Genomic DNA, 70,152 nt, shown 5'->3' with positions numbered 1-70,152 from the left:
CCTCTCAAGGGAGATAAGGACGGGTGGCCTCTTGTCTCTGACAAGAAGCTAGACAATCTAACCCATTGGCAATGGGAGGCTCTGGGAGTATCAGATAAGGTCTGTGATGGGGTACCATGGCATCAGCCAGGTAGGAGGGAAGAGGAGGAAGCCACCTTGGCTGGTTCCTGGCAGATAGGCCTCGGATGCCAGTGCCCAACTCCATACCCTCTGGACTTCTGCAGAGTGAGACAGTTAATCAGCTTGATTTCCAACCACTTCTAAGCTTTAAGAGCCATGACAAGGAGAAAATTCTCACCAAAAAGCTGAAATGAGAAAAGCCAACACTACTTGTGTGTGTTCCTTCATAAACATGAACAGAGCCTGGCTTAGGACACAGAATTTGGCTTCCCAGACCTGCAACTTGGGCAGGCTTATGGGACCCTGCCCTTGGGAAGAGCTGGTGTTGGTTTAGTGCTCCACTGTAGTGTCTTGAAATTCTATAAGGAGCCCACTTTTAGAACTTTGCTCCAAGACCTGTAAACTACATAGCGGATGTGGCCCAGACACTTAGACTATTGTCAATAGGAAACACTATGGACATATGTGCAATGGTTTTACTTTAATTGACCTCTGGATGACAGAATCGTTGGTCATTTCCTCATGTCCAGTGCCTGAAGAAAGAAGAGAGTGAGTTTGTTAACAAAGGGCTTGTGAGAATGGCATCTTTCAGAAGGGTGACCAATCCTACACCCACAGCAGTCACCGAACCTGGAAATCAGGACTGTCAAATCTCTGTGTACACATTCAGACATATCCTGTAGTGACAGACTGCCATGCCATCTTATATCCATCCTTCCATAATGCTAGGGCTAGTAGCTGGCTATGCCATAACCATGAGAAACTGAAACATTTCCCAGACTCCCTTGCAGCTAGATGTGTCCATATGATGAAGTACTGGTTAACAGGATGTATGTGGAGGTAATTGCTACCATCTAGACTTTCAGAAACAGCTGATGTGTTCCTTTCTTGTTTTGTTTTGAAAACCTGTGTAGCTCTGGCTGTTCTAGAACTAGCTCTGTATACCAGGCTGGCCTCAAACTCAAGAGAGATTCACCTGCCTCTGTCTCTCAAGTGCTGGGATTAAAGGCGTGTGCCATCACCCAATGTGCTCCTTTTCATTGGGGTTGTAGTTTATTCTTATATATCTGAACACCAAGTATGTGCAGGTCCCATGGAAGCCAGAAGAGAGCACTGGATTTCCTGGACTTGGAGCTACAGAAGGTTGTGAGCTATCGTGTAAGCTGGGAACCAAATCTAGACCCTCTCTACTGGAACAAGTGCTTCTCATCACTGAGCAGTCTCTCCAGCCCCTTGGGTTGTAGTTTTGATTTCTACTATAGCAGAAAAGTTTTAAACCCTTGGACTAAAGAGTCAGAAACATATACTTTGTTCACCTTACTGAATGTCATAGAGGGGATTAGCAGTATGTAGCTACTGTTACGTCCGATTCCTCCAACAGAAAGGGAAGGTCAGCATGCCAGCGTAAGGGGGTTGGAACATGAGGAAGCAGGTAAGTCCACTCATGTCTTTCCAGTGAATAGCAGAGCAGGTGAAGCACACTGAGTGCTGGGGTTGCTATTGCAGGATGGCAAGGGACGGTACTGTATTGGGTACATTTTGTTGCTGACAAGAGAGGAGAGGTTTGTTCTGGCTTACAGTTTGATATGATATGATCTCTCGTGGGAGGAAGGAATGGCTGTGGGCATGTGAGGCCACTGCTTGCTCCCATTTCAGCAGACCAGGAAACAGAAATGAGGCAGAGAGCATGGAAGGGCTGTAAACCTCAGCCTATGCTAGGTCCTGTCTCCTCAAGTTTTCTGTAGCCTTCCAAAACAGTGCCATCGTCTGGATACCAACTGGTTACATACATAGGGTGCTGCCCTTTATGTCCAAACCTGAGCAGTTATGGAGAGGTGACATTTGGACAGACCTTACTATAGACAGGAAAGCATGCATCTGGCTGCCACTCCAGCTCCAAGGAACCTGACACTCCCTTCTGGCCTCTGTGGATACCTGCACTCATGTGTGCACCCACCCACCCGCAGAAATGTGCACGTGTACATTATTTTAATTGATTTTTTGTCTCTTTATAGCTCATAAAATATTACAGAAAAGTTTGTGTTTAAATAAAGACTATCATTTTAGCAACTCTGCCTGCCACTAAGGAGTTTTTGTGAATAAATTTTAAGAGTGAATACTGTCTTCAAATTCCTTTTTCTTTCTTTCTTTTTTTTTTTTTTTTAAAGATTTTTATTTATTTACTTTGTATACAGCATGTATGACCAGAAGAGGGCGCCAGATCTCATTACAGATGGTTGTGAGCCACCATGTGGTTGTTGGGAATTGAACTCAGGACCTCTGGAAAAGCAACCAGGGTTCTTAACCACTGAGCCATCTCTCCAACCCCTCCTTTTTCTTTTTAAAAAAGCAGAGCTATTAAAAATGATGGACAAATTTTAATTAAAAACTGTTAAAGCATTCTCTATTAATTTTAACTTTATAATAGATTACAAGAAGATGCTTATGAAACAAATATAACATTTGTTTTAGTACATGTCTTTAAAAGATAGACTTATATGTATGTAAACAACTATATAATAAAGAGTTTCCAAATATATCCCAGCACTCAGGAGGCAGAGGCAGGTGGTTCTCTGAGTTCTAGGCCAGCCTGGTCTACAGAGTGAGATCTAGGACAGCCAGGACTACACAGAGAAACCCTGTCTTGAGCAACAAAACAAAACAAAAAAAACCCAAAATTCTTTTAAATAAAATAAATTATTTTAAAAAGTAATATACCTTTGAAAAGCATTTTAAAAAATGAACATCAGCAGCCTACCCTATTCCTAACTGGACAAGTGAGTTTAAACTTAGAGTCTCTCCTATTAACTGTGTCTTAGACCATGACCACGGCAACATTTTTTTTTTTTTTTTTTTTTTTTGAGACAGGGTTTCTCTGTGTAGCTTTGCGCCTTTCTTGGAACTCACTCTGTAGCCCAGGCTGGCCTCAAACTCACAGAGATCCGCCTGCCTCTGCCTCCCACTGCTGGGATTAAAGGCGCGTGCCACCACCGCCTGGCGAAGCTGAGAGTCCTACATCTTGCAGGCAACAGGAAATGGTTTGAGGGTCACACTGAGCAAGGCTTGAGCAAGAGACCTCAAAGCCCGCCCCAACAAGGCCACACCCACACCAAGACCACACCTTCTAAGAGTGCCACTCCCTATGGGCATAAGGGGGCCAATTACATTCAAATTCCCGCACCATGCATAGTTTTACATAATTAGTTACTTCTATCCTGCACTTCAGCATCCTACAGTCTTTTCAAAGTTGTAGGAATACTAACTGGTCATCCTATCTATACTTATTAGCACCCTCACAGCATCTCTAGGGAAACCTGAGCTGACCTACTGTAACTTACTGACTCATTACTGAACACTAGGACGGGTTTTGTTAAAGGTTACACTACTTGAGGTTAAGAAAGTATCTTCAGTCTTTTTTATATCCTTAGCACCTAGCATAAATTACTTTAATATTTATTGGGTGGATGAATAGTGAATAAATGCATCCCATGGCTGGGACTGGAGGCACAGATCTACAAACCCAGTTACTTGAGAGGGTGAGGCAGAATTATGAGTTCAAGGTCAGACTGTGTCAATTTAGCAAGGCATGGCAGGGCACTGGTCCTGTGGTTGGTGGCAGGCTCTTGTCTAGCATGTGCAAACCCGCATTGGATTCCCAGTTCTACAAAAATAAATCAAGAGTAAATAACACAATAAACCCACACAACGAATACTTTTAGATGCAACTATTTTTTTCTCTTGATTATATTCTTAGAATAAATTTCCCTGCTATCAATGAATCATGTTTGGCATTGCATAGTACAGCAGATTGTATTTTCCAAAGATGGCCACACAGATGTCCATGTGCCTATGTCTTTGGTGAGTAAAATCTATCATCTAGGTTTTCTACATGTAATGTGGGACATTCCTCGACCAGGTGGCAGAGGGCGGTGCCTCTCCCCCTTGAAGTTCTTTGTACCTGCCTTGGCAGAAACAGCAGAAGAAATGCTGGAACTTTGCAGGGCCTTCAAAGCTCCTATCTCCTTTGCCTTCTCCTTTTCTCAAGGCAGCTGTCTTTGGATTTCAGCCACCACACTATGAGGAAGAACAGGTGGCATATGGAGGTTGGGTATGGGCACTCTGCTAATGTCCTTCCCGTGACAGTCCTCGGAATCAGCGGGTACTGACTGCCAGACCCCAAGTGCACGTCTTGACGCTGTGGATACTGTGGAGCAGAGAGGACCCGTCCTCGCTTAGCCTGCATCCCTGATGCTGGGAAAAGTGCCGAACAGTCAGTGTTTGCTGGAACACATGTGCAGGTCCACTTCTGTACGAGCTGCACGGCCTCCAGCTATAGAGAAGAATGGCCAAGTTCCTCTCAAGCTCACCCTTCTCAGGGACATGCATCTCTCCAGATCTCACTTTATACCTCCACCCTTTGGGAAGGAATCATTTATTTTTGCTCCCAGTTCTTGGCAGTCTCTAGCTGGCACCAGGTGTGTGTGTGTGTGTGTGTGTGTGTGTGTGTGTGTGTGTGTATTTGTTGAAAATTATGGCCAGGTCACACTGGACTTAGTTTCTCCATCAAAGAAAGCATCTCAAAAAGCTGGCCTCTGGCATCCACATGTACACCATGGTGTGTGTACGTGCACACACACACCACAGATAAGTAAGTTAAAAAATGTCAGTGGGGGGCAGGTGTCTGCAGGTGTCTCTTTCATGACCCTCCTAGGTCAGATCCTCTAGTCTCATTCAGGGCACATGAGCATGGTATCCTGGGACTGGATGAGTATCCCCATCCTCAATGCATCTTCACCAACCTGGCGCTGACTGAGATGGCATGAGATGCTGAGACTATGGACACAGAGCTCCAGATGGCCTCTTCTTCACAGCCAGCTGCAGGCCTTTTACTAGAGTCCATTTTCATATCATCCAATGAAGAGGTGGTGGTGGTGGTGGTGGTGGTGTCATAGGGATGCACAGTGGAGCCCTCCAGCCTGTCCTACAGACCTGGATGCAGCCAATTGCTAGCTCCTTGCTTCTCTTCCCTGCCACCCTGCCCACTGTGGAGTCCTCTGGTCTTTAGCACAGGAGGTGTATTCACAGCACAAGAAATTCAGTGAGCTCTGTTTACATAGGTCAGTTATTAACTCAGCAAATATGTACCGAGCACCTCACACACACTTGCTCTAAGACTTCCAAGGAACTCAGTCTTTGGGAGACTTGTTTTCCTCCATTTGTTCAGGGAGTGCCTGCCAGGAGGATCATGAAAGAGAGACCTGCAGACCCTTACACTGACCGTTTTTAAAATTACACTTACTCGTGTGCATGTGTGTGGTTCACACACTGTTGTGCACATGTAGCGGGCACAGGACACCTTGCAGGGGTCAGTTCTCTCCTTCCACCATGTTGAGCCTGGGGACTGAACTCAGTGTGTCAGGCTTGGTGGCAGGCACCTTTACCCACTGGGCCAGCTCGCCGTCCCCTCACTGACTTTAAAAGTCCTGGCAGTGGGCGAGCGGGGAAGGGAAACAGATGTGTGATGAAGTAGCAATGTCCTCCTCAGACACAGCAAGCAGTCCAAGTGAACGAGAGCTGTGCTGGTTACACAGAACCATCTAGTGTCAGCGTCCATCAAAGGACCATGTGAGGATGTGGCTTTCCTCCGAGTTGGACCCAAGCCACACGGCATAGATACTGACCGCGACTTAGGGTCTTTCCCTCCAGGAACTCCTAAGACAGCATCCAAAAAAGGGTTCATTAAAGTCGCGCAAACGCTGACCTGAATGCAGACCGTTATGTGCTGAGCTGATGGTAAAGGATGGTCAGCTCCCGAGGGAAGCCACGCAACGCCTTCTCAAACCACCAGGTTTGGGGCCCATGGCTTCAGCGCAAACTTCTGCCAGATCTCTCCATAGGTAGCAGGACATGTCCAGCCATGGGGTGGTCTGGGTGATGCCTTCCTGTAAGACGCACAAGGGGCCTTTCTTTGCAGCTGGAGTGCCGTAAATTAGTGCCTATCCTCGGCCAAAACCATCAGAGCTGTTCTTGAGACATTTCTTTGAGAGTTGTTCCTGGTTGCTGCCCTCACCGGAGCAGACTGCACCTTCTAACTTTCCCCTGTGGGACACAGCTTATGAAAGCAGTCTGATTCAGGGCTGTTCCTTTTTCCTTCTAGTTTAGAAGTGGAACAGGGGGAAGGAAAGGGCTGTTTCTGTAGAGAACCACAGAACTCAGTCTGCACGGCCAGGGCTGGGTGTGGAAGGACAGCAGCTGGGCGGGATGGCAACTGCCAAGGCCAGAGATGGACATCCCAGTGACTGAAAACAAGGAAGTTGTCGGCCGATGCCAGGAGAGCTGCTGTTAGGGCGATTTCGGTCCTCTGCAACTCTCCAGCCCTTTTCTTTCCTAAAAGCACGATTAGCATCTTGATTTTAGTCCTCCTCTCCCAATCAGAAACCCCACGGGAAGCCAGGGACGGTGACATTCACCTGTCTGTGATCCCAGCACGTCAGAGGCGGAGGCAGGGGTAAACGTGGACTACACAGTGATGTCCTGGTTAAAAGAAGGGAGCTGGCTGGGGAGGCGCTCGCCTTTGATGCCAGCACCGGGGAGGCAGAGGCCAGCAGATCTGAGTTCCAGGCCAGCCTGGTGTACTAAACGAGTTCCAGGACAGCCAGGGCTACACAGAGAAACCCTGTCTTGAAAAACAAAAAACAAACAAAAAATCATTGCATTGCTCCAACAGTATTAGTTTATTCTGGCAAGTGGCTCTTTTAAGCCAGATTTGGAGTACTCACTGGTTTTGGAGTCAGGACTTAACTTATTTATTGAGAGAGGGTCTTTCTATGTAGAACAAGTTGGTTTCAATCTAACTCACCATGTGGGCTGGGAAGAAGTGTCTTTGGGGTCAATGCTATCTATCCTCGGCGGTGCACTTGGGCCATCCCCATCTTGCATGGACCTCTCCTTCCTGACTCCATGGGATCCATCACAACCCCTCACTCATTCAGGGTAGAAAAAAATGGAATTACTGATCTCTACTGAGATGCAACTCAGTCCTGATATGTAACCACCCTACAGCCTTGGTGGGAAGCTTACTCAGTGACCCGTGACAGTGTCACTGGAGTCCTGGTTATGCCTTCCTACCCTAGGTGGTCAGACAAGACACCCTTCCCAGAAGCCTTCCTTCCCAGAAGCCTGCTAATGCTCAAAGACTTTGACATAGTCCAGAGGAGGCCAGCCAGCCTCTGCTAGGTCCTCTCTTATCGTCTTATCTGGGACAAAGTGCTACTGTGGCTACATCCCAGGTCGCTGAGGAAGGCCTGCAGAGCACATGGAACTGGTCCTGGGGTATCACTAACCGGTTTACTCTCTCGGCAGTGCTGTGTGGCAGGTACAGGTCTGGGAATACTTCTGCACTAGGAAAGCCAGTGTGCCTGACTGGCCCACCGTTCCCTGAGGGTACCTCTAGTCATAAACAGGTATCCCTCAAAAGCAGTACCCCAGCTCAAACTAGTCACCCACAGTCCTTGTTTGACGACAAGCCACTCAGCCATTTCCAAATCTGTTAGTAGGCATGCTGACTGCCAAAGGACACCGGTCTCATTTTCTGGAGGAAAATGCCAGCTGGCTGACGGGGTTGGTTAGGACCAGGTCCAAACAGCAGGTTTAATCAGAGTGAGTCTCCTGGAGGGGGGACCGTGTAACAGGAGCATTCCCAAACAGTATAGAGGATGGGTAGAAACAGCAAACAGAATGACACACAGGCAAGCAGGAAGCAGCCTACACTGGCTAGAAGCAAAGATTTGGTACAGAAGGGCCAGCTGGGCCAGATTGCGAAGGGCTTTAAATGTCAGGCTGAGGGATTCATCAAGGGAAGGAAATGATCAAACAGGTGTTTCAGGAAGATAAATCGGAAGAGAATGTGCAGGATGAATTGGAAAATCTGGAAGCATGGCAACAATTAGAAAGCTATGAGATTAATTAGGCCGTTCCAGCAGTCCTGTGTGAGTTAATAAGGGTGTAAATGAAAGAAGTGGTGGCAGAAATGGACAGGGACAGCTGCAAGCCCCGCTGTAAGGAAGAATGGACAAGGTCTGCTGCCTGATTGGACTGGGATGCAGGGAGCTCAAGGAACCAAAGTTGACAGAGTTTAAGCACGGACAACTGGTAGTACAATGGGCAGAGAAAGGGAGGTGAAGAGACCTCACTGGTTTTAGTAGATATGAATGGAGTTCCAGATGCAGAGCCCACAGGATAACCAAATGCACATGTCTGGCAGGTTCCTGGATGTGTACTAATGGAGCTCAGGAGAGATGCAGCACATGTTAATGAATCTGGGAATCAGGCTGAGAAGGAATAAGTGAGTCACCACAGAGACTCCACAGTGGAAAAAACAATGGCTGCCCTCTGGAGAAGTCCCCAGAAGGAAGTTTTCTACTGCAAAGCCAAGCTGAGAAAGGGCCGCTCTGCTGACATCTCATTGCCATTCAATACCAGCTGGAAGAATATATTAGTTTGAGAAAACCAAGTAATGTAGCACTTTTGTCTCAGTGGGAACTAGATTATAAACGCCTTTAGTATGCCCTAAAACAAATTTGGTTTAAGTAAAGGCTGGTATTGATAAAGAAAAAAGATAAATGTCACAGTGAGCATCATCTAGCTTCATGGATTTGAGTCAAGCAATGAAAAGGAACATGTGATGCACTTCCTAGGGTGACATTTGATTTGCGGTATTAGTAGATGTTGACTCACTTTAATACAAGAAATTACTATATTGGAGGCTGGGGATGTAGCTCAGTGGTACAATGTTAGATATACCCTGGGTTCAATTCCTAGTAATAAAAACAAAAACCCAAACAGAACAAAAAATGATGCTGTATTTGCAGCACATTTCTGTATAAGAAATTCAAACTATTTCATCAGTGCAGATTATTATTATTATTTTATTGCTTTACCTTTATGCAAGATTATTACTAGCCTAGTTTGGTCTTGAACTAATGATCCTCCTCATCCTCACGAGCAGCTGAGGTTCCTGGCCTATCTCACCATGTCTTTACCGACTGTTTCAATAAAAGGTATTAATAAGTACAGTGCAATCCAACACTTGTAAAGAAGTTGCTATAAGAACTCTATAGCAACCCACACTAAGTATGTAGACAACTTTTCTTTTTACAGTCAAGTATTTTTACATATATTTACTATATTGTATTTTTTGATGGTCACAATAAAATAAAAGGTTGGTGGTGTTTCATGCAGTTCAAATTCTCTGGAGCTTTTAGAACAGTCTACGCAGTTGTCTCTTTAGAGTACAGCAGCTGATCCCACGGTACCTTCAATCTCTCTCAAACTCACAGATTTACACTGTAATATGTCCTTAGGTTCAGCGAGTTAAGTGACAGTTTCTTATTGGGGTGCTAACACTTATCGAGTGCAGCTGGTGAGAGCTCCTTCCTTCCTTCCTTTCTTTTTCAAGTATGGAGAAAATTTTAGCTTTAAGGGAGAAGGCTGGCAGAGGGAAGAGTCCAGGCTGAACATGGCCTGCAGACTAACGCAGACCATGAGAGAGGGGAGGGCAGGCAAGGGGAGACGCCGATGGAGAGCAATGGCATCACCTTTGAAGCTCAGGTCAACCCTCTGACTTTTGAAAGAAATCCAAACTACACAAAATGGGATGCACCCGTCACCTGTTTAAACACAGGTGATGGAAGCCATCTTTAAAGACCCGTGTGACCACTAATTACTTCATCTACATATAGGAAGAAAAGATGGAGAGGCAGTCCTCTCCTCCACCGAAAAACCACAAATGGGAAGGCCATCACTGGGATCTTAAAGAAGGGAGTGGTAGAATGGACCCAGGTTCAGGCCCCAGCACACAGACACACAGAGATAGAGACAGACAGACAGACACAAACACACAGACAGGCACCTGCACACATGCATGCCCTCTTGCCCCAGTGGGCAAGAAAGAGGTGCTAATCGAAGTAGTAACAGTTTTCTTGACGTCCTTAGACATTTAACTAAAACCCGAAAGTTTAATTTTATCAGCTAAATTTAATGCAAGTGTGACCTTTCAAGATGCCAATATTATCAAATCTCTTTTAATATTAAAAAACCAATGGGGGCTGGGGAGACGGCTCAGCAGGATTAATTACTACATCACTGAGAAATTCATTTCAGCTTTAGGCTGACTTGTAGAACACTGGGGAAATCTAGAGACACAACAAAGAAAACTAGCAAGGTTCACTGTGAGTACTGACACTCCTACACAACAAGGAAATACAGTTTGTCAAGTGCTGGTTCTCCCTGGGGTTACAGTGGAGAGGCGTCCTGGCCTCACTGAGTCAAGGGGACTGCACCAGTTCACATCCTGGGGCTGCAGTTTTAGAGTCATCCAATGGAATCAAAGTTCGTGGGGTAGAAGACACAGGCGTTGTTATGTCAGAAGAAGCTTCCTAATAGCTCGTTCTTGTTACATCTAACAAGTCTGCAAAGCACACATCCTATTTCAGAAGAGGCGCTTCCTCGGAGATGCTCAGCTTCAACTTCTTCCAGGCCAATTAGAGTCAAAATCCAAATGTTTGGGATTAAATGATGAACTACTCTCCAAAAATCCATAAAATATTCACACCAGAGAGCCCAAGATTAACTCTCCTACAAAGAAAGAAAAAACAGTTTTAGCAGAATTGCTCACCTGAGTACCAAGGTCTGATTCTAATAAAGTCAACAACAGGAGGGACATCTCTTTAACTGGTGACAGTGGAGGTGACTCAGCGGAGCCATCACAGCCCAGCAGGTGAGGTCAATCATGGTGGCGACTCTAGTAACTGTGTTTAAAAGCTAGGTTTAGAAAAAAGAAGTTTATAGGGTGCTGAAAATTAATTTTTCAGCTGGGAGGTGGCGGCGCACGCCTTTAATCCCAGCACTTGGGAGGCACAGGCAGGCAGATCTCTGTGAGTTAGAGGGCAGCCTGGGCTACAGAGGGAGATCCAGAACAGCCAAGACTACACAGAGAAACTCTGTCTCAAATAATAACAATAAAAAGATACCATGACTAAGGCAGCTTACAAAAGAAAGCATTTCAGAGGATTAAGAGTCCATGGTCGTCATGGCAGGGAGCAAGGCTGCAGGCAGGCAGCCTCAAAGCCAGCCCTCAGTGACACACTGCCTCCAACAAGGCCACATCTCCTAATCCTTCCCAAATAGTTCTACCAAGTGGCGACCAGTATTCAAACATAAGAGCCATGTTACAGGGGACTATCCTGTAAGTTTGTATATGTGCATTAATCATAATCTTAACCTATGCCATAATGCATACAGCAGAAAGACAAATATATTCCAGCACAGTGTGACCATATTGAGTATAAGGGAGAAAAAGGCTACAAAATCCAGACCACCCGCCGGGCGGTGGTGGCGCTCGCCTTTAATCCCAGCACTCGGGAGGCAGAGCCAGGTGGATCTCTGGGAGTTCGAGGCCAGCCTGGTCTACAGAGCGAGATCCAGGACAGGCACCAAAATTACACAGAGAAACCCTGTCTCGAAAAAAAACAAAACAAACAAAAATCCCAGTCCGAAAGCTGCTGTGGCCAACCTGAAGTGCTGGAGGGCTGCAATGCTTCTGTTAGTCACGACAATGACGTGTGGTTTCAAAAACCTGAAGTGGCTGTCTTTGGGAAACAGGGACTGTTCATTTCAGTCATCAGCTTTCTGCCCCAGGCTTTACTGAAGTCATTCTACCATAGGATGGTAGGTTTTTTTTTTTTTTTTTTTTTTTTTTTAAGACAGAGTCTTAACTGTGTAGCCTGTGTTGGCCTGGAACTCACTATACAGCTTAAATTTACAATCCTCAGCTAGGTGGTAGTGGCGCACACCTTTAATCCCAGCAGATGGGAGGCAGAGAAGGGTGGATCTCTGTGAGTCTGAGGGCAGCCAGGGCTACACAGAGAAACCCTGTATCCAAATAAAATAAAATAAAATAAAAAAATAAAAAAATCACATCTCTCCTGCCTCCTGCCTCAGCCTCCAATGCTGGATTACAGATATATTCCACCACACCTGGCCTCAACTATCTGCTAGTTTTTAAAAGCATTTTTAAAGGTTTATTGCTTTATTTTTGTGTGTATACACCATGTTTGCTAGTCCTTGGGGAGGTGGGATAGGGTGTTAGATCCCCTGAAGCATTGTGAGCTGCTGTGTGGGTTCTGGGAACTGAACTCGGGTTCTCTGGAAAAGCAGCAAGTGCTTTTAATTTCTAAGACAGCTGAAAAATATTAATACTTTTAAAGTTTTTTTTTTTTTTCTTCCTTGGTTAAAAAAAAATACAAGGGAGGATGAAGAGATGGTTCAGTGGGTAAAGCCCTTTCTGTAATCGTGAAGACCAGAGTTCAGATCCTCAGCATTCCCGTAAATCCCAATTGGGCATGGCAGTCTTTCTGTAACCCCAGTGTGGACAGGGCAAACCCTGGGCAAGCTGGTTAGTTAGCCCAGCCAAATTGCTGAGCTCTAGGTTCAAGTGGTGAAACCCTAATACATAGAATAATGGAGGAAGACACACAACATCAACTTCTGGTCTCTACACATACCCACATACACATATGTGAACACACACAGACACATGCACACATACCACACATACATACACATGTAAACAAACAAGAAGTAAAAAAAAATTAAAAATTTAGCCAGGCAGTGGTGGCGTACGCCTTAAAAATGAAAAAATAAATAAAAATTTAGGGGCTGAGTGGTAGAGAAATTGCCTACTTTGGGTTCAATACCCAGCACACATAAATAACAAGGGGAACTAAGCATTTTTAAACTTATATGAATTCTTTTTGGCCTTAAATTACTGCTCAATAAAGTTCTTGAGGTTTTTTTCCTTTTTTTTTTTTTTTTTCTTCTTTGGGTTTTTCGAGACAGTTTTTGTGTAGCCCTGGCTCTCCTGGAACTCACTCTATGGACTAGGTTGATCTTGAACTCACAGAGATTCATCCTCCTGCCTCTGTCTCCTGAGCACTGAGATCAAAGGCGTGTGCCACCTCCCACCCAGTAAAGTTCTTGAGTTTTATGTTATCAAAACCAATCAATTATTACATCAAAATATCAATATGGATATTTAGGGGAAAAGAACAATTTCAGACTGCAATAGAAGACACACCCAATGTCCTCTGGCATCCATGAGTGTGCTCAAGGGTGCATGAGTGTACATACACACACACACACACTTCAGTATACATTCCAGATTGGGAAGCTGGGCATGGTGGTGCTCACCTAGTAATTCAAGAACTCTGGAGTTGGAAGCAGCAAGTTTGGGAATTCAAGGACAGTATGTGATATATGAGACACAGACTCAAAACGAATTCTTCTAAAACATTAAAAGTCCATGCTGGGGATACAGCTCAGTAGAATACTCAGCATGAATGAAGCCCTGGGTTCACTGCTCAGAACTGTCAAAACTGACCAAACAACCTAAGTCCTCACAAGCTAAAAACTCACTAGGTATTTAAAATATTTTCCACTGAATTCACTGTCCCATGGACACAGCCTTTCAGGGGCCAGGCACGGCAGTGCACACCTTTGATCTAAGTGCTATGGAGGCAGAGGCAGATGGCTCTCTGAGGTCAAGGCCAGGCAAGCCAGGGCTACACAGAGAAACCCTTCTCAAACAAACAAAACTCCAGCCTTTCAGAAACACCAAGCAAAATCAACCTTTTTTTTTTTTGGTATTTAAACTTTAATTTTTTCTCTGTCCGAGTGTTGTGTCTGCATGTGTGTATGTGTACTGTGTGTGTATGTGTACTGTGTATGCGTACTGTGTATGTGTACTGTGTGTGTATGTGTACTGTGTACGTGCACTGTGTGTATGTGTACTGTGTGTGTGTGTTTACTGTGTATGTGTACTGTGTGTGTATGTGTACTGTGTATGTGCACTGTGTGTGTATGTGTACTGTGTGTGTATGTGTACTGTGTATGTGTACTGTGTACGTGCACTGTGTGTATGTGTACTGTGTGTGTGTTTACTGTGTATGTGTACTGTGTGTGTATGTGTACTGTGTATGTGCACTGTGTGTGTATGTGTACTGTGTGCATATAGTGCCTGTGGAGGTCAGAACAGGGTGTCAGATCCCCTGGAACTGGAGTTAAACAACTGTGAGCCACCAGGAAGGTGCTGGGAATTTAACCAGGGACCTCTGCAAGGGCACCCAGGGCTCTTAACCACTGAACCATCCCCAGTTTCAACAGTGATTTCTGTATATTAACAATAACACTTGTTGCAAATTTCATATTCCAGTCTATATATGCATACATATATTTATAATGAAGCCTAACTAGAAATTTTAGAAAAAAAATATGTACTTAGTGATACTGACAAATGCCTAAGACACGTCATAAAATTAAAAGTCAGCTCAAACAGCATAAGTTTGGGTGTAATTCATTTTTAAACAAGTGGAAGATACAAGCTCATTTTCGAATTAGTCTGGATAGTGAAACCCTGACACTGGGCACCTTGTTAGAGGAAGGAAAGGCTGAGCTGACAGTTATTTTCATCTTCTGGTGTGCACTGTTATGCCATTTCAGTATTTCTACATTCAGCATGGATTATTTTTGCAATTGAAAAATAATGAAAAACCTTCTTAGTTTAGATGCTTTACACAATGATTTTTTCTATTCAATCTTTCTTATATTAAACAATATGATGCAAGAAGTGAATAAAGGGCTGGGGAGAGGGCTCAGTGGGTAAGGTCCCTGCTGCCAAGCCTGAGGACCTGAACTTAATCCAGGGGACCCATGTGGTGGGGTGAACTGACTCCTCCACGCTGTCCTCTGACCTCCACACATGTACCTTGGGGTCTATGCTCTCCTCACCAAACAGAGAAGCGTTAAGAGTTTCTGCTCACGGCTGCTTTAATCTTTGACATGTCATAAATACATTTGGAACAGAGCTTTGCTTGCATTAAGGCAGTGCATTCCCTAAGAGGTAAGCACGACGCCTCGTCATACTGCCTCCACATTCCAGCAGATTCCTACACAGCCACATCCAAAGCAGCGCTCAGGATGTGAACAGCACAGAACTCATGTAGCAGACAACTGCTTCTTTTAGTGAAGTCTGATGCTCATTTTGCCTTCTAGGGTGTCTCAGCTCAGACAAGTCATGCTCTAAGTATTTAGTGGCACACGTGCCCATGGCTGCGGTGCTGGCAGCACATTCTGGAACATGTCTAATTTCTAAATTATGAACAGCACATTTAAACACAACCTTTTTCTCAGAGGCATGCCCACCAGAGTGGAACCAGCCACAGATGTCCTCTGAACCAAGCATTTCCCTTGACATTTCATTAATTTTAGGTCCTTGTTATGACAGCTGGACCCCAGAAGCTAAGTTTCCAGACTCCCAAATCATATATTACCAGATTTCCTCAGCCATGGGAGTGGTCCACTTATTTCAAACAGTATTTGAAATACTAAAGCACTGAATCATCAACATGACAATACAGTAATTTTGAATTTGTAAATAATGTGAGCTCATTACTGATTTCATAAACAACTTCAACAGACTATTTTTCATCCCAATTAGCAATATTTTGGAGTGGGTACAGAGTAGGCCCTTTGGAAGTATACAGATTTTTGCGGAGTGCTTTGTGTCTAAAATGGAATAGCTTGGAAAGCAGATTCCAAGTTTCTGCTTTTATATCTTCAAGTGGCAAGAGTCTGATTTTTATCTATTTCAGAGATGTTCCCCAGGGGACACAACAATAAAGCCGACTGGATGGCATCCAACTGACTTTACCAACAGGGAAACGGAAGTTCTGAAGCCTCAGTGGACTAGACACTGATCGAAAATTCTGTCCACAAATCTGGTATATGTGCTGCCTGCCTCCTGCAGAATCTTAACACGGAAAGAAACTCTAACTACATTAAGAACAACTTTAAAATCATAAATACCTACCCAAGCATTCCTGACTCTTTGGTCTTTATGATGTACAGGAACATCAACAATGTATGAAACATGTTATTTCTGCCCTAGAATCAAGACAAAAACAGTAAGATTTAAACTAAAAAGATTCAGTTATATAGGCAAATGCAGATCTTACAGTGTGTATCCATCGGTTCAGAATTTTCCATAATTCAGAGTTGTATTCATTCACTACACAAAACTACTGCGGCGAGACAGAAAGGATCCAGAACACAGGGCTGAATCTGGAGCAGGAAAGGCCTGGCAGTGCAGGCAGAATGACAGGCGACAGGGAGGGTGACAGGGAGCAGCAGGATGCCAGAGGTACAGAGAAGCCTCCAACCTTGACTGCAGAGGCAGGAAATGGCTTCTGAAATGCAAAAGTGTAAGACAGACTTGAAATATGAACAGAAAGTTGGCAGACTGGGTGGGGTCTCACACATGCAGAACCAATGTGGTGAAATGTGGAATGAAGAAAGCATTTCTGATGTTGACACACATGGCACATAAAACATGTTCCATCCTCCAAGTGAACACAGTAACGAGAGTGGTCGGACTCACATAGCTCTTAGTTATACTTCAGAATACACTGCAGTATGCTTTTAGTATGTAAAGAACATATTAAATGATTTTACTGCTAAGGGACAGCTAGGCAATGTTTTGCTGGCTCTAAAATCCAAATTTTTTTTTTTGAGACAGGGTTTCTCTGTATCCCTGGCTGTTCTGGATCTCGCTCTGTAGAACAGGCTGGCCTTGAACTCACAGAGATCCGCCTGGCTCTGCCTCCCAAGTGCTAGGATTAAAGGCGTGCGCCACTACTGCCCGGCTGAAATCCAACTACTATATGTAAGTGTTGGGCTACAAAATCCCTCTATTGCTAGATCAAATTTTCCTTGACTTTGGGTGTTTGCTCAGGAATCTGAGGATACCTGAATTTACAAGGTAGTGGTTTTCTTTCATACAAAAACAAGGGGTGGGCATGGGTAGTGACAGCAATCTCAAAGGCTCACAATACTTACGCACTTACCACAGGAAAATTAATAAGCCAGAAAGAAGTGAGATTATTGTGTCTGCTAGGATCTGATGGAGATCTCACTGTGTAATTATTGCCAACAGCTGTGTATGGAGGCGTCTGCCTGAAATCCGAGTCATCGGGAAACTGAGGCAGGCAGGACTGAGCATTAGAAGCCAGCCTGGGCTACATGTTGAGATCCTTCCCCGCCCCCCCCCGCCCCCCCACCCCCACCCCCAATCCAAACTGAAAATCAACAAAAAGAAATTGCAGTCAATATAAAGATGATTAAAAAAAAAAAAAAAAATAGAAAGGTCTGAGGCCAGACTGGTCTACAAAGCGAGTTTTAGGACAGACAGGACTGTTACACAGAGAAACAGCCTTGAAAAACCATAAAACAAACAAACAAAAAACACCTAGCCCCCCAAAACACAAAACAAAACCAGAAAGAGCTGAGAAAATGGTGTACATCTCTAATCCCAGCACTCAGGAGGCAGAAGCAGGAGGATCTCTGTGTGTTTGAGGCCAGCCTGGTACACAGAGTGAGTTCTAGGACAACCAGAGCTAGTGAGACCCTGTTTCATACAAAACACAAACAACAGAAAGCCCCAAAGGAAATATTCGGAAGGTAACCTGACAAAATGGCCAGTCGCAGCGGCGGCAGCTTCTCAATGAGTGGTTTTCTTTACACCCCCAAGTTAAAATGTTGTATTCACAGTGCACAGAACACAAAACCGTGTATTGTCTCTCTCACACACACAGGCACAGCACTTGAGACGCTGGTGTTAAGATTACTGAAAACTTTAGGCCAGTCTGGGTTACAAAGTGAGACCCTGACTCAAAAATAAACAGATTCAATTTTTAAAACGTTATCAAAATGCCATCGTGACATTCCCTAGCAGCAAGTTCTTTAGGGTTCGGGACTCAGCTCCGTGGTAGAACGCCTGCCTGCCCAGTATACGGAGTCCTGAGTTCAATCCCCAGAATTGAAAAGAAATACCTTTGGAAGATTGTAAACATGGCGCTGATAGATTAGCTCATAATGTGGAGGGTTGACTGCACTCTGGTAAATACAAAACACATTTTCATTGGTGACATCTGTAAAGAAAATATGGCATGTTAAATAACTAAACCATGGCCAGCAGCAGTGTGGCATGCCTTTAATCCCAGCACTCAGGAGACAGAGGCAGGAGGATCTCTGTGAGTTCGAGGCCAGCCTTGATCTACAGACTGAGTTCCAGGACAGCCAGGGCTACACAGAGAAAGCCTGTCTCAAAAACCAAAACCAACCAAACAAAAAAACCAAAAACAACAACCCCAAACAACAACAACAACAAAACAACAACCCCTCCCCCCCAAAACCCAAACCAACCAAACTAAACAAAAACCCCAACACAAACCATAAAGGAATTTCAGGTGAAAATTTCACCGAGTTCTTTTTAGGAGGCAGTACCTGGTTTATTTGGTGTCTGAACAAAGTGTTGAGAAGTGAATGTTTTCCCATCGGGGTACTTAGGGTGTGGAGGTAGTCTGGAGTCAAGGTAGGTGCAAAACACATGCATGATGATCTGAGGAGAAAACAGTTGTGCAAAGTTAGAATGGCAATCTAGCACAGATTCATGGCTTTGAAAACATCTGCACAGATAAAAAAAAAACCTTTTTCTTTGTTTTTTTGAGACAGGATTTCTCTGTGTAGCTCTGGCTGTCCTGGAATTCAATCTGTAGACCAGGCTGGCCTCAAACTCATAGAGATCCGACTGTCTCTGCCTCCCAAATTAAATTTGGCTAAAAATTACTTTTTTTTTTTTTTTGGTTTTTCGAGACAGGGTTTCTCTGTGTAGCTTTGCGCCTTTTCCTGGAACTCACTTGGTAGCCCAGGCTGGCCTCGAACTCACAGAGATCCGCCTGGCTCTGCCTCCCGAGTGCTGGGATTAAAGGCGTGCGCCACCACCGCCCGGCTAAAAATTACTTTTTATAAAGAAAAGAAATTTACTTAAATCACAAAAGAATTTAGTGTGCTGATAATTAAGGCTAAGCTTATAGTTCAAACAATCCACTCCAGTGGGTCGAGCGCCTGCCCCTGGCTGAGATCTCCAGCACCCCCTAGAAAATTTCACACAAATTAAAAAAAAATATATTTGCTATCATATCAACTTAATCTTTTAATGGGAAGCTTTCCCTTCCAAATTTTAAAAGGAAAGGATTAAAAGCTCCAACATGAGGGGTGGGTGTGGCATATGGAGGGGACAATTTAAACACCAAACTTACTTCATCATTTTTTTTTATAGCAATTCAGGAAAGCAGAACATTCCTCCTCCCTCTTTGAATTTCTCCCTCACCCTTGTGTGGATGCATGAATGTATGTGTGTGTGTGTGTGTGTGCACACGCATGTATTTCGAGACTGTACCCAGAGTCTCAAACACACTAGACAAATGTTCTGTCACAGATTTATACACTTAGCCTTTTTTTATTTTGATACAAGGTCTCATTAAGTTATTCAGGTTGGCCTTGATCTTACTCTGTAGCAGCTTAAGCAGGCCTGGATGGGAACTTGCCATCTTTCTGCCTCAGCTTTTAAAGTAGTAGGGATAACAGGCCTATATTTGACCTGACTCCTTATTTTAAGTAGAGAATTTGCAATCATGCAGTTGCCAGCAAACCAAGGAAATCTGCATACATTCAATTCTCAATTTGAATATCAACATCAAAAATTAATTTTCATGTAAATAGTTAATTCAAAAAATCCCACAATTTTGAAAAACATAAACTTTAAAGCCCTTTGATTTGCTAAATATGATGGTAGCAATCTTTCCTAAAATAATAATCCCACATAAGAAAGAATGTGTCATAATATTCTTTAACACAGAAAAACAAATTCTTTCCCATCATCACTTTATCAACAGTTAAATGATGATACGTAATAACGAAAAGTGCTTAAATGTCACAAAAGTGAAAAGGGAGCAGAACACATCAACGGCACAAGTGTTCCTCAGCCGTCTTCAGGGACCTGAACCAGCAGCACCACTTGACGGGGCAGACAGTCTTCACAGTGGCTGGGCAAGAGGCTGATGGTACTCTAGTCATGATTTTCCTTAGTGCCCAAATCCTTTCTAATACTTTGTAAGGGAGAATGAAAGCATGGAAACAGAACAATAAAGGAAGCCGTCCGTACAGCAGCATCAGTGGGCAGGTCTGTATCCCACTTGCGCCCTTTGAAGTCTCCGCCTCTGTTCCACCGGAACGAACTCATACAGCCTCCCTGAGAAAGTTCTGTGCAAAAGAAGTCAAAATTAAAATGCTGAGACATATTTTAAAAAAAGAAAAAACAAACCAAAAAGAGAAAGGAAAGCTAGAAGATTACAGTAGTAAAGCACACTGTTGTAAAAACTTACCAGAATATCCCCCAAAAGGAACATAAGATATAAAAGTTAACATCGCTACAAAGAATCGGGTAATTCTGAAATATGACTGCACAGTTAGAATGTCTTATATGGGCTGCTAACAGAATTTTTTAATTGTGGAGAACTGCATTGCAGGTATGTAAAGCCATGTTCTTAGCAAAACATATGCTGAAACGTGCTGTGGGATGTCTTTCTGGACGCTATGAATGTGCTGCTCTGATTGGTTGATAAATAAAGCCGTTTAGCCTATGACAAGTATAGCTAGGCAGGAAATTGAAGAGAGAAACAGAAGAAAGGCAGGGGGGCAAGAGCCAGCACCACCAGGAGAAGCAAGATGTGAAATTACCGGTAAGCCATGGCCACATGGCAACTTAGATAATAGAGATGAGTCAAGATATAAGAGCTAGCTAGCAAGAAGCCTGCCATAGGCCATGCAATTGGCAATTAATATTAAGCCTCTGCATGATTATTTTATAAGCAGCTGTGGGACCTTGGGGCCGGGCGAGACTGGAGAAATATTCCAGCTACAGAAAAGTAATGATGTCTACGATGGACTCTCAAAAACTTGTGTGTATGTATATACATGGAGGGAGAATCAAATATGGGGAACCACGTCGGTTCACTTTAAGTGGCATGACTTTCATTATAGCCTGGAGGTGGTGGCGCACGCCCTTAATCCTAGCACTTGGAGTCAGAGGCAGGCGGATCTCTGTGAGTTCAAGGCTAATCTAGTCTACAGAGTGAGTTCCAGAACAGCCACAGCTGTTACACAGAGAAACTCTGTCTCAAAAAACCAAAAAACCACCACCACCAACAACAAAAACAAAAAACAAACAAAATAAAGCATTCAATATTTTTGTATTTTGATGATACCTCATATACATATTTTCAATTTATATGTACACTATCAACAAAGCCAACACTATCAAAATATCTGAATCTGAATCTATAGGAAATATAGAGAACAGAAGTTCTATAAACTATACCATGGATATATTCACACATCCCAACTCTGTAAGACAACAATCTATGTCTTTCAATAAATACCTTGTAAAGATTAAAAAAAAAAAAAAAAAGGATGGACAGGAAAACTACAACTTAAAAGAAACAGATTAATTTATCATAATACATGATAGTATTTGAATCCTGCTTCAAACAAACAGTATTTAAAACAGGATTATATATTTCCTGAGATGGTAGACACACACCGGATGTTTCATAAAATAAGGGAAATATTACAAATGTGAGGTATGATAGCTAATATGTGCTAACAGTATGGTAGCATTGTATAGCCTTATGTTTTAGAGATACACTAAGGAAACATTATGGGGCTGGAGAGATGGTTCAGTGGTTAAGAGCACCGGCTGCTCTTCCAGAGTTCCTGAGTTCAATTCCCAGCACCCTCATGGCAGCTCACAACTGTCTGTAGCTCCAGTTCCAGGGAATCTGATACCCTTATAACATTCATGCAGGCAAAACACCATTGCACATGAAATAACAATAAGTCATTAAAAAAGAAAACATTGGGCCGGGCGTGGTGGCGCACGCCTTTAATCCCAGCACTCGGGAGGCAGAGCCAGGCGGATCTCTGTGAGTTCGAGGCCAGCCTGGGCTACCAAGTGAACTCCAGGAAAAGCGCAAAGCTACACAGAGAAACCCTGTCTCGAAAAAAAAAAAAAACCAAAAAAAAAAAAAAAAAAAAAAAAAAAAAAGAAAACATTACAGATGAGCGGACAACTGAAAGACCATCCACTGAGGAGCTTTACAAATGGGATGGCCCTGACTGACAGCAAACCCAGGACTTCCTCATTCAAACAGAAGGGAGAAAGTAATACAGGGCAGGTGGCCTGAGCAGAGAGATGTCTGAACTGCCTGATGTTTAGAAGAAGGCTGTGGGAGGGTTTTTGTTTGTTTGTTTGTTTGTTTGAGGTGCTGGGCATTGAGTAAGCAATCAGATACGTTCTCTATCATGGAGTTCCATGTAGTGTTCCATGTACACTTAAAATTCTCCGTATGTGCTAAGTTTCTACAAAGTCATGAAAAAATGCTTATTCCTAAGACTGAATCCAAGCATGGGTTAAGGCAGAGGACTCTAACACTTTCCAGTTAAAATGTCTGAAAATTTTGAATACTGAAATACCATTTTTAAAACTTGCTTTAACAAAGGAACATTTTACAGTCTGTCCAAATGAAAAGTAATTCTAACTTTATAAATTGTTCTCTAAGAGGAGAGGTATAATGAAGAGAGTAGATGGGCGGGCTTGGGAGGCTGACCTTCCTGATTCCAGGTCAGTTTCCTCAGATCCCACCTACCCCCATCCTAAGCACATAACAGAAACCACGAATTAAATGGAAATCACAAAAATTACAAGAATCAGATTAGCATCCAATTACAAAGAAAACCACAGTGGCACCCAGTCCTTGGTAGTGTTAGGAGTAGAAGATGAGTGCAGCTGTTGACTCATACTTACGTTTCTTACACAGAATAAAAATAATTAAAATACTCAGGGATAGTCTTCTGACAGTTCTTAGTGCGCTAAATAGGTAACTGAAAAGTTGTTCAAGTATAAGCCTTAATTAACCCGTGCTTAAATATATACTTATAAAATACAAGGCCATAATTACATTTTTACTTTTTCAAAATATGTTTTTCCTTGTTATCTTTCATTTAAAAAATCCTAATATTGCAAAAGAGCTTTCATTTTTCCTCTTCAAATCAAGTTACCTTTGATTCTTTCAAACAAGTACTCCTGATTTGGTGTTAGGTCTAAATACTGCACAATTGCATTCAGAGTTGGGATGAGAGGAGCTTTGACCAGGGCAGCTTGCTTCAAGCTGGTAACACTCGCCTCTGTTAAAACACAAAGAACACAAATTCCTCACCACAGAGACTTGCAGTGAACTTCAAAGTTTTCCTTTGCCTGTTTTCAAATAGCTGGCTCCTTAATGCCGTCAAAGTTTCACACAAGTGGGGGATGTCTTCTTGATACTCTAGCTCACATTTCACCCTCTTCTCAGCACAAAGATGAGTAACTACCCCTATGCTGTGTTTCTGTCCGAGCACTAATTATTTTCTTCTACCATTCTTGTCTGTCTCATCTATTAGAAAGAGCCCAACAAAGGCAGGGGCTTCAGTCATTGTTTTATAGGGCTACGCCATCCCAATGCCTAAAACAGTACCCGGCACATTGTAATACTCAGGATTTGTTGAAAGAATAAAGGGGAGCAAGAATTAATCTTTCTTAAAAGATTTACTTTATAATTTTTTTTTTTTTTTTTTTTTTTTTTTTTTTGGTTTTTCGAGACAGGGTTTCTCTGTAGTTTTGCGCCTTTCCCGGAACTCACTCTGTAGTCCAGGCTGGCCTCGAACTCACAGAGATCCACCTGGCTCTGCCTCCCGAGTGCTGGGATTAAAGTCGTGCACCACCACCGCCCGGCCCTTACTTTATATTTTAAAGATGTCTTGCCTACATGTATATACTTGGTGCCATCTAAGGCTGAAGAGGATGTCAGATCCTCAGGAACTGGAGATACATTTGATTGTGAGCTGCCATGGAGGTGATAGGAATTGAGCCTGGTCTTCTGGAAGAGCACAAGAGCACCTTTCTGGCCCTTATTTTTCAATGATTTTTAACCATTCGTATTTCTGTGTCTGTGTAAAGAGCACAGCAGTGTAGGTGCCCATGGGAACCAGAGGTGTCAGGTCTCTTGGAGCTGGAGTTTCAGGTGGTTGGTGAGGACTGGAAACTGAACCCAGGTCCTCTGTCAGAGCACTATGTGCTCTTAATACTGAGTCATCTTTCCAGGCCAGAATGGGTAATAAAATGTAAAAGATGCATTTTGAGTATTAGTTGGGCATAAAAAGAAATAAAGTACATGGATGAAACTTAAAAACATTATTTCCCGTGAAAGACATCAGTCACAAAGGACCACACGCTGAGTGGCACCACTAACATGAACTACCCTGACAGGCCTGTCTGCAGAGACGGGAACAGGCTAGGGCTTGCAAACGGCCGAGGGAGTGTGTGGAAAGGACAGGGACTGCTGAAGGGTGTGGGTGATGAGACAGTATAAAATTAGCTGGGGTGATGGAGGGTTCAAGCCAAACCTATGGACTGTCCACTTTCAACAGGCAAATGGTACAGAAGGTAAGCATACCTCAAATAAAGCTGCTATATTTAAAAAACAATTACAAACGTTTCCTTCTTCACCTGAAGACAACGGAAGATGTTGCACAGCCCATTACAAGAAGCCATTTTCCACTGAACTCATTTCCTGGAGTAAACCCCAGACAGAGTTCTGCTTCACATACCTCCTATCTGTAGCTCAGGACAGCCCATCCGTCTCATCTGAGTGCTGACAGACTCGATCTCTTGCACAAGTGGCACTAATATTGTCTCATTGATCCACTAGGAAGGAATGAAGAATAGCTTCTGTAGTTACCATTCCAAAGTGTTGCTCAAATCATTACTTTTTTCCTTTTTCAGGCAACTTTTTGTCTTCCACTTGACTAACAGAATCATAAAACCTGGTGATGCTGAGAGCACAGATATGCTACCACACACAAATCAAGTTACATTCTTAAGTCATATACGCTTTTCATTTCAGACAATGTGAAACTTTCAACTAGATATCAATTCTTTTTCCTACATTTCTGTTTTTAAGATGGACATAGTAACTCATGCCTGTAATCTGAGTGCTTGGGAGGTGAGGCAGGAGGACTGTGAGAAGCTTGAGACCAGCTGGCATACATACATACACACACATATATATACATACATACATACATACACATATACATACATACATACATACACACACACACACACACACACACACACACACACACACACACACATACATCAAGTACCACATCAGCCAGAGCTACATTATAAGACGTGTCTCCAAAACAAACTACTTTCTGATGGTTATTCTTGACTGAAAGGAAACATGACCGACCATCAGTCTACATTTCTAGAGGTAATTACTCACATCTTACCATACCACTTATACTGGTTTATAATCAGTAAAATAGTTTTCAAACTAGGGTAACTGATTAACTCATTATAGGCTTGCCCATGACTAGCTGCAGACAAATAGATTTATTATACTTAAAAGCAGTTTGTAACTATTACAGTATTTAAAGGTAATATTGTAAAGATTGGGGATTTCAAATCCCCCTTTCCATGGCTAGTATCAAACTAATTTGGAGGTGTGAAAAGGTCACACAAAGGGAATCTGTGTCTGTTACGTTTGTGTGTTACTGTTCTCTGTATTTGCAGTGACCCTGACCACTACTTTTGTTCCTAAGCTTTTGTTTCACTATGAAAGGATGAAAATGTTCCAGACGAAATACAAATTCACAATTCCTTATAAGAAGTTTGAATCAGAAAACCTTTGAAAATTGAAAGCCCCTTTCTTTTTTATATTATTTTATTTTTAGTTGTCTCTCTGTGTGTGTGTGTGTGTGTGTGTGTGTGTGTGTGCGCGCGCATGTGCGTAGAGGGGCTCACTCAAGCCAGAGGCACTGGAAGCCTCTCAGCTGCAGCTACAGGTGATGTAAGCTGCCTGACATGGGTCCTTGGGAGCAGACCCAGGTCCTCTGCAAGAGCATCCATGCTCACAGCTGCTAACCCATCTCTCCAGCTCCTGAAAGCCTGTCAAGTCTTTTCATTTTAAATGCTAGCATTTCAGTCTGCTTGTAATGGAAGTATAACAATGTACAGTTCCGAGGACATCCTGTCACTTACTCATTCCTGTATGTGTGCACCTTGAACAGTCCATTCTAACAGAGGTTCTAACATTATTACATGCAAACAACTCGCTATCTACTCTTTGGTGCTAGCAAAACTGCCTAGTTAAAAGAGATACAGGTCTCATCCCCAGAAATTCTGACTGAGAATGATGGTACTGGACTCAAAATATTGCATTTATTTATTTATTTATTTTCTTGTATTTTTTTTTTTCTTGAAACAATGGCCCGTGATATAGCCCAAGCTAGTCTTAAACTCTCACACTCTTGCCTCAGTGGCCTTAGAATGTATTATATGCATGTGCCACCATACCTGGCTAGCTACCTCTCCCTCTTGATACCTTAAAGTGTAATAATAAAACAAAATTCTTCCAAGCCATGGAGGGGGAGTTAGTCTGACACAGAACCCAGGACTCACAGACACTCTGAGAATGAGAGAAGAAACCCGAGAAGCCAGCATGCCTGTGGGGGAGTCGGTGTACACAGTGGGGGGATTCTTGTCTAGGGAGGGAAGGAAACTGCACGAATACTCAGTAGCATCCAGCACACCAGAGTTTTCCCAGGGTCACCTTCTTGTCTCCTCACAATTCTAGGTATGTAATGTACTGACAGAAAATCTTTTTGGGAAATAAAATTGAAAATTTGGGGAAGGGAAGAACTTAAAAACATGCTGTTCCTTTATTTTCTCTAACTACACTGGTTAAACACGGAAAGGAATATACAATCCCAAGAAAGCAGAAGCTGTGAGGTGACAGTCTTCTGTACCCTGTATGTGTGTAACTTGAACAGTCAGTTCTGACAGAGGGGACAGTCCTCTCATCCCTATGTGCACCTTGAACAGTCAGTTCTGACAGAGGGGACTGTCCTCTCATCCCTATGTGCACCATCACTTTTTTGTTTTTTGTGAGACAGGGTTTTTGGATCTTGCTCTGTAGACCAGAACTCAGAGATCCCCCTGGCTCTGCCTCCCCAGTGCTGGGATTAAAGGCGTGCACAGTCATTTTTAACAGTTAATTCTAACATTCTCATGAATAACCTCAGTTGATAGTCTGATATTGTCCAGCAACTGGCACAAGACACAACTTACAACTTATATTTCTTCCTTTTTTTTTAAATTGTGTGTGTGTGTGTGTGTGTGTGTGAGAGAGAGACCAGAATCATAAGCCTACCCTACACCGACTGGGAACAGGCAAGACCCCATCTCCGGACTGGCAGATCACGTCTCTAGCTCCTAGGCCCCACCCATCAGAGTCCCAGGGACCAGACAGCTACCTTTCCCTGCTCCCCGACCAAAAACAAAACAAACAACAACAACAACAACAAAACCAAAACCAACCCCTACGAACCTAACAACCACTGGAGCCATAAGCCCACCCTACACCAACTGGGAACAACTGGTCCCTGAGACAGAACCCATTAACACTAACTGGACTAAGCTAATCCCAGAAAAACAGAGCCCAACAGCACCGATTTGACCAAGAACTCCTAGTGGACTAAGACTAACAATTAGAACAAGAGAGGCACCTTCAGACACAGACACTGCCTACACCGAGCAGAGGAAGAGATGAGTAGACGCCAGTGCAAAAATACAGGCAACAACATAAAGACCTATATGACAACATCAGAACCTAGTGATTCTACACCTGCAAGACCTGAACATACCAAGGCAGAAGAAACAGAAGAAATCAATCCTAAAAATGACTTTAAGAAGATGATAGAGGCCCTTAAAGAGGAAATTAAAAACTCCCTTAAAGAGGAAATAAAAAATTCCCTTAAAGAAATGGAAGAAAAAACAAATAAAAAATTGGAAGAAATCAAAGAAAGCCAAGAAAAAGTAATTAAACAGAAGAAGGAAACAGTTCAAGATTTGAAAATTGAAATTGAGACAATGAAGAAAACACAAACTGAGGGAATGCTGGAAATAGAAATTCTGACTAAACGAACAGGAACTTTACAGAAGCAAGCATAACTAACCGAATGCAAGAGATGGAACAGAGAATCTCTGATGTTGAAGACACAATAGAGAAAATAGATTCGTCAGTCAAAGAAAACACTAAAGATAAAAAAAGTCATAACACAAAATGTACAAGAAATTTGGGACACCATGAAAAGACCAAACCTAAGAATAATAGGGATAGAAGGAGAAGAATACCAACTCAAAGGCAAAGAAAATATATTCAACAAAATCACAGAAGAAAACTTTCCTAACCTAAAGAAAGAAATACCTATGAAGATACAAGAAGCTTACAGAACACTGAAAAAAGTCCCCTTGCCACATAATAATCAAAACACTAAACATACAGAACAAAGAAAAAATATTAAGAGCCACAAAGGAAAAAGGCCAAGTAACATATAAAGGCAAACCCATCAGAATAACACCAGACTTCTCAATAGAGACTATGAAAGCTAGAAGGTCCTGGACAAATCTCATGCAGACACTAAGAGACCATGGATGCCAACCCAGACTATTATACCCAGCAAAACTCTCGATCACCATAGGTGGAGTAAAGAAAATATTCCAGGATAAAACCAGATTTAAACAATACCTATCCACAAATCCAGCCCTACAAAAGCACTAGAAGGAAAAATGCAACCTAAAGAAGCTAAACACATCCATGAAAACTCAGGCAATAGATAATCCCACACCAACAAATACCAAAGAAGGAAAACGCAACACTACCACAAAAAAAAAAAAAAAAAAAAAAACCAAAAACAAACAAACAAAAAAAAAACAAGAATTAACAATCATTAGATAAGAAAACAGGATCCATCCCTCTGCTGCATACAAGAAACACACCTTAACTTCAAAGACAGACACTACCTCAGAGTAAAGGGCTGGGAAAAGGATTTCCAAGCAAATGGACCTAAGAAGCAAGCTTGTATAGCTATCCTAATATCTAATAAAATAGACTTCAAACTAAAATCAGTTGAAAGAGATCAGGATGGACATTACATATTTATCACAGGAAAAATCCCACCAAGATGAAGTCTTGATTCTGAACACTCATGCCCCAAATACAAAGGCACCCACAATCATAAAAGAAACATTACTAAAGCTTAAATCACACATCAAACCCAACACATTAGTAGTGGGAGATTTCAACATACCACTCTCACCAAAAGACAGATCTATCAGACTGAAACTTAAGAAAGAAATAAAGGACCTAACAAAAATGGCAATCTTACCAAAAGCAATCTACACATTCAATGCAATCCCCATCAAAATCCCAACACAATTCTTCACAGACTTGGAAAGAAAAATACTCAACTTCAAATATGGAAAAACAAAAGACCCAGGATAGCTAAAAAAAAAAAAAAAAAAAAAAAAAAAAAAAAAAAAATCCTGTATAATAAAGCAACCTCTGGAGGCATCACCATCCTTGACCTCAAGCTCTACTATAGAGCTATAGTAATAAAAACAGCTTGGTACTGACATAAAAACCAACATACAGACCAATGGAATCGAATTGAAGATCCTGACATTAATCCATACACATATGAACACCTGATTTTTGACAAAGAAGCCAAAACTATACAATGGAAAAGAGAAAGCATCTTCAACAAATGGTGCTGGCATAACTGGATGTCAATACGTAAAAGATTACAAATAGATCCATATCTGTCACCATGCACAAAACTCAAGTCCAAGTGGATCAAAGACCTCAACATAAATCCAGTTACACTAAACTTGATAGAAGAGAAAGTAGGAAGTACTCTTGAATGCATTGGCACAGGAGATCACTTCCTAAATATAACACCAGCAGCACAGACACTGAGAACAACAATTAATAAATGGGACCTCGGCCGGGCAGTGGTGGCGCATGGCCGGGCGGTGGTGGCTCACGCCTTTAATCCCAGCACTCGGGAGGCAGAGCCAGGCGGATCTCTGTGAGTTCGAGGCCAGCCTGGGCTACCAAGTGAGCTCCAGGAAAGGCGCAAAGCTACACAGAGAAACCCTGTCTCGAAAAACCAAAAATAAATAAATAAATAAATAAATAAATGGGACCTCTTGAAACTGAGAAGCTTTTGTAGGGCAAAGGACATGGTCAATAAGACAAAACAACAGCCTAGAGAATGGGGAAAGATCTTCACCAATCCCACATCTGACAGAGGACTGATCTCCAAAGTATATAAAGAACTCAAGAAACTAGATTCAAAATACTGAACAATTCAATTAAAAATTGGGCTAAAGAGCTAAATAGAGAATTTTCAAAAGAAGAATCTCAAATGGCTGAAAGACATTTAAAGAAATGCTCAACATCTTTAATCGTCAGAGAAATACAAATCAAAACGACTCTGAGATACCACCGTACACCTATCAGAATGATTATGATCAAAAACACTAATGACAGTCTATGTTGGAGAGGATTCGGAGCAAAGGGAACACTCCACTGTTGGTGGGAGTGCAAACTTGTACAACCACTGTGGAAATCAGTATGGCGGTTTCTCAGAAAATTGGGAATCGATCTACCTCAAGATCCAGCCATACCACTCTTGGGCATATATCCAAGAAAGGCTCAATGCCACAAAGATACATGCTCAACTATGTTCATAGCAGCATTATTCGTAATAGCCAGAACCTGGAAACAACCTAGATGCTCGTCAACTGAAGAATGGATTAAGAAAATGTGGCACATATACACAATGGAGTACTACTCAGCAGAGAAAAACAATGACAGCATGAAATTTGCAGGCAAATGGATGGAACTAGAAAATATCATCCTGAGTGAGGTAACCCAGACTCAGAAGGACAAACACGGTATGTACTTACTCATAAGTGGACACTAGATATAAAGCAAAGGACAATCAGACTGCAACCCACAGAACCAGGGAGGCTACATAGCAGGGAGGACCCTAGGATGACTGTGGCTTATAATAAGTTTTGGCTTTACTCAATCACTGGGCAAGCCTCAAGGAAACATTTCACTATTAAGATAAGAATTTGTACTGTATTAAGCTGATAATAGAAAAATAAATAAATAACTAAATAAAAACGAAACAAAAAAAGTAGTTGACCAATGTATAATAGACTCCACAGTTTGTCTGTGTGTTTTTATTCGGGTACAGTTGGTGTTTTGTTTGGGGTGGTATTTTATCTTATTTCCTTGGTTTTGTTGTTGTATTAGTTTTCTGTTTGTTTTTTGAGAAAGAACTTCAGGAAGGACTTGCGGGAGAGGAAGATTATGATCAAAATTTATTGAAAGTTAAAAATTGTTTTAAATAATAAAAAATTAATAAGAATTAAAAAAAAGATTTATTTATTTTAATTTTATGTGTGTGTTCATATGCATGTATATATGTCTACCAGAATGTATGTATGTCTGGTGCCCATGGAGATCAAAAGAGGGCATCAGATCTCCTGGAACTAGAATTATAGGTGGTTGTGAGTCACCATTTGGATGATGGGAATTGAACCTGGGTCCTCTGGAAGAGCAGCCAGTGCTCTTAACGGCTGAACCATCACTCCAGCCTACAACTTACATTTCTAAACTTGGCTGTCCATGAATCCATGTGGTCAAGAAGCTGTCTATTCATTGTCACTCTTGCCCAGACCTGTTTAAAAGGGAAAAAAAAGGCCCATCAGATACACTAATATTCATTTAATTAGCATTTAGTAATTTTCTTAGTACAAACTCAGGGTTGTTGTTCATGAACGAATATGTCTTTAAAAGTCCCTTATTCTAGCCAGGCGGCGGTGGGAGGCAGAGCCAGGCAGATCTCTATGAGTTTGAGGCCTATAGAGCAAGATCCAGGACAGGCACCAAAACAACACAGAGAAATTCTTTATTCTGGTAGGTTAGAGTGTCTGTGTGTTTTGCTTTCAAGCACAAAGTAAAAATATAAAACCCCATATCTAATATTAAATGGATGAAGAGCAGACTGACAAATACACATATTTTAAAAGCAATTGTCTGGCACACTGAGAATTTTTAAATTCTTTATTTTTACTTTATGTGCATTGGTGTTTTGCCTCACGTATGTCTGTGTTGAGGATGTCAGATCTCTGGAACTGGAGTTACAGACAGCTGTGAGCTGCCGTGTGGGTGCTGGGAACTAAACCAGGGTCCTCTGGAAGGGCAGCCAGTGCTCTTAACTGCTGAGCCATCAATCCAGCCCCGAGAATTTTTTATCTTTTATTTGGTGCAGTGCTAAGGATGAACCATAGTGCCTTGTATACGCTACACAATAGGCACTCTACAACTGAGTTAATACCTAGCTGTTGAGAACCTTTTTCTAATGATCAGAGAAAGGTATTTTAGGCAGGACAGTTTAGTCAACTATGTATCATCAACTGTAAAAATTTCAATGACAAAAGCTACTCCACAAATGAATGTAATTTATATTTCTAACCAGTAAAAGTGAAGATCATAGGAAAAAAGTTTTCTAGAGATAAACTATTTTCTAGCAATCTGAAAATCATAATATATGAAATCATTTGTATTTTCCCTTTACCTCTTCTGCAGCTTGCTTAGAACTGAGATCAGCTTCATCTTTGTTAGCACATGGGGCCTGAGACCTACAGGCCAGCTGATACTGAAACTTCTTTAAGGTTTGTGCATAGTCCCCCACGGAACGACTGTAATTCCAGAAGGTGGGGCTGCTGGAAGGGGAGGTGGAGTCTGGGCTCCCTGCAGTGAAAAATGAAGAGTTTTAGTTTTCCCAATAACTTCTTATGTAGCAGTAACTCAGGGACACTGGGTATCTAGGGACTAGGAAACTTCTGACAGTACTCAAGGGTCAGAAGACAAGCGCTGCCCACAGTACTCAAGGTATCAGAAGACAAGCACTGCCCACAGTACTCAAGGTATCAGAAGACAAGTACTCCCCACAGTACTCAAGGAGTCAGAAGACAAGTACTCCCCACAGTACTCAAGGAACCAGAAGACAAGTACTCCCCACAGTACTCAAGGAACCAGAAGACAAGCACTGCCCACAATACTCAAGGAGTCAGAAGACAAACCCAGAAGCATCTCCCCTGGCCCCCAACACTGTCTTCTCTTTGGAGCTCACTGGTTAGATATGAAAAAGAACATAAAAGAATATTACTAAGCACTACCAACATAAGAGGCCTAAGAATTATGAATGGTTGGAAGTGTCTTGTTTCTTTCTGTTGTAAAATTAAGCTTGTTATTCCCTAAGACAGATAATGATCAGGAAGACCAAATGTTTGGAAGCTCCTCTGAACAGAGTTAACAGCAGCACTGTTAAAAAGCCTTTCTCAACTCCAGGCTATACAAATTGTGTTTCCCATGGTACCCTGTAGTAATTCCTGTGTTGATTAAAACTACCTGTGAAATTTAAGAACTGCCATCTAGGAGCCCCTTGCCACCAGGGCCTCCTCTTAAGGCCCTTACTGCACTTAAGGATTAGTCAGTCTGCACTCCCCAAGAAAAGCTAAGCTCTTTACAGCAGGAATGACTTCTCTTCCACCAGCATGTAGCACAGCTGACACATGAGTCCTCAGTAACAAGTGTACTTATGAAGGGCTTATTCTTTCAGAGTCTGAGGCAAGGTTTCCATCCAGCCTGCCAAGAATACACAAAACTGCTAAAACTGAAAAGTATATAACAAAAATCATACAAATTACTAGCAAATGAGACCCCCAAGCATAAAAATCAATTGCAAAAGTGGAGGAATTTAGTCTCCAAGAATTTCAGATAATTGAACTGTTAGATCAACTTTGAAAAAGTGGGTTTAACATCACTGAGGTAGCCAGGTAGTGGTGGTGGTGCACACCTTTAATCCCAGCACTCGGAGGCAGAGCCAGGCGGATCTCTGAGTTTGAGGCCAGCCTGGTCTACAGAGCGAGATCCAGGACAGGCTCCAAAGCTACACAGAGAAACCCTGTCTTGAAACAAACAAACAAACAAACAAACAAACAAACAACAACAACAACAAAATCAAGCATATTTGAGAGAAGCTAGAAACTAAAAACAACCTCTCTGAGAGATAAACAAGGTTGTTCTTTATAGAAGAATGCCAGATGACTCAATGTGGAAGGAACCCATGAGGAAGTCTCCATTTGCAACCATCTTTGCATTGATCCATTTCAGCAAGCTCTTTGGTGGGTCACTGCAGGAAGGGTGGCCGGGAGCAAGAAACCAAAGGAAAACTACTGTGAAGGAACCTGCCTCCAACCATCGTGACCAAGTGACGCAATTCTCTATCAGCGGAGACAGTGTGCCACACACCTTCTAATCTAATACACAGAGACAAGCCACTAAGCTGGGTTCCTACCAGAAAACATTTGAAGTTAACGCTTACAAAACAACTGGACAAAACCTAATTTTCACAACAGCCTGATGTCTTTAAAAATATGTCATAAAGATACACACACACACACACACACACACACACACACACACACACACACACCTAGATTAAAGAAGGCAAAAGAAATAATGCGACTGAATGGAGCAGCCTGCATCAGTAAAAGAAAAGAGTAAAAAGTAAGTTCTTTTTTTTTTGGGGGGGGGGAGGTCATCACTGGGTCAACAGTATTAATGTGTCTGAGTTAGAGAGGTATAAAAGTAAGAAATGAATTTTGAAGTTATAGAGGAAATGTCCTGTTCTCAAGAGACACGTGGAATACTAAGGGATAAAGTGTCACAGTCTACAATTTGTTTTAAGTGACTCAGCGAAACCTCTTAGGCATGATGAGGAAGAGAGGCTATGAATGTGTGAATGTCTGCCTCGCTTCTCACTCCTGGAAAACTGAGTTGGGAATATGGAACTGGAATTATCTATATAGACTATTTGTTAGTTGTATGTTATAAGAACCTAAAATACGATACCTAAGTAACAATAGCATGCCCAGTACTAAGATATTAACTTTTTTTTTTTTTTTTGGTATTTTGAGACAGGGTTTCTGTGTATCCCTGGTTGTCCTGGAACTCACTCTGTAGACCAGGCTGGCCTTGAACTCACAGAGATCCTCCTGCCTCTGCCTCCCAAGCGCTGGGATTAAAGGCATGCGCCACCACCGCCCTGCCAGATATTAACTTCTAAATACCATTCTCCTCTAAAAGAACCCAGTCTTATGAAAAGCAGAGAGACTCCAGGGCCAGCCAGGGAGAGTCCAGAATGGATCTCTATTATTGTGTGGTTTTAGACAGTGAGGGGGTAGAGAAGACAGGCAAAATCAGGAAAGACAGGGTACAGATGGATAAGACAATGTTTAAAGAAAGACATCAGGGGCTGGAGAGATGGCTCAGAGGTTAAGAACACTGGCTGTTCTTCCAGAGGTCCTGAGTTCAATTCCTAGCACCCATATGGTGGCTCACAACCACCTCCAATGAGATCTGGCTCCCTCTTTGGGCCTGGAGGGATACATACAAACAGAGCACTGTATACATAATAAAAAATAAATAAATCTAAAAAAAAAAAAAGAAGAAAGACATCAATACAGAAGTCTTTTCTTTTTTCTTTTTTTGAGACAGGATCTTACTCTGTAGCCCTACCAACTGTCTTGGACTCACTAAGTAGACCAGACTGGCCTGTAACTCACAGAGATCCACATGCCTCTACCACTGGAGAGGTGAAATTAAAGGAGTGCCATCACATCCAGCCAAAAATAAATCTTAAAGAAGAAAAAAAAAAAGTCAAGTCATTATGGGCTATTGATGTCAGCCAGTCCTAGGGAGCCGAGGTAAGTGGATCCCTGGGGCAGCTGGCAAGCCAGCGTAACTTAACTGCCAAGTTTCGGGCCAATGATAGATCCCATGTCGAAAACCAAAGTGAACAGCACCCAAGGAAGGGCTATCTGAGACTGACCATATGTACACACACGAATCCCCATACACAAATGCACGGGGGAAAACATATGTGGGATGATACAATTAGAAAGTCCCATACACGCAGGCCTAGCACTCAGGAGACTGAGTCAGGAACACTGTAAGTTTGAAGATTGCCTAGACGACATAATGAATTCCAAGCCAGCCTGCATGACTGTCTCAAAAACACAAAGACATAAAAATCCCCATAAGAACACAGCAATAATTTTGAAAAGAATTTTAAACCAATGTTAAAAGCAGCATTAACATTTGTAACAGGATATTTACATAGCCTGAGAGCAAGGAGGTTTGCAAAAATTTTGTATTAATTTATGCCGACTATTTAAATTACCTAAAGCCTAAGAACACAGAATAGTTAAAAGTATAGACATACACAAAGACACACCAGGCAAAGAGCTAGAGAGCAGAATTTAGAGTGCATGTTCTTTTCAATGTGTCAGAACCATTTATACAAAAGTGACCAGAGAGCCTCCAAGCAAGTCTAAGATTAAAAAGCCTTCCCTACACAGAGAAAGAAGAGAAACCTCAACATTAATAGATATGGATCAGAATCTCTAACCGCAGCACAATTAACTTAGGAAGAAATAAAGATAACTAGGTCTTGTCTGGCTTGACAGTGAAAAGCAATAGCAATAACACTTACAAACATCGATAACAATACTTCTAAATGGGAGAGAAAAAAGAAATGAAAAATATCTGAAATCATAAAAGATATGTATCAATTGTTCTTTGTGCTACTCTATAATTTTCAGTACACTTCAAATAGCTCAAAATTTCAAAAAAGAAGAAAGTAACAAGATAATATTGATTTGTTTCTTTGACATTTGTGGCACTTGCAGGCAGAATTAAATTAAAACCCCTAGAGAGATTTCAAGCGACACAAAGAACCATGCTCCAATAACTTGGCTTCTTCACCATGGCCACGCTTTCGCACCTAATGTGCTTTCTGTGGAAGTTCCTGGGGGGAAATCATTACTCAGTTCAATAACCTAATTTGGTTTCAAATAATTGACTTTGTAATAATCAAATCCACCTTAAACAGATTAAGACTTGCTAACACTGTTTCCCTAGGTAAACTATAGGCTTTAAGGGATTATTAAGAGACGAATTTTAAAATGTTACTAAAAAACAAACAACAACAAAAACCCAGTAGCATTTTTGGGAGCAATATTTCTCCGTCTCCCCACCCTTTTACCTCTGCCATGCACATCAGTCTTCCAGAAAGACTAGTAGAGAACTATCATTTGAATAAGCTTTGCTACACACTGCTTGAAAACACACACAGCCACAACTTTGGAAATTCTAGCTGTGTGAAGGGCTTTTAAACTGACCACAGAGAAAGATTCACGATTGCTGAGGTCAACTATGTTTTACCTCCTAAGTCTAACAGCTACTGCGCTATCAGTTTAAGGACTGTTGTCAAGTGACAACAAAAACCACGCGTATCAGATGTAAACAAACGAGTTACCCAGCTTAACTCGGTGCTGCTTCTCCTCCTCACTCCTAAGGAAAGTGTCCAGAGTCCGCAGGTCTGTCATGTAGTCTTCTTTGTCAGTAGGTGAGTTATAGACCGTGGGGGAGGAACGGTAGCGGGACCTCACCCCACCGCTCTCCACTGGGCCCACAGTGGTGGGGTATGGAGAAGAAGGGGACAGACTAAAGCTTGCCAACTGTGCAAAAGAAAAGAATGGGGTTTACTTCCAATTGAAATGCAAACATTCATTTTTGATTTTTATAAGTAATACGTGCAAGCAATTGCTGAAATGCTGGCACACAAAAGGAGGAGGCAAGAGGGCTGAGTTCAAGACCAGCCTCTGCTCCATGGGCAATTTGAGGCCAGCCTGGCTGCATGAGGCTCTATCTAAACAACAACAGTTTAAAAAAACACAACACAACACCACAGAGGCCAGGAAGACGGCTTAGCAGGTAAAGGTGCTTGCCACCCAAAGACACAAGCCTGACAACCTGAGTCTGAGTCACACTAATAAAATACAAATTATCTTGAGTAACTTTTCAGTCTTGAAATGTATTAGAGAAAACTGTGGCTGCATATAATCCCAGTATTTGGGAGATGAAGGCATCAGGCTCAAGGTTCATCATCCTCAGCTACACTATGAGTCTGATGCTAGCTTGCGCTACATGAAACTGCCTATATCTCAAAAAAGAAGAGAAAAAGAAAAAGCTACACTACAGCCTGCAATCCCAACTAGGCTGGGATGGATGGCTGAGACAGGAGGATCCTAAGTACAAGGCCTGACTGGGAAACACATGGACACTACATAAAATAAATTTTTAAAAATTATTTTTCATTCTGTTCTATGCATTTACATTTCTTTGAGTTTTTGGCTGTTATGAACATCACTGTACATAAATCCTTGCCTGAATTTTTGATAACTTTAAAAATTAATTTTGATTACATTTACTCACGGGGGGGGGGGGGGGGGGGGGGGTTGTGTGTGTGCCTGCAACGCTAGTGTGTGTGCCATAGGGCGGGTGGTGTGCCTGTGAGAGGACAGACAGCCCTTTGGAGTTGCTTCTCTCCTCCTACCACACGAGGCCTGGATCAGACTCCCGTCCTCAGGCTGGGGGCAGACTCCTCTACCTCTGGGCCCGCTTGCCAGTCCTTCTGCTCCTTTAGGGCCCACTCCTCAGACTGAAATGATCTGGCAGGGCAGAGCACCCTTCATGCACTCACTTACATCCATTCAATAAAAGTGTTACTGTAAGTCATGTCCCTGTCAGGAAAGGACAGGGGGTCTGGTATATGTCCTTGGTATATGTTCATCAATATTACTAATTTAAAATGTTCGTTTCATGTAGAAAAATTTCTCTTTTCATCAGATTTGAAAAACAAGAACTTTACTCACTGAGCCATCTCCCTGGCCTAGAAACTTTCCAGGCCAGCCTGGCCTACAGAGTGAGTTCCAGGACAGCCAGGGCTACACAGAGAAACCCTGACTCAAACAAAAAATCCATTTTCAGGAGGGCAAAGAATATAATAAAATATATTCTATAAATTTTTTAAACAAAAAGAAAAAAACCTATTATTTTCTTAAAAAAAAAAAAATCTGGAGCTGGAGTGGATTAAGAGCACCGACTGCTCTTCCAGAGAACCCAGATTCAATTCCCATCACCCACATGGCAGCTCACAACTGTCTGTGACTCCAGTTCCAGGGGATCCAACATGCTCACACAGACATACGTGCACATAAGATAAAAATAAACAAATAATCCATACTAGCCTGTGGGTTATGAATTATAACCGCACATTTCTCATAGCATTTAACTTCTACAAAATTTAAGAATTCTACTCCCTAACACTGGATAACTAGTAGCATGGAATTTCACTTTACAACAGTGTTATGGACCAGGCTGAGACAGGCCGCTGCTTTCTTCTAGACCATCTTCTTCTTACCAGTCGCTAGAGATGCTAGCCCAACATGATAGTCAGAGCTTCTGATAGACTGCTTCTCTTTTGATCCTTTCTTGCAGCCTTACGCCTTACAGAATTTAAATCTCAACCTACAACTTTTGCTAGTAATACCCTAATATTTAGAACAGCACTGACATTACTAGGGAATTTAAAGATTTCTACCTGCTACACAGCAAGCGTCCATACTCCAGAACCAAACCACATTAAGAGGATCAGGCATGAAACAAAGTGTTAAAATTCTACAAGAGAAAGCGAAGCTTTCACACACACACACACACACACACACACACACACACACACACACACACAAAACCTTTAAAAGGGAAAACATGCATAAAAGAAACCAAAGTTTCAAATTATTTCAAGACTTGAAACTAGCTGGTGACGGTCATGTTTTGTCATCTTCAAGAGTGCTCATGTTCGGATGTTGTTTAAAGAACTTCGGCTGAGTGACAGGACACTTGGTTTCTGTTCCTGGCTCTCACTGGGTGATTCAGACAACCACTGCTCCTCAGTTTCCTCACCAACCAAATGCAGAGTTTGACTCACTGGGTGATGTGAATGCAACTCCCAAGTCTGAAATAGCACTACTGGCCGAACAAGACGAGTCATTACCTTATTATAACCACTGAGAGGAGAGTAGGTCACAGCAGGGCTATAGGAACCACTGCCACCTGACGACAGACCTTGCAGTTGAGGGCTGTACCCAGTCATGCAGCTGGCGGCAAACTTGGGACTGGGGCTGGGGGACCGAGACGGGCTATAACTCAGTACACTCTGACCCTGGATTGAAGGGGAAGGTGGCGAGGGAGGGACTTGAGTGGCTGCCAGATCCCGGGGAGGTGTAGTCTGCACGACTAGAAGGAAGAGAACATAAATCACACACACAATAGATGCTTAAATGAAAACACAAAGTTAAAAATTAGGGCTTGCTACCATAAAGATACATGCTCAGCTATGTTCATAGCAGCACTATTTGTAATAGCCAGAACTTGGAAACAACCTAGATGCCTGTCAACGGAAGAATGGATGGAAAAAATGTGGTACATATACACAACGGAGTACTACTCAGCAGAGAAAAACAATGAAAGCATGAAATTTGCAGGCAAATGGATGGAACTAGAAAAAATCATCCTGAGTGAGGTAACCCAAACCCAGAAAGACAGTCATGGTATGTACTCACTCATAAGTGGATTCTAGATATAAAATAAAGAACAATCAGACCACAACCCATAGAACCATAGAGGCTATATATATAGCATGGAGGTCCCTAGGACGACTGTGGCATATAATAAATTTCAGTTTTACTCAATTATTGAAAAAAAAAAGAGCCAAATGAATGGAAACACATGAACTATGAACCAAAGGTTGAGGGGCCCCCAGCTGGATCAGGCCCTCTGAATAGGTGAGACAGTTGATTGGCCTGATCAGTTTGGGAGGCAACTAGGCAGTGGGACTAAGTCCTGTGCTCATTGCATGAGTTGGCTGTTTGAAACCTGGAGCTTATGCAGGGACACTTGGCTCAGTCTGGGAGGAAGGGACTGGACCTGCCTGGACTGAGTCTACCATGTTGATCGCAGTCCTCGGGGGAGGACTTGTCCTGGAGGAAGTGGGAATGGGGGGTAGCCGGGGGGTAAGGGGAGGGTGTGGGAGGGGGGAGAATAGGGGAACCCATGGCTGATATGTAGAACTGAATGGTATTGTAAAATAAAATATATATATATAAAAAAAAAATTAGGGCTTGCTATGTAATTCAGGCTAGCCTTGACCTTAAGCTCTTCCCAACTCAGTCTCTAGAGTATAAATACAATTATGAAAACAGATTCGCCAGGCAGTGGTGGTTCACGCCTTTAATCCCAGCACTTGGGAGGCAGAGGCAGGTGGATCTCTGTGAGTTCGAGGCCAGCCTGGTCTACAAAGCGAGTTCCAGGAAAGGGGCAAAGCTACACAGAAAAACCCTGTCTCGAAAAAAACCAAAAAAAAAAAAAAAAAGAAAACAGATTTAAGGGCTGGTTGTGGTGGCACACACTTTAATCCCAACAGTTGGGAGGCAGAGGCAGGTGGATCTCTGAATTTGAGGCCAGGCCAGCTTGGACTGCCACGGCTACGTAGAGACATCAAAAGAAAGTAACAGAAGGGTCTGGCTAGTAAATTACATGAAGCATTATTATAGAAACACAACTAGTCAGTCGTTTACCACTTCCACAATGTTCAAAACAGTATAACACAGTTCCACGAAGCTGTCTGATATTCCACTCAATTCATACAAATAGCAAAGAGAAGCACATGACCATTTTCTATAGATTGGCTCAATGGAACCGATGGCCTTCTAGCTAGGGTCTATGAAAAGGAAAGCCAAGGAGGAGGAGCACTGCCTCCCCCCCTCGGCACTCACCGGCCGTTTTCAGCCCCACCAGCGCTTGCTGCCCGGGGCTAACCACCAGACTTGTCGGTGCTACCGTATACTTGAAGTATCTCCAAAAATCAAACAAGGCATTAAGACTGAAGAGAGACGCCAGGGCAAGTTCTGGAAGAAAACAACAACTATTATTAAAAGTATTCTTTTTATTTACTTGTGGGGTGGGGGTGGGGGTGATGTGGAGGTCAGAGGACAACTTGGGGTTCTTTTCTTTCACCCTATTGGTTCTGGAGAACCAAACTCAGGTCATAATGCCTGGTGAAAGGGGCTTTACCCAGTAAGTCACCTCCACAGCTCCCATTTGTTTGTTGATTTTTCAAGACAGGCTTTCTCTGCGTAGCTCAGGCTGTCTTGGAACTCACTTTGTAGACCAGGCAGGCCTGGAGCTCAAAGATCCACCTGCCTCTGTTTCCCAAGTGTTGAGATTAAAGTCGTGCGCCACCACTGCCTGGCCCAATGTATTATTGTAAAAAGCAGGAAGTTCTTGGTTCCATTTGCAGCAACTTAACATCGAAAATTAACAAGTCAGTCTCTTTCCTCACAAAAGACACCACTTGACTGAAGTCTAGTAGGTGCAGAGCATTTGCCAGTGAGTTTTAAACTAATTACTAATTCTTATAAACCGATACAATAGGTATTTGGACATTCATTTTAATAGTCAAGTGAGTTTTAGGAGTCCCAGCTAGTTAGAGAGCCATGAATCCCTTCCTTTCCCATCTGCCACACCCACTCTGATAGATTAAAAAAATTAAAGTTATTTTATGTGTATGAGTGTCTTGCCTGTCTGTATGTATGTGCATCATGTGCCTACCTGGTATAGACAGAGGGTGTTGGATCCCCCTGAACTGGAGTTGTGAGTCACCATGTGGGTACCAGGAACAAAACCTGGTCCTCTGCAAAAGCAATATGTGCTCTTAACCTCCCAAGTCATCTCTCTATTCCTCCATGACAGATTTCTTTCTTGTTTGTTTGTTTTTCTGAGACAGGGTTTCATTGTGTAGCTCTGGCTATCCAGGAACTGACTCTGTAGACCAGGCTGGCCTTTGACTTACATAGATCCACCTGCCTCTTCCTCCCAAATGCTAGGATTAAAGGTGTGTGCCACCACCGGCTCTCAACAATAGATTTCAATTTTCATAGACTACAGATGTATTTTAACATCTCTAGGACTCTTTATGTCCTAACGATTAATCTGGTCTGGCCTTGAAGGTGAAGAGGCGAAGAGGGTATTTCAGGAACGACACAGGTAAATCTTATCACCCACGTGCTTTATTTTCCTTCTTATGACTCCTAACTACCTAACTTTGTATTGTTTATTAGCTTGGTTTATTTGTTTAGAGACAAGGTCTCATGTACCAGGCTGGCCTCCAACTTCTGATTATTCTTCCATTTCACAAGTACTGGGATTAGATGTTCACTGCCATTCCTGGCATCTTCTTTTTTTTTTGAGACAGGGTTCTGCTATTTATCTCAGGCTGGCCTCAAACTTGAATAATCCTCCTGACTCAGCCTCCTACTAGAATGTTCTTCCCATAAAAGTGTTTTCCTAGTCTCTTCTCTGTGGTTTTCATTGTTTTTGGAAACAGAGTAGGTAACTCATTATTTGTCTGAATGAAAGAGTGAATCTAAACCAAATTAAACTTATAAGCAAGTTTTCATTTCTAGTAAATCTAAATTCCAGTGAAATTTAATTACTTACCAATATACCAGAGGGGCCAGTATGTCACATTATAATATGTACTAATTAACTTTCCAGTCCTGAAAAGATTAGAAATGCTTTTCAGTTATTTAAAATATATATATATCCCCAAAACTCCATCCCAAACAAACCAAACACTGAAAACCAAAAGAAATATGAAAAGCCATAGATGCAGCAGCCAACGTTTGAAGTTTCGCTCTCGGGCTGATGAACTTACATTTCAGTGTATATCATTCCAGCCATGGAGACATTCAGGAGCCCCCAGGCTAAAACCACTTTCCTAGTTTCTGCTTCTTTCCTCATCTTGATGGTTCTGTCAATCAGAGAAGCACTGGGGCCTACTTCTCCTTGCATCTATTCAAAGGCAAAACAAAACAGCCTGGAATTAATCAGAAGAAATCAAAAGTGTTTGCTGTAAAGTAACAACCCCACAGACTTTTCCTCTTCCTTGACACTCCTTCCCAACCCCCAACCCCCACTTTAATATAAGTATATGAAAAGGGAATCCTAAAATGATACTTTCTTTGGTACCACGGAGAAATCAACAGAGAGCTGGCCGGTTATTTCAGAGAAGCTAATGGTTGCAATAAATGATAATGTCTTGTTTCATAATGTAATGGTTTGCTATTACGTCTGCCAAGAATTCACGGTTTGTCTGGGACTCGAGTATGTTACTAGGTCTCGATGAAGAGACACAAGATACAAACTTTTGTCATTACTGTGACACACTCTAACCCTGACCTCGGAGTGATACAGATCCGAGATCTCCTTTTGGTGACAAAATTCTAAGGCTTTTCTGATGAGGTGGGCGGGTACTATCATGTGAAGGGTCAGGAGAGTCGGGAACACGTGCATTCAGTTTTGGCACACTGGGAGTGTATCTCCTTTGTCTTGCTAGGCTCAGCTCCGCAATCACTGACACTGGCAGCTCCTGGGAGTCGTTTTCTACAGAGCAGACTACTATCCTTCCCGCCATGCAGCCCCGCGCCAAAACTCCCGTCGGGGACCTTCCCTCCCTGGCCACCTCTGTACAAACTTTAGTCATCCTTCTGTGTCTTTCTTCCCTTCCACTAAAGTGGCAGGACTTCCGGCCACATCCTCCCCTGGCTGAACCCCAGGCACAACTTCAGCCGTGGAACTCTGGGGGACCGCGTGGACTCCACGTCCAGGAAGCACAAAGACAAACCCCCCAAACGCACCATATTCTTCAGCCGGAAGCCGCGAACTCGCGCCACTCCCTACTGCACATGCGCGAAGCCAAGCCTACGGCGGCGGCGGGCTAGGAAGACTACAGTTACCGGAAAGACTGAGCTCTCTCTTCTCGCGAGAAGGAGGGGGTTGGGCAGAGAGACCAGGGCAGCGATCGTTGCCAGGGCAACGCCCTCGGATTTGTGGCTCCTACTCAGCTACTGGGAGAAAACTGAGCTGCAAAATTCAGACCAGGTTCTGAGCCCTTAGTAAAAAGTAATGACTGTAACAAGCTGAATTTTGAATATTGTCAATTGTAGACTTATTTAGGACCCTTATGCGCTCACATTTGTAAACAGGTTTTATTTAGCCGGATGGCTAATTGTAAGATACAAGCATGTCTGATGTGTCCAGACACAATCAGTAATGACAAAGAAGTTTTCCAGCTTTGAAATGTTTTTTTTTCCCCAGTTGGTCTGACCCAGTGTAAATTCTCAAATATCCACATAATGAGGATGCAGTAGTAGGAAGAAAAACTAGAAAGTTCTAGTGAAGTTAGCTGTTTTGAGGTTTAAAACAAAACAAAACAAAACAAAAACTACCTTTGCCCTGAATGTTCTTTGAAAGAACTGAGAAAAGGTTCGCCAGGGAGGTGAGTGGGTTTTACTTAGTAGTTAGTGCAAGCTCCGACAATGTGTGGAATATGGGGGGGAAAGAAGCTCCCTGGTTATTGCTCCAAAGGACTATGTCTGAATCCTACCTGTGAAGTGGAAACAGGGAGACCGGGGGAGGGATGGCCAGTACAGCCTGGGCTCTGGAAAAGCTTTCTTGGGAGCAGCAACACGGGCCCAAGTTGGAGGACTAATGGCCAGTGTGCCCGGGGCCTGGGGACTCATTCCTACGGAAAAGTGTGCCAGCCATGCATGGTGGTACATGCCTTTAATCCTGGTACTCAGGGGTCAGAGGCATGCAGATCGCTAGGGTTTGAAGGCCAGCCAGGGCTACATAATGAGACTGCCTCAGAAAACGTAAATAAATGTCAAGATTAAACAGAAAAACAAAATGAAGTTTCATTGTGGTATTGCATATGAAAACTTGCAGGTTATTGTATGCTCTTAAAGAGCTAATGGGTTTTTTAGTGAGATTCTTATCATGTCTATATTGTCTTAGTATAATGTTGTTTGGATCTTGATATAGATTAAGAGGTGAACTAACTTGAAAACTGTTCAAAGAGAGGGTTCAATTCAGTGCACAGTCAAATCAGAATGCCAGATTCTCATCTCTCCACATTTAAGTCTATCTAAAAAGAAACTGTATAACTTTGATATTCCTAACGGGGGTCTCTTTCCTCTTTTTAATGTAACAAGCTATTGTGCATTTATTCAAGGCTTACACAACACTTCTCAGATTAAAGTTGATAGATAGTTGCCATTATGTATACCCCAAAACATGAAGTGCCTCCTCCATGGAAAAACAAAATTAGAGACCATACTTTAAAAGAGTAGACTTTGTTCCCGCACACCGTTTGGGGAGATGTCAGGAGGGCTGGATTCTTCGAGCCTGGTGTTGCTGGCTTGCAGATGGCCTCATTTAGGCTCTCTTGTGGCCTTTTTGCCTATGTTGGTGAGGCCTTGGTGCCCTTTCCTCTCCTAGAGACTGCCAGCTAGGGCTCTACCCTTGTGACCTGATTAAGCCTCCATTAATGTCTGTAGAATCTTTTTGAAGTTACATTTATTTATTGTGTATATATGCCTATATGTGGGTGCACAAATGTCACAGTGAACACAGGGAGGTCAGAATACAGCTTGAGGGAGTCAGTAGTCTCCTTTCACCATGTGGGTCTCAGGGGATTGAACTCCAGTCAAAAGTCTTGGCTTCAAATGCCTTTACCCACTGAGCCATCTCATTTCACGTCTATACTACCTCTGTTCTGCCTTATCTCCAAATACAAGATAGCGCTGAAGACGTCAACATTCAAGTTTTAGGGAACACACAATGCAGCCTGTAATACATGAGAATTGTGTGTGTTAATTTACAATGGTATGGTACACGTTAAAAAAAAAAAGGTAGAGTCTGATTAAAAAAAAACCAATACCTTAAATACTTAAATGGATGAAAACAGACATTATGTAAGTTTGGAAGTTTCTAGGCAGAAGAAAGTACACTGAGAAATTCAGGAAATTGCCATCCATACACGATTGAAGATGTCATCTAGATAAACGTGCCCATCTAATCCAAGGATATTTATCAGTTCTTGCAACAGTTGCTTAGGTGTATGTCATAATAGGTTGCCAGGGAAGTTGTCATAGGCCATGGAGGGAAATCGTTCCCAGTCACCTTTAGCCCTTTGAGCATGTTTTATTTTCTAAGCCAGAAGCTATCATGGGAGACCTTTTGTCTTTATTCTGGGGGGTGGACCCCCCTCCCAGGCCCCTCAGTTTTACCATTCCGAGTCAGGATGCTGAGTGCCGGAAAGATGACTCTTGTGGGACAATAGGAAGTTTCCTGCTTTGGTATTTCATCATCATACTGATCCTCATGTTTTTCTCTCGGGCTTCCGTCTGGGTAGGGAATCCTTTTCACTTTAAATCATATCTTTATAAGGTTTTTCGTCAACTACATTGTCTGTACTTTGATGAAAGTTACTTTTTCTTTAAGGTTTTTGCTTTGCTTAAAAATGATGCAATTTAGCCAAGCGGTGGTGGCACACACCTTTAATCCCAGCACCGGGAGGCAGAGCCAGGCGGATCTCTGTGAGTTCGAGGCCAGCCCAAGCTATAGAGTGAGTTCTAAGAAAGATGCAAAGCTACACAGAGAAACCCTGTCTTGAAAAACAAAACAAAATGATGCAATTTCATGCCAGAGAATCTAAAGATATTGAAAAGAAAAAAGAACATTAAAAGTGTTCTTCTCCTTTTCCGTAGAGATAAATACTGATAAATTTGTGGAGAACTTCCTTCTAGGTTACTTTTTTCCCTTCCTTTTTCTCAGTGTATCTCTCTATCTTTGCTCTTTCATAGTCAAACTTATATTTTATGTATTTTCATATCCTGACTTTTGAACTTAATGTTTTATAAGTACTTCCCCATGTTATAGTCATGCAACAGCACCTTTCATTGTCACTTTTCTGTCTTGTGGCTGCACTATAAAAATTCTGCAGTCGAAGCTGAGCAGTGGCGGCGCACACCTTTAATCCCAGCACTTGGGAGGCAGAGCCAGGCAGATCTCTGTGAGTTTGAGGGTAGCCTGGTCTACAGAGCGAGATCTAGGACAGGCACCAAAACTGCACTGAGAAACCCTGTCTCCAAAAACCCAAAACCAAACCAAACAAAAAAAAAATTCTGCAGTTGAAAATTTAGGTAGTTTACATTTTGTCCATATGCCATGTAATACTGAGATAAATCTCTCTACTGATTAATGACTTCCAAATCCCTCTTATAGCCATATAATTCTATTATCAAAGATATAAATGTTTGTCATGTTGATAGGACACATGTAGGATTTGGGGAGTGGTTAGAATGAAGTAATATGTTTTATGCATAGAATAAGATACAGAATTAAACTAAACAGAGCCAAAGTCAGCACTGTTAATCACAGATTTGCAAAAGAAAATGCTAGAAGTGTAGGAATGGTATAGTCCACTTTATCAAGGTTGTGGCCCTCAACATATTATGAGCAACCAACCTCTTATAAATTGCTGACACAGAATCTTTTCTGGCCATTAATAATGGACTGGTGATTAATCAAGTTACCATCATTTAGCATTACAGCCAGAGCTCACCGCTGGCAGTGGTCAGCTAGATTGAGTGAACATTAGTTCTGGATGGAGAAGAGAAGGTTTGTTATTTCGGTGCCAGGTAGATTCCATTATAATAATAAAAAACTCTTCCCCCTACTACCTCCTGGCCAAGAAGTTTTATCTGAAGTCTAAATGCTTCTTAAGGTAAATACTTTGCCAGAAGGAGAATCAGAACTGTGATAGCTTATATGTGTTTAGACTCCCTAGCTAAGTATATTGAATTTGGCCTGGCCAGAAAAGCTACTTTAGAAAATTAACAAAAAATTGGAATTGATCACTGGCAATTTCATCATGAAGACCATTTAAGAGGTCTCAGCTATTCTTTTGTTCTCTTGCTTACATCAGCAATTTAGAGTCATAGCGCTATGCTTCAAGCACTGAAGGGGACATGTGGTCCAGCCTTCTGTCTGTAGGCGAGTGAAATACTTTTATTTTTTGGTTGATAAAGCCCAAGGAATTTAAGTGACTTGTCCAATGTCACACAAGTGGCCAGTGACAGAGGGAGAATGGATCCAGATTTCCTGCCATATTATCTATTTACTTCAAAGCGTAGTTTGAAATGTTGAATTAAATCTACTTAGTGCTGATTAAAACCTTAATTATCTCTGAGGTTTCATCTTTCACCTTGTGCCCTTGTGGCAGCTACAGTTGGTTGGCCTGCTGCTTCTGAAAGGTCCCAGATTTGAAATCTGAGAACTGTAGGAGAGCTAGTCAAGGAGGATAGAATTTCCTCCTTTGAGCGTGCCCATGGTCTCTGTGAAACCATGGGCCTCTATCTCCAAACCTTAAAGCAGTGGTAAAGAAGGACAGACATGTAGAAATTATCCTCCAAAAAGCAACATGCCGGTCACCTCCATTTGCCGATTTTAAAAAGATGTGTCTTCCCTTTTGTTTCCAGCTAAGAGATACCCTTGCTTGTTTAGATTTCCTAAGATTGCGAGTGCTGGTTTTATTTTTCTAGACGATATTAATCTGAACCCCCTCTCTTTGCATATGTAGAAACTGAGCTTAGAAGGTGTTGCGTGGCGATGAGATGGCAGAGCTGCTGCGTGGCAGAAGTTGGAGTGCATGGGGTTGGGGATTTAGCTCAGTATTAGACGCTTGCCTAGCAAGTGCGAGGCCCTGGGTTCGGTCCTCAGCTCTGGAAAAAAAAAAAAAAAAGGAGTGCAGCCCACACTGTCTGTCCTGCCCGCAGAGTAACCACTGTCACTGCTGTCCCTCGTTAAGTCATACACGGGGACAGTTAACGAAATGCTTGTGGTAACCACAACTCATACGATTCCACTTAGTTTAATGCAAAAATCTCTCTTTTGATTTTGTGGTTATATTTTGATTTGACATCCAATGTGGAAGCTCTCCATGGAAATGATTTTATAAAACTAATAAGTGCTTTTAAACACCTTTTCCCTCAACTACGAAGGTGCACACTACAGAACACACGATTATTGGAATGTAGACAAAATGTAACAGACACTACTCTAGATTATGTAGACATCACCAACTACTATTAACATCTAGGTTCATAGACATCCATTCTTTTAATAACTCTCTATATACATGTTAAATTTAAATATGCACAGAGTCCTAATACATTTTTTAAAAATTATCTTTAAAAAGGACTTCAGTCTCAAGATATTCAGAGAATGGCTACTATAACAAGAAAAAAAAAAAAAAAAAAAAAAAAAAAAAGACAAGGAAATACCCTATTAGAGATCCAGAGAAAGCAATGAGCCAGGATCTTGGATTTTGCTGCTAGAACTATCAAAATATGTGCCAGGTGTGGTGGCATGCACCTGTAATGGCAGCACTTAGGAGGTGGAGGCAGGCGGATCCGGAGGTTCAAGGTCATTTTTGGCTTCATGGTTAGTTCCAGGCCAGCTGGGCTATCTGAGGACCTGTCTTAAAAAAAACTAAAAATTTAAAATGAACTAAATTAAAACATTCTGGCAGAGCACTTTTCAACCTAAATAAGTTTGACTATTTTTATTGTATTTCCTAATTGTAGACAATTTGAAAAAAAAAAAAGAAAGAAAACAAAATCACTATTTTAACCAATTAAAGCCTGCCTTTACTTCATACACATTTCTATTTATTATTTATTTATTTGTTATTAAGGAATTTGTTTGTTTGTTTGTTTGTTTGTTTGTTTAGACAGGGTTCTCTATGTAGTTTTGGTGCCTGTCCTGGATCTTGCTCTGTAGACCAAGCTGGCCTCGAACTCACAGAGATCCACCTGGTTCTGCCTCCCTAGTGCTGGGATTAAAGGCGTGTGCCACCTAGCAATTAAGGAATCTTTTATTCATTTTACATACCAACCACATCCCCCTTTCTTCTCTCCTCCAGTCCCTCCAGCCTTCCCCCACAACCCACCCCTGATTCCCTCCTCCAACAAGGTATGGCCTCCCATAGGGAGTCAGAAGAGCCTGGTCCATTCAGTAGAGGCAGGTCCAAGCCCCTCCCTCCTCAAGGCTGTGCAAGGTGTCCCATGATAGATAGTAGGCTCTAAAAAGCCAGTTCATGCACCAAGGATGGATTCTGATCCTATCATACATGTTTCTTACATACGTATGTCCCTTGAAGTTGTTAGCTATCTTGTGGTCATGTTGTTACATAGCAACTTGCATCTTGATTTTAGCCTGATAGTCAAATATTTTCTCACACGATGACATACTTACTTAAGATATTTACAACTGAGGTTGGGGATTTAGCCCAGTGGTAGAGCGCTTGCCTAGCAAGCACAAGGCCCTGGGTTCGATCCTCAGCTCAAAAAAAAAAAAAAAAAGATATTTACAACTGTATCTTACATGGTCACACCATAATTCAGTTAACTATTACCTACTTTTGAATTTAAGTTCTGTGTTACCCTATATATTATATTTATGCCATATATAATATATGTATATATATAACCACAATGAGTATTTCTTTTATTTTTATTTATTTATTTATTTATTTATTTATTTATTTATTTATTTTGTTTTTGTTTTTTTTTCCAGAGCTGAGGACTGAATCCAGGGCCTTGAGCTTGCTAGGCAAGCGCTCTACAACTGAGCTAAATCCCCAGCCCCTATTTTTATTTTTTTAAGACAGGGTTTCTGTGTGTAGCCCTGGCTGTCCTGGAACTTGCTCTATAGACCAGGCTGGCCTCAAACTCAGAGATCCCCCTGCCTCCCAAATGCTGGGATTAAAGGCATGCGCCAACTCTGCCCAGCCATAATGATTATTTCTATGTACAAAGCTTTCAGTGTATGTGGGTTGTTTTTTTTTTTTTTTTAATTTTGTTGTTGTCTTGCTGTCTGTTGGGGGAAATAACCTCTTGGTAACAGATTCCCTGAGAAAGACTGTCAAGTGTGTTCATGTGCCAGGTATACTGGCACTCCTGTGATCCCAGAATTCAGGAGGCAGAAGCAGAAGAGTCCCATAGTCAGTTTTTGCTACATAGTGAGACCTTGTCTCAGAAAAAAGGACAGTGAGTTTTTTAAGTCATTCCTGATATTGTTGCTTTCTACATGTTAGGGTGACATAGAACTTACAATTCAAAAGTAGATAATGGCTAATTAAATTATGGTGTGATCATGTAATATACAGTTGTAGGTCAGGCTGTGGTGGCATACGCTTTTAATCCCAGCACTTGGGAGGCAGAGGCAGGTGGATCTCTGTGAGTTCGAGGCCAGCCTGGGCTACAGAGTGAGTTCCAGGACAGGCAGGACTACATAGAGAAACCCTGTCTCCCTGTCTCCAAAAAAAAAAAAAAAAAAGATACATTTGTAAATAGCTTTTGGTAAAATAATTTTCAGCCTCAGAAAATGGGGTGCTAATGCTAATGTAGAGATTGGGGCAAAGGTATTTAGAGTTGGAACTGTGCAAAGAAATTTAGCGTTCCTGGTTGCCATGCTCACAGAGAGCATATTATGGTGGCTTATTGGAGGAAAGTTGAAAAACAGTCAAACTTTGTATGGTGACATGGTGACACTGGGACTCAGTATGTAGTGTAGCCCAAGTGAGCCTTGAACTCAAAGTTGTCCAGTTTCAGCCTCCAGAGCAGTGAGATTACAAGAGTACACCACCACGAAGGTCTTTTAATTAATTAATTAATTAATTAATTAATTAATCCATTTTTGAAGCAGGGTCTCATTATAAAGTCCTACCTGACCTGTAACTCACTCTGTAGACCAGGCTGGCCTTGAACTCACAGAGATCTGCCTGGCTCTGCCTCCCCAATGCTGGGATTAAAGGCATGCACCACTGCTGCCCGGCTGATTTTTTTTTTTTAATCGACTTTTATTTTATAAAATTTGTTTGTCTGTTTGAGGGTGTTAGCTCCCCTGGAACTGAAGCCACAGACAATTTTAAGGTGCCATGTGGGTGCTAGGAATTGAACCCAGGTCCTCTGGAGAAACAGCCAGTGCTCTTAACTGCTGAGCCATCTCTCCAGCCCTCTCCCTAGTCTGTTTTTAAATGAAACTTCTCTGTAATATAGAAAACTTTATCATCCCATGAGTATTATTTTGTCTATAGTCTTTGCTCACTTTCGCCTGGTTAAAACATTTTGGTGGGTTCTGCTATCAAAGCTTGTTCTTCTGAACTGGCAGTGGAGGTAGGTTCACCGTTACAGGAACTCAAGATGTGCTTATTTAACAGGGTTGACTGTTTAAAGTTAGAACTTAGAAAAGAGCCTTGAGCAATGGTGCTGACCATGCAGATGTTAATGCAAATGCAACCGACTGAGTTCCTCTTCCTGTGTTCCTGAAACAGATGTCCGAGAGCAAAAGGGAGGAAGATCGCAGGAGGAACGCGTCAGTAAGTAAAGGTGAGAGTCCCGAGTCCGAGTCCGCATACTTGGTATCAGAGGAGAGAAACCTGTTGCTGAGTGTGGAGGGGGCAGAGCAGAAGGGAAAAGCAGAGAAAGCCTCTAAGGCCTCACCACACCAGCAAAGGCCACTGGATGAACCCTGTGCTTCCCTCCTTCCAAATGCAGAGACAGCTCAGATGGCCCAGCAGAGCCACCATCAAGGACAAATTACTGGCAGATAGAGCTCACTTTGTTGCCATGTCTCAGGGCTTGCATTCACAAAGCTTTGTGAATAGACAGATTTGTGTGTCTATAATATCTATAAAAATGTATCGACAGGAAAGATTTCTATTCCACAATTTATAAAGAACAAAGTGCACAGTACTTGTGTTAAGTGCTCTAGAGACTACTGATTTCACACACAGTGCTCTTTTTAACTTTGGCCAGACCCTTGCCTCCTGGGTCATGTCATAGTTATAAACTACCAATTGAACATAATGTTAGCATAAATGTTATTGTCCTCAGAGTTAAGGAATGAAATGGAGTCGAGACATAGATGTATGTTGGAACTCAGCTTAGCTGTCCCATATGGCCTCTTTGTTGAAGTGACTTCATCATAGCTTCAGAATACTGGAAGAATATTTCTTTTTTGTTGGTTTTTTATTTTTTATTTTATTTTTTTGAAGAATATTTCTTAATTTTGGGTTGCTATTCACAATATAGGTGGCAGCCATGACGATCTAATCAGAAACACACATACTCCATCATTTTCTTAGCCCTGGGCAATCAGTGAAACTATACACTAAGGCCTGATCTTTTTGCTAGTTTCCAGGTAAATGCTCACTCCAATGATGGTTTTGAGCTGGCACAACATTGTCACAGAACAGAATTGGAGACAGATGTACAATTATAGCACATCCTCAAATAGTACTTCCCACATCCAGATAAACAGCTTTGAGAGCACAGAGCATAATAAACTATAGTAAGATAATTAGGAAATTATGGGCATTAAGTAATTATCACCTTTTTGGTAGATTGATTTAATTGTACATTTGTGTAATTTGTTTAGTAATGACGGCTTAACCATCTCACAAAATTTCCAAAAATGTATTAGATTTTGAGCTGGTATGAGCCACCATCGGCATACAAAAGAACATGAAGAGAAGAGAGGACTTCTTGCTGTCACATCACTCTCATACACATATTGGAACCTTTGAGACTTCAAGACAAAGGGGGCGAGGTCCTGCTCTGGGAACTTCCTTCTCTGGAAACCTTCCCATTTGATAACATAGTCAGGGGTTACAAAAGTTCAGAAGAGATTTCAAGAACCCGTGTGACTCCTCCAGACTTTGTGGGATGGCGTTCAGTGCTAGCAATGGAGTCATTTTGCTGACATTGGCCAGTGATTGAGAGAGGCAGTGGTTTGACCGTTAGTGACCCTACACATGTGGCCGGCCGGCTTTCTTGGGTGATGGGGAGTTGTTAGTCAAGGCCCTATCATTTTGAAAAGTGCCATTTTGAAAAGTTCTAGCAGTTTCCTGAAACCACAGTAATCAACAATCAAGCTACATACAGTAACTTCCTTCCCTAGATTCCTGCCACTGCCCCCACTGAAGACCCTGATAATGGCTGGCCATAAGAGATTTATTTATTTATTTATTTAGATAGGGTCTTATTATGTATTATCTGACCTGGAACTCAACTTTGTAGACTAGGCTGGCCTGAACTTACAGAGCTCCATCTGCCTGGGAATCTGCCTCCCCAGGGCTGGAATTAAAGACATGTACCACCACATCTGACTGAAGGACCTAACATTCTTTAACTGATTACTCACTGGTTATGTCAAACAAGGACCAACTGCGAGCCAAAACCAAAACTCTGAAACCTCCATCTCTGTCCCAGGCTCGGCCCTGTAACTATGCCAGTGTGTAAGCAGAAGGTTAGGTGCTGGTCCTACAGACCTCCACCCTCTGTGGACCCCCAACGATGTGGGGGTCCTCTGTGGACCCCCAAAGATGTGCTCTTCAACATTCTTCCCTTGTCTGCCTGTCCTTCTCACGGACCTTTGTTTGTTTTGTTTTTCGAGACAGGATTTCTCTGTGTAGTTTGGTGTCTGTCCTGGAACTCACTCTGTAGACCAGGCTGGCCTCGAACTCACAGAGATCCCTTTGCCTCTGTCTCCCGAGTGCTGGGATTAAAGGCATCCACCACCACCGCCGACCGACTTCACTGACCTTTTTATAGCATACTATTATTAATGACTATTATTGCCTAACTTATCGATCTGTTTTGTTGGTTAGAAAGCAAAGAAACTTCCCATAAGCGACAAAATAAAGACGGATCCTGGGACTCATCACAAGTAATGAAGAAGCCAAAGCAGAACCAACTTTCTGTGGTAACTGACTCCGAAGTGGCTTTGGTCAGTGCCTACCTTGAACAAAGACGAGGTAGGCGCCATTCCCAGTTCCACCGCGTGAATCAGATCCAGCAAGACAGTGATACCACCGAGTGTGACAGTGAGGAATCCAATTCTGGAGTGTCCTCATGGAAGGAGAGCGAAAGTGAACACCATCCATTGCCCGCCACCATCAAGAGGAGAAAGTCAGTGTCGAGGCCAAGGGATCTGGAAAATTATCAAATCAGAGAAAGGCCTTGCCTCCACTGCAAAGCCATGAGAACCAATGAATGGCTGACCCGTCACTTCCCACCAAGTGCTTCAGTAATGTCTCCCATGAAGGGAGAGATTCAAGAGGAGGATTTGACACCTGGCATCAACACAAAATTAAGTAAATTTTGAATCTTGGCATCCTTGCCTTACTTGAAGTCAAAAGAAGGAGATGAATAAAACATGAAAACCAGAGTTGTAGGTGAGGAGACGTTTACAATAAAGCCTCTTTGCTTACAACGAAAGTATAATTGGAACCCAAGAGGTCAGATTTCAGGCAAATTCATTGTTCAAAACAAGGGCAGAGAATTTGTCCATGCCACCACAGGAACACGGAAGACTTGTATCTTCCATGATCTTTTTTTTAAGTCAAAAGAGCCTCGGGCAGATAGTCCATACCCCGGGTGTATGTGTTTTGTTTATGTCAATGATACAAATACAAAAGCTTTTTGAAAATATATTTATGTTGAGAAACCATTGAAATCTATTCATATGTTTTGCTTATCTGACTGACTAAACAAATGAGGTGACTATGTGAATCAGGTGATTTTTGTAATAGCTGAAGTGACTCTCCTAGAGCTGTATTGATTGCTATATTGAGTTCACTAAGGGCTGTCGTGAAAAGGAGTTTAAGGGCCTGGAATATGACCTTACTTCTAGAACACATCAGGGAGAAGGGAAGTGTGACTCAGAAGGCAGCTAGGCTGTGACTTGTCCTCCATTGTTGTCCCAAGACCATGGCAAGTGCTAAACGTTTTTTTCTGACACTCGTTAAGGAGAAAATTTTTATTTGATACTATTACAGTAGAGATTGATAAAGGAGCTACATAGAAATGAAAGCCCAGTATAAGACAAATGATTTATAGCCAAGGAGAAGGTTGAGGAGAGCCATTGGATGGAAACTACTAGAGGAGGGTAATGGATAATCCCTGCTAAACTTACCTAACACTGTTTTTTGAGACAGGGTCTCACTAGGTAGCCTTGGCTGGCCTGGAACTCGTTATATAGATCAGGCTGGCCTCAAACTCACAGAGATCTGCCTGCCTCAGCATCCCGAGTACTGGGTTTAACAGTGTGGGCCACCACATCAGGTCTCTAACATGATTCGTGGTGAAGGTGAGGCTTAACCATCACAAGTATGGTCAACTATCAACTTGACGGGATTCTTGCTAAAACAGCTCAGTAGGTCAGACAGAATAGGACCAAAGTTGAAGCCTGGTCAAGAGGAGGACTCAGAAGAGCCTGTCTCAAGCTTGGTAGAAGAGAAGGTCTTTGGCACAAGTAGCTGAAATCTAGGCAAGCCTGGGACTTGATTTTTCATTTCAGTTGGGGACCCTAGCAATGAAGAGTTCAAGGCTAAGATAGATGGATAGCCATTCTATGGATCACTTTCCAGGTGGATGACAGGCAACCAACTGTGTTATAAACCAAGGTCCAGATCCTGGAGGGGACTGGCAAGGATTAGAAACTATGACATGGACTCTGGTCATGGGGCTAGAGTTCAAACAAGGGTGTAGGCCTTGGAGAAAGACTTGGTTACCATCTATGGTGGATGATGTAGCCTGATACTAAGGACTGTGACTTTCATGAGGAAGAGGGAAAGGACTAGCATTGAGGACAGATAGCTGTGACTTTGGACCCAGGATTCACCTTGGCAAGAGCCGATTCCTTAACTAGTTATAACAAAGACTTTGGAACCAATGTAGAAGTCTAAACCACTGGGGTCTAATTGGAATAATCTGTGCGAGCATTACTAGACAGCAGAGGCAGAGTTGCTTGGTAGAGAACATGATTCCATAGGTCAGGCTTTGGGTTTCATCCCTTGTGCTGCATAGACCAGCTATGGAGGTGCACGCTGGGATCCCAGCGCTGAAGAGGCAGAGGCAAGAGGAGCAGGAATTCAAGGAGTTCCAGATCAGCCCGGGATATAGGAGACCCTGTCCTAAAACAGCACTAAAGAGAGGTGGGAGGATATCTAAGGAGAGAGTTGCCCCAAACCAAACGAATGAGACATAGACGTGGTTAGCTAAGAAACAAAAGCAGACACCTAGGTTGGGACTAGATTAAAGAGAGCAGTGCAGAACTGGTGAAGTGGGAGATTGCTCATGAAGCCAAGGCTGCAAATACTGGTCACAGCTGGATGTTGCCTCCATGTCACTCTCAGGATGGGACTCCAGTGTCACTCTCGGGGTGGGACTCCAGGCCAGTGGGACAGTCTCCTCTTGGGATCTTCTCTGATGTTTATGGTCAAAGCCTGGAGCCTGTTTGGCTGGCTGGCTTGAGGGAAGGCTTGCCATCCTTGTGACTCATCCATGCTAAGTTTCAGAAATGACCTCTGTAACAACTGCATCACGAATCACAATTTTTTTTTTTTTTTTTTTTTTGCCACAATTCTTATCAGGAACTGAGAGGCAAAGAACCGTGGGAAGCAGGGAAGGTTCTGACTGAAACGGATGCGGTGAAGGAGATCATGTATGCAGGGGGTATTTGCAGAAAGACAGGAAGCGAGATGATAGGGAACATGGATTACCAGATGGTCGGTGTCAATCTCTGCTTGCCACATTGGGTGACGTGGCTTTGCTTGGTGCCGGTAGGCTTGTCAGGGTGGCAGGGAAGCAGCCTGAAGGGGTCCCTTAATCTTTTGCAGCCTTGACTCAGGTAAAACCAGATCCTCAACTTCAGCAAAGACTCGAAAGGGAAGCCAGATGAAGCCGAGTTGGAGTTGAGTAAAAATTGGAAAGTGGTGCACGTGGGGAGGCTGACACACTCAGCATGGAGGGGCTGCCACACTCAGCATGGAGGGGCTGCCACACTCAGCATGGAGGGGCTGCCCAGGAAAGAGCTGCACTTCCCTGTCTTAGCATTAACCATAGTTACCACTGGGGCTCCGGAGTTCCAACTCAAAGGGCTGCTAAGAGACTTTCTCCCTTTTCAATAAATGAAATGAAAGGCAATGCCTTGAGTCAGGAGAGTTGCTCAAGGGCCTTAGGACATATATTTTACTATACATGGGGTTTCTAGTGAAATTCCTAGGAAATTATAGGTTTAGAATAGAGAGGAGAAAGGCCTAAAGCAAATGTTAATTGTATCACAATTCTTCTCACCTGGTCAAGATTGCAGACTTCTAGGTGAGGGGTTCTTTTTCTGCTCAGGCCCACATGCTTTTGGTCCTGCTTCAGGATAAATCTAAGTAACAGAAACACAGTAAGTAATTTTGTTATTGGGGAACATTTAGAGAATGCTTGCTATATTTCAGGCACATTTCAGTAAGTATTTACAAAAACTGTTTTCACAAATCTGCCAGATAAGTATTGTTGAAACCTGGTGGATGATGGAATTGAGGCAAGGACCAGTTGGTAAAAGTGAGAGATTCGGGTTTGGGGTCATATCTAACCACAAATATGATCTTCCCCACATGATAACACAGCAACCATTTTATTTTATTTTTTTACATTTATTTGTGTGTGTGTGTGTGTGTGTGTGTCTGTGTCTCTGTGTCTGTGTGTCTGTGTGTCTGTGTATGTATTATGTGTATGAGCACATGATGTTGTATACATGTGGAAATCAGAGGACCACTTGCTGGAATCTGTTCTCTCCTTCTACCACGTGGGATCTGGGATTGAACTCGTTTTGAGGCTTGGTAGTGAGTGAGTGGTCTCACCTGCTCTATCCATGTTCTTCTTTTTAAAGATTTCTTTTATGTGTACAAATGGCTTGCCTGAATGTATCTATATGCACCTTGGTGCTCACAGAGATCAAAAGAGGGCCTCAGATCCTCTGGAACTAGAGTTATGGATGGTTGTGAGCCACCATATGGGTGCTGGAAATTGAATCTAGGTCCTCCACAAGAGTTACAAGTGCTCTTGACCACCAAGCTGTGAAACTGAGCACACCAAATACCAACTACAGACCAGAGGACTGTCAGGGGAAACTACAGCAAGAGTCAGAAACTGGATAGCGAGGGGAGCATTTCTAAGGTAGCTGGGGGTTCGCCTGTTTGGTGGAGAGAACTCAGTTTCCATTTGCCTCAGCTTCTGTGAGAAAGCCTGGCTTGGCTCAAAACAAAAGGGGGAAAGCCTATAAAGGCTGGAGGCCCTGGGAAGCGGGCATGAATGGGGCTGAATGTTGAATAGCAAGAGGCAGCAGGGACTGGAACAGTGAGGATCTGAGAGGAGGGGGTGAGAGGCTCGGATTTAGAAGTGGTGAGTAAGGACCTGTCTCCATTCCAGAGCAGGGAGGCTCCTGGGGGCAGCAGGCCAGCTCCTCAAGAAGACCAGATAGCAGCTGCAGAATTCCCCCCAGCCAGCCACCTCGTCTCGAGGAAGGAATGCTCTTATCTCCCAGTGTGTCTATCCTAGGAAAGTGATTTCAAAACAGCTACCAACCCCTCCCTGCCACTTTTTTTTTTTTTTTTTTTTTTTTTTTCCGAGACAGGGTTTCTCTGTGTGGTTTTGGTGCCTGTCCTGGATCTCCCTCTGTAGCCCAGGCTGGCCTCGAACTCACAGAGATCTGTCTGCCTCTGCCTCCCAAGTGCTGGGATTAAAGGTGTGTGTGCCACCACCGCCCGGCTAATTACTGATTTCTGACTATGCCTAATACATGAACGAAACAACTTCACTCCTTCTCCATCTGCTCCTTCTCTTTTAAGAAAATTCGACTACCCAGCAAAGAATATAAAGGGTGTAGGACGCCGGGCGGTGGCGCATGCCTTTAATCCCAGCACTTGGGAGGCAGAGGCAGGCAGATCTCTGTGAGTTCGAGGCCAGCCTGGGCTACCAAGTGAGTTCCAGGAAAGGCACAAAGCTACACAGAGAAACCCTGTCTCGAAAAACCCAAAAAAAAAAAAAAAAAAAAAAAAAGGTGTAGAAACAATAGATTTACCAAATAGAGTTTTAGTTTTCTCCATCACTATGGATAGAACCCAGGGCCTTGAGCACGCTCGACAAGGGCTCTACCTAAATTAAATTTTATCGTACGTACACACAACACACAGACACACAGACACAGACACACACATACACACACAACACACACACACACACACACACACGAAAAATTATATATGCATAAAGTTCAGTGCCCTCTGGGAATAATCCCCATGGTAAGGGTGGAGGCTCTTGTAGTCAGTAGTGAAATCAATTAGTGGTAGTAACCAGCACTTATCAAAAAATAATAGAGGGTAGCAGAATTGTTTCTGTTTCAGGGTATGTGTGCTGAGCTGCAGTACGAAATGCAGTACGAAATGTGTTTTTTACTACGTTGAGGTAAAAACCAAACTTACTGCTGGATGGGAGTTTTCCCCTTCTTATGCGGCAACCACACCACTAAGTTAGTGAGAAGAATCGTCGCTTCATGCGTTCCAGACTGGCCACATGCTAGTAATTAGTAAATCTTCACCACGCTGTAGGATGGACCCGCTGTTTAGGTTAGTGAAAAGCGTGAATTGAATCATATTACTTTAGAAGAACTACAGGTTTATATTTGTAAATACAGCAAGTGGAAGCAAGCTAACTAACTGTGGCCAGCACACAAGGATGGGCTTTGCTTTGGAGAATAGACAAGAGTAATTTGTAATTGACATTTCAAAGAAGCCTAAGAAACAGGCCCGCCTTTGTTTAAATCGTAATTACCCTGTTTGTATGTAAAAGGATACTTCTATAGAAAGCTTTTCAAAACAACTGGCTCTTTTAAGTAGATAATTATTCCCCGGCTAATCTTGTTTATGCTATGCAGAACTTCAGCGGACTCTTTTTTCCCCCCACAAAGGTTAACTTCAGCCAGCCCTCCCTCAAATGATCACAAATTCCCAATTAGTGAATTCTAAAAGGGTTTCCCTGCAAACAGTATGCCAAGGACTTGTCTGCCGTGTTCTTTATTGCATTGAATAATGTCTGACAGGTTTCCAAGCGCCAGGCCACCTGGATATTCTCTCTGTCAGGAACACATGGTCAAAGAGGTGGACGCCCGCCGTTAAAGGGGCAACTGCAAATGAGTCGCAAACCTTCAGAGGTGGGGAAGGGTGGCAAAGGGGACAATATCTTTCATATGAACTAAATATTAATGCTGGGCCCTTTTAAGTGTAAGGAGGAACTTACGTTGGTAACCCTAGGCAAGAAAAAAAATTTAAAAATTAAACTTTAAAAAAATGTAGAGCAGAAAATTATTAGCTCTAAGCTCCTAAGAGAAAGGTGTCTTTAAATCAATTCTGCGTGTGCATTTTTGTTTTGCTTGTTTTATCACCACCCCCTGTCCCCCCCCACCCAGCTCCTTCACTGAACTACTTGGAAATCTCTACTCAGTACTCAGAACTCAATGAACGAAATACTTTTTAAAAATAATAAAGTTTTAACCCCAACAACACTATTTTCCAGTTCCCATCTTTTTAACTTCTGAGCTCGAGTTCCTTTGCAGGCAGATCTTAGCCCTGCCTGATTCTGGGGCCTGCAGTCTGTAACGACTTTGTTTATTAGTGTCCCCTGTCACCACAGAGTTTCATATGTTCAAAACCTTGGTTTAGCAGTGAAAAGGCCAGGCAGGGAGCCAGCTCTGCTACTAATTAGAATAAATCAAAAGGGGGAGCGGGGAGATAAAAACCAGGTTCCGGTGGGCGGATCTACCGGATTTAGTAAGGCTGAGTGGTAGCTCTGAGAGAGAAATAAGAGACAAAAGTGTCTGGAGAAATGCCTGCTGGGGCCGGAGCACTTTGTGCTGTCTCTGATTGCACGGCTCTGGGGTCAGAGTCGGGGTAGCCCCTGCTGATTGCCTCTCTTTCTTCCCTTCCAGCAGACCCCCACCCTGCTCCATTGTAAGCTTTCTCTCACATGCGGTCTTGATTGCTCTGAGCCAATCATGGCAGCCCCCGTCCCCCTGTCGCTGAGTGGTTCAAGCAGGCAGGGGGTGTCATCTCTTTCTGGGGAGAAGTTGGCTGGTGGGGGCATTCTTTAAAGTTTCTTCGCTCTGAAACCAGACATGCAGAGAGAGGAAATGGCCTCTTTTCTCTCGGTGGACAGCTCTGAGTCTGGGGGTGGGGTGGGGGACGGGGACGGCAACACGTGTCCCCCGGCCTGGCTTTGAATGTGACAAAGTGGAAAGTTGGAATCAGTAGGTCCAGAGCTGCCGAACTGACGAGGAGCTAGAGCAATGCTTTGGATTTCTTTTTGGTTTTTTTGTAGCCCAGACTTGCCTGGAATTCACCATCTGCCTGCTTCAGCCTCCTGTACTGAACTGGGACTGCGGGAGCCAGCCGCTGCGCCTGACACTGCTTTTGGATTGCTTGTAGACAAAGTTATTTTTTTCTAAGACAAGTTCTTACTAGATAGCCTTAGTTGGCCTGGGACTCTTTATGTGAACCAGCCTGGCCTCAAACTCACGGAGATCCACCTGCCTCTGCCTCCCGAGTGCTGAGTTTAGAGACATGCCCCACTAACATATTTATTTTTAAAAAATTACCCTGGCTGGGTGTAGTAGTACACATCTTTAATCCCACCACCCGGGGGGTGGGGGAAGAGGCTGGTTGATGTAAATTCAAGGCCAGTTTAGTCTACATCAGGAGTTCCAGGCCAGCCAAGACTACATAGTGAGACATTGTCTCAACAAACAAACAAGCCTCCCTGTAGCATGAATCTTAAAAGTTCTTATTAATAAAATCAAACCTGAGGCCAGTTATTGGTGTGAACACTGGAAAATCAGAGAGCCAGAACAAGCCACAGCTACCTCACCTCGTCGGATCCTCAGCTGATCCTGTTTCCTCAGGCTTCTGAGTCCTCATCCAGAATGGGTCTCAGCTGAATTGCAGATCAAAAGCCTGGATGCTTAACCAGGCCAAATGCTTCTAGTTTCTGATCTTCATGCCTTATATACCTTTCTGCTTTCTACCACCACTCCCTGGGATTAAAGGCTCGCTTTCTTGGGATCAAAGGTGTGAGCCACCATGCTTGGCTGTATCCTTGAACACATGGATTTCTGCCTCTGGAATGCTAGGATTAAAGGCGTGTGCTACCACTGCCTATCCTCTATGTTTAATATTGTGGCTGTTCTGTCTCTGACCCCAGATAAGTTTATTAGGGTGCACAATATTTTGGAAAACACAATACCACCACATTTCCCCTCTTTTTGTCTAAAATTAAAAAAAAGCTTATAACTAATACAAGAAAAATTATATCCAATAAGTGTATACAATATACACAGTCAAGATTACTTTAACGATGTCTAGTCCATTAACATTTGACAGATTCAGACAAAAAACACCATTATATATATTAACAATGTCCAGTCCAGTAACATTTGATCCTATTTAAAACAAGTAGATCCTTTTTAAAAGTAGATTCAAAAATTGACCCTTTTATCTTAACATATTCATATTTTCATAAAAGTTTCAACAATCTACCTTTTGTCATTTTTATACCTCCCCCAACCAAATATGTCTATTTATATAGTCTTTCTTTCTCTCTTTCTCTTTCTTTCTCTCTTTCTCTCTCTCTTTCTTCCTTCCTTCCTTCCTTCTTTCTTTCTTTCTTTCTTTCTTTCTTTCTTTTTTTTTCTTTCTTTCTTTCTTTCTTCCTTCCTTCCTTCCTTTCCTTCTCTCTTTCTTTCTTTCTTTCTTTCTTTCTTTCTTTCCTTTCTTTCTTTCTTTCTTTCTTTCTTAAGACAGGGTCTTATGTAGCCTAGGCTTACCTCAAACTTGCCATGTAGCTGTGACCTTGTATATGATGACCCTGATCTTCCAATCCTCCTGCCTCCACCTCCTGAATGCAAGAACTATAGGTTTATACCACCACACCCAGTCTATGGTGATGGGACTGGAACTCATGAATATTAGGGAACTCCTCTGCCAACCAAGCTAAGTTCTCAGCCTTCAGGGACAGTGATTGTTTTTTGAGCATTCTCAGGGAGTTTCCCTGTTTCCTGCAGTTGGTTTAGGATTGTCCTCTAGGATCTCTGGAACTGGGCCCTTCACCTGGGAAGTGCTTTGTAATGCTGAAGTTGCTAAAGACGGATGTGCATAGAAACTGTTGCCTTCCCATATCCGCAGTGGGATGGATGCTCTGGATGCAGAAGTCCTTTATAGCCAGGCTTTCCAGTGTGACCTGTGCACTCTAGAGTGTTCGCAATACCTAGCACAAAGCAAGCAGATGTAAATGGCTGTGATTTGTATTTGGGAACAATGACGAGGGAAAGAAGTCTGAAAATGTCAGAGATGAGCACCTTCCCCCAATATCTTCTGAGTAGCCTGCCGTGGCATTGGATGGATTGAGCGCCTCACTGCTGCAAGAGAGAGTGGGTCAGAGTTGAGAAAAGGTCTTCGTGCATGCTTTTACCGTTTTCTGCCGATGGCCTCCTTCTGCTCACTCCCACCCACTTTGCCTTGACCAGGCATTGGCTGCCATAGAATTTTCTTCCAGTTTAAGTCCCTGACTGAGAAGCTGGACTTGAGACCAAGACAGATATCAGTTTTCCAGGGAAACTGGACTCCAGGTCTTCCAGGTCCAAAGTGCTCTCCAGGTGGGCTGGAGAGATGGCTCAGAGGTTAAGAGCACTGGCTGCTCTTCCAGAGGACCTGAGTTCAATTCCCAGCAACCACATAGTGGCTCACAACCACCTGTAATGAGATCTGGTGCCCTCTTCTGGCCTGCAGTCATACATGCTGTATACATAATAAATAAATTAAATCTTTAAAAAACAAAAAACAAAAAACAAAAAAAACCAAAGTGCTCTCCAGAATGGGGGAAGCCGGTTGTTAGGAAAAGAAAAGCATGGTAAACCGAGAAGAGTGAAGAGCTCTGGTGACTTTCACGTTCCCAGTCCCATCTTCACACACTCATCAGCGCCAGGACGCCTCACCAGCAAGATCTTGGGATAACTTCTCCCTTTCACTTACACCAGCTCTAGTGGGTCTCTGTTACTTAGAAACCCAAAGAATCCTCACACCAGTGGTGTGCTGGAATGTTTGACAGCGTGCTCAGGGTTAACAGCCTGGCTGTATAGCACTCTGGTTTTCCTGGTATAAATACCCGCTCTGTTGCTAGTCTCAAAGCTGCCAAAGGTTTTGCTGAGTGGGAGTTGGGATGGGAATATTGGCTCCCCCACATCCCTGGGTGAAATGAATACAACATGCAATATGCTTCTCAGCCACATAAGAGGTTCAAGGACACATGTGGATAGCCTCTCAGGAATTACGGGACACAAATCTTTTTAATTAGTTTCAAATGTGTAGCATCTTTGGGCTCAGGGAGTAGAGGATGTAGGATCAGGCTTTTAAATCATAGTGGAAAAACCCCCCACCTTTTGAGTATAATGCTTTTGTGTGTCCTGGGAATTGGAGGCAGGGGAAGGGTTCATATTGAGGGCAGAGAAGAAGCCAGAAGTGCAGCTGGAGAGGTGTGGAAGGCAACCTCGGGGAAGGCAGACATAGGCCCTGACAGAATGGAGAGGGTAGCCTTCGTCAGGGAAGGGAGCTACCTGGTACCAGCTCACAGAAGACACAATTCGTCCTCCAGCCATTCAGCCATCAGTAAAATTCCTGACCTGATATGCTTTTTTATATGTGGTGCCTGAAATTGAACACAGGGCCTTGGATATACTGGGCCAATCTAATCCTCTGTCACTGACAGGGTCTTGGTCTGGAACTGGCTATGTATGCTAAGCCGGTTATGAGTGCTCAGCCGACCCCACACTCATGGCTAGCCCCCTTGCTTCTGACTCTCACGTGCTGGGATCACAAGCACACACCACGACACCTAGCTTTCTGCTCCCCTAACCCCCCACCACGAGAAAAGGCCTTTTATTGCACAATTAGAGTTAAAAAGACAGAAAAATATGATCCGGGCTGGAGAGATGGCTCAGTGAGCAGGGAAAGGAACTTGCTGTCAAGCTAGACAACCTGAGTTCAATCCCCAGAACCTAGAGTGTGGCGAGAACCAGCTGCCAAAGGTTGTCCTCTAGTTACAAGTGTCTTTCTCTCTCACACACCAGCTCCCAACTAATGACACAGAGACTTGTTAATTATATAAGCTTGGCCTTAGCTTAGGCTTGTTCCCAACTAGCTCCTATAACTTAAATTAACCCGTTTATACTAACCTACCTTCTGCCACACGGCTTGGTACCTCTCTTCCATACTGTACATTGGACTCCCTCCACATCTTGCTGGTGAATCCCTCAAGCCAGAGTCCTCTCTCTCCCCGGAAGTCCCGTCTATCCTCTCCTGGCTAGCCATTGACCGTTCGGCTCTTGGCAGAGACACGTCTTCATAGTGTACAAAAAGATTATCCCGCAACACACACATGTAAAAATTATGCCCGTCAGGGGCGGAGTAAGGTAATACTTTTATTATTGATGAAGACAATTGGCAAGAATCCAGTGGCTGCCAGTAGATCCTGTCTGACTTTAGTGAGGGAAGTTTGGGACGCATGGGGAAGGTGGTTTCCAGGGGTTCAGGGAGGCCCCATTCAAGCCACTTGATTCCTCTGCCAAGTGTTCAAGTGACCTCTTCAGAGGCCAATATCGCCCTCAGTTTTGTTTTGTTTTTGGTTTTTCGAGACAGAGTTTCTCTGTGTAGCTTTTCGCCTTTCCTGGATCTTGCTCTGTAGACCAGGCTGGCCTCAAACTCACCAAGATCTGCCTGCCTCTGTCTCCTGAGTGCTGGCATTAAAGGCGTGCGCCACCACCGCTGCCGCCGCCGCCGCCGCCGCCGCCGCCGCCGCCACCACCACCCCGGCCCTCAGTTTTAAGTCGAACTTCCAAAGTTATTCTCTGCGATAAATTCCAAGTGACCAATAAATGCATTAAAGGGATGTTCAACTTCCCACATAAAGAAAAATCAATGAAATTTTTTTTTTTTTTTAAGTTTTAGATTGATGTAGGTCTAATTTCTTTCTTACTTAAAAAAAATAATTCCAGTTTTGGGCAGATGTGGGAAGCAAGCTCTCTGGAAAGCATTGTTCACGATAAAGTTGACAATAGGAGTATTAAAAACGTTCATACTCCATGACCAGCAATTCCATTATAAAGAATTCAGCTCTTCGGCTTCAGTAGCAGAAGCAAGATGACAAGGGGTCATTGTCATTCAGAGATGGCCACCACTGTGGCTCTCCGACCTGCGCCTTGGGCAGTCAGCCTTTGGTAAATGTGGCTGCCCTGCCAACCTGAGCGCTGGTGTACCTGGAGCACCAGGGCAAAGAGATTAAACGTGACTGGACCGGGCGAGCCAAACACCTCCTCACTGTCTCTGGAAGCCTCAGGCGTGGGCTCTGTGAGGGAGCAATAACTAAAGTATCTGCACCCGGGTCATCTTGAGGATTTCAAAGATTGGTCATAAAATAAATGTCCTGGCTTCAAAAACTATAAAAAACAAAAAACAAGGTTGGGGATTTAGCTCAGTGGTAGAGCGCTTGCCTAGCAAGTGCAAGGCCCTGGGTTCGGTCCTCAGCTCCAGAGAACAAAAAACAAACAAACAAAAAAAAAAACCAAAAAACAAAAAACAATTCCCACACAAATATTCTTTCAGAGACACAAAAATAAACACACAACCAAGTAGAGTCATTAAAGAAGTCCTTGTGCTTGAGTTTCCCAGAATGTGCCTTCTGAAAACGAAATGTTTATTGTTATGTTTTTAGATTAGACGCACTGTGCACATTGTCAGATGTTCAAATAACAGTTTTGTTAAAGAAAAAAGAAAATTGAACCACCTGGGAGGATTCTTAATGGTTCCATGCATATTATTTCTGGCTGAAAAATTTTTTTATGAACACATGAAATAATCAGACCTATTGCTTTGCAAAACAAAGAACCAAATAGATTTAGATAAATGTTTTGTTTTTTTCTTTCTTGCTTTCTTGCTTTCTTTCTTTCTTTCTTTCTTTCTTTCTTTCTTTCTTTCTTTCTTTCTTTCTTTCTTTTTTGAAGCAGGGTCTCACTGTGCAGCCTTGGCTGGTCTGGAATTCCCCATTTAGATCAAAGTGGACTCGAACTCACAGAGATCCGCCTGCTTCTGCTTCCCAAGTGCTGGGATAAAGGCGTGCGCCACCACACTTGGCTTCAGACAAATATTTTGGGATATACTTTTTCTTTTTTTTTTCAAGACAAGGTTTCTTTGAGTATCAGTTCTGGTGGTCTTAGAACTTGCTCTGAAGATCAGGCTGGCCTCAAACTCACAGAGATCCACTTACCTCTGCCTCCCAAGTGCTGGGATCAAAGGTGTGCGCCACCACCGCCCGGTGATATACTTTCTCTTAAATCAATCTCCTGGTATTTGCTATCTAACTTGGAACAAAATATGTTGGGAAAATATATCATCCTTCACCCTCTGAATCCACTGCCTAAAGTTCAACTCCTGGTATCTCGATTTGGATATAAATAGATGTGGATAGCCTGGGATAATTGTAAAAGTATTTTTTCTCTTATACTAGTTACATTTAACACACATTATTCAATAATGGACTTTTTTTGTGTGCACACATCTATGACATAATTTCTATTCATAATTATCTTTTTCCTTTCTTTTCAATGGTTGCATACTATTTCCTTGTGCAAGATGCATGTCTCTTTTCCAAAATGTTTGGGACTACAAGTATTTCAAATTTCAGATTTTCCCAGATTTTGGAATATCATCATACCTACACATACATACAAGACAAACTGGTTGATCTATATACAGAAAAAATTACATGGAATAAAAATCGATATAGAAAATAAAAATAAAGTCCAGCAGCTAGTTGCTATTAGAGGTAGAAGTTGAGATGAGGGGCAAACAGTAGGCAACCCTTTGTGTGTTACATTTTTAATTAGTTGAGGATAGTATTTTGTGTATACAACAACTAAATATGAAGAGTATACAGAAGGGTATTGCTAAGGAACAAAACTTCAACAAATGGAGGTTAAGATAGGACTTGTGATAGGGTAGCATCCCACTGTGCACAGAAAAGAGCTTGGACGAAGGTGGACTTCAGAGTTAGAACAGGCTGGAGACACAGACACTCAGTAAAAGCTGGATTGGTCGCCACAGGTCACTCTTCCTACGAGAGTTATCACACCCTTCGCATTGGTTGTTATGAATTTCTCTTTTATTTTTTGAGAACTGGCCCATTTCCAAGTTCAGTTTGGCTGCATGATATCTCACATGAGTGACTCCAATTTGATCTCGTCTGCTCAG

At 42.7% G+C, this 70,152-nt stretch overlaps 2 protein-coding genes across 7 annotated transcripts; one reads left to right on the top strand and one right to left on the bottom strand.

Annotated features, from left to right (window-relative positions):
* Window positions 1-10,109: 10,109 nt before the first annotated feature.
* Tmem209 (transmembrane protein 209) lies at window positions 10,110-44,841 on the bottom strand. Of its 2 annotated transcripts, none has more exons than XM_028866178.2 (15): window positions 44,762-44,841; window positions 43,780-43,916; window positions 43,563-43,621; window positions 41,840-41,971; window positions 40,060-40,301; window positions 37,480-37,681; window positions 32,671-32,846; window positions 31,699-31,770; window positions 24,778-24,874; window positions 23,191-23,316; window positions 20,237-20,334; window positions 18,517-18,631; window positions 18,064-18,161; window positions 16,046-16,119; window positions 10,110-10,755 (listed from the first exon to the last, which is right to left on the bottom strand). In XM_028866178.2, the coding sequence occupies exons 1-15, from the start codon at window positions 44,762-44,764 to the stop codon at window positions 10,701-10,703; spliced, it is 1,686 nt and encodes a 561-aa protein (XP_028722011.1). In that variant the 5' UTR covers window positions 44,765-44,841; the 3' UTR covers window positions 10,110-10,700. The 2 variants fall into 2 exon arrangements, with proteins under 2 accessions (XP_028722011.1, XP_028722010.1); XM_028866177.2 differs by lacking the exon at window positions 44,762-44,841 and adding an exon at window positions 44,599-44,681.
* Ssmem1 (serine rich single-pass membrane protein 1) lies at window positions 34,193-56,483 on the top strand. 5 transcript variants are annotated; one of them, XM_037203683.1, is made up of 4 exons: window positions 34,193-34,667; window positions 35,658-35,866; window positions 53,305-53,359; window positions 55,642-56,483. In XM_037203683.1, exons 3-4 carry the CDS (start codon window positions 53,305-53,307, stop codon window positions 56,136-56,138), a joined length of 552 nt encoding a protein of 183 aa, XP_037059578.1. In that variant the 5' UTR covers window positions 34,193-34,667; window positions 35,658-35,866; the 3' UTR covers window positions 56,139-56,483. The 5 variants fall into 5 exon arrangements, with proteins under 5 accessions (XP_037059578.1, XP_037059576.1, XP_037059577.1 ...); XM_037203681.1 differs by lacking the exons at window positions 34,193-34,667; window positions 35,658-35,866 and adding an exon at window positions 44,859-45,005; XM_037203682.1 differs by lacking the exons at window positions 34,193-34,667; window positions 35,658-35,866 and adding an exon at window positions 44,859-45,026.
* The last annotated feature ends 13,669 nt before the right edge of the window (window positions 56,484-70,152 follow it).

Source organism: Peromyscus leucopus, chromosome 3 (assembly GCF_004664715.2).
Source record: "Peromyscus leucopus breed LL Stock chromosome 3, UCI_PerLeu_2.1, whole genome shotgun sequence".
Lineage (NCBI taxonomy): Eukaryota > Metazoa > Chordata > Mammalia > Rodentia > Cricetidae > Peromyscus > Peromyscus leucopus.
Note: the sequence above shows the minus strand (reverse complement) of the source record. Positions and strands in the feature narration are given on the sequence as shown.

Excerpts from the sequence above, each read along its gene's own strand:
- Tmem209 (XM_028866177.2), bottom strand. Across the intron at positions 40,302-41,839 it reads GGTGGGGCTGAAAACGGCCG|TCGTGCAGACTACACCTCCC; the intron begins GTGAGTGCCGAG and ends TCTTCCTTCTAG. Across the intron at positions 16,120-18,063 it reads ATGTTTACAATCTTCCAAAG|GGCAGAAATAACATGTTTCA; the intron begins GTATTTCTTTTC and ends TCTTGATTCTAG.
- Ssmem1 (XM_028866253.2), top strand. The coding sequence starts at position 47,133 with ATGGGAGACCTTTTGTCTTTATTCTGGGGGGTGGACCCCCCTCCCAGG. Across the intron at positions 47,316-53,304 it reads TCTCTCGGGCTTCCGTCTGG|ATGTCCGAGAGCAAAAGGGA; the intron begins GTAGGGAATCCT and ends TTCCTGAAACAG. Across the intron at positions 53,360-55,641 it reads GAACGCGTCAGTAAGTAAAG|AAAGCAAAGAAACTTCCCAT; the intron begins GTGAGAGTCCCG and ends TTTGTTGGTTAG.